We start from the raw sequence: 53,920 nt of genomic DNA on the forward strand, positions 1-53,920 counted from the left end.
TAGTTCAAAGGCAGAGTGTAGACTGCAAGGTTAAAATTCCCATCAATCAGGCTCCACAAATAACCCGCACAAGCCATCTGTACACTTGATGCAAAAAGCTATCAACCCAGCTAAACAGAACACAATTGATGAGGAACTAGGTAAAATGATGGCAGAGAAAGCATCTACAAGGGATCATTCCTCAAGATGGTGAAAGAAGAAGGCTACGTTCCTCATCAAGTGTTTAATGTGGATGAAACGGCCACTCCATTCCATCAAGCCATCAATGACCATCACAAAGGTCAATAAAACGACTTTATTATACAGTACAGTTTATTTCATTAACTATAGTATCATAGCATATTTATTATACATAAAATAAGGTATATTTCATGTAGTTTTAAGGCTTAGAAAATTAGAAAGTAGAAATTTATGGGGACCTGGGAACGGATTATTCTCATTTTAATGGTTTCCTATGGGAAATTAATTTTTGGGATACACACTTTTACTCTGTCCGGGAACCAATTAAGTTCGTAAACCAAGGTATCACTGTATGTCACTTTCTTTAATCTCTAATGAAGAGAAAGTTGTTGCTATGCTGTTTTTCCGTTCACACGCTTTACCCCCCCCCCCACCCCCCCTCTTCCTGAGTCGCTTCCACATTTCAACACGGTCACTAAACCTTTTTCCTGACAACGCCGCACGTTATCGTACTCTTAATAAAATCGCAAACATGAACGTCATGGGATTATTATGATGATTATTTTTGCTCATTTCATGACAAAACTCGGGTCACGTCCACTTGGTGTCACGCGGTTTCGCTGGTTTTATTCTACCGAGAAACTCTTTTGTTGGAAAACGGGGCAGAGTTACAGTGTTTGCCTTTGCTTTGTTGCCTTTGATGGCTAAAGATTAAGTTTGTAGACATAGTACAGAAAGGTGCTCTTTGTGTATTGTATTCCTCTGAGAAGATCTTGGTCCCAAGTCCCAAGTGGACCTAGCTTTAAATCCACCTGAAAAACTTCCTGTGACAGAGGTCTTTGAACGCCTTTACAAAATACAGTGATACCTCGGTTTACGAACGCCTTGGCTTCCGAACGTTTTGGGTTACAAACGTTACATTTATGAAAATTTTACCTTGGCATACAAACTATTTTTCAGGACACACATGGAGCGCCACAATGAGTGATGTATCGTTCGCAAACGAGCCCGTTCTACGAACAAGAAAATGGCAGCCGACTGTTTTTGTCCTCTATTCCCCGCCCCCAGTCTTTGGTTAAAACCACATGATTGGTCAAGAAAGCAGTAGTGAGGGAGGAGGGGGTGAAACATTAAAGAGACAGGCAGACGACATAGAGAGAGTGATAAAATGGATAGAAAACAGTGAAATTTGGACTCGTTTCAACTTTGATAGTTCAAAAGCAAAGTGTAGACTGTAAGGTTAAAATATCCCATCACTCAGGCTCCACAAATAACCCGCACAAGCCATTTGTACACTTACACTTACTTATATACAAAAAGCTATCAACTGAGCTAAAGAGAACACAATTGATGAGGAACTAGATAAAATTATCACAGAGAAAGCACCTACAATGGATCATTCTTCAAGATGGTGAAAGAAGGCTACGTTCCTCATCAAGTGTTTAATGCTGAGGAAACCGGACACTCCATTCCATCAAGCCATCAACGACCATCACAAAGGTAAATAAAATGACTTTATCATACAGTACAGTTTATTTCTTTAATTATAATACCATAGCACATTTATTATACATAAAATAAGGTATATTTTATGTAGTTTAAAGTCTTAGAAAATTAGAAAGTAGAAAATTGTTTTATGGGGACCTGGGAACGGATTATTCTCATTTTAATGGTTTCCTATGGGAAATTAATTTTTGGGATACACACTTTTCGCCTTACACACTCTGGCTGGGAACCAATTAAATTCGTAAGCCAAGGTATCACTGTAAATGAAATGAAATCTTGATCTCACTCTCGTCGGCCATTTTAGGAGGCCCCTTTTTCATGTTTTCATACTTTTCAACACCTTTATTGCTTTTTGTTTGGGAGCGCTTTGCAAGGTTGTTGTGTCATTCCAGACACGTTATTGGCGACGTGTCCGTGGGTGTGTGTCCCTGTTTCCCGGCTCACCCACGGTGCTTTTATTTCAATGCGTTCAATTTCAGGAGGGCCTTCATTCAGAACAAGGTGCAACGGAGACGATCTGGCCGGCTTGGATTACACTGACTTTGACCCCGCCCCCCGTACTGCCCCCCCCTCCAAAAAAAAAAAAAAAACCCGCTCCACTGCATTTTTAACTCATTCACTGCCAGATGTGCAAAAAATGTGTCCACTCCAGTGCCAGGGTTTTTGTCATTGTCCCTTGAATTCCAGGACCCACAGAAGATTGACTTTTAGGATTACATGAACATTCAATGCAGCGTAAGAAAGCTTAGACTCTCTTCTTAATCAGAAAAAAAGAGTTAATTCCTAAGTTATGTGTCTGGAGTTATCTGAGCTTGAAATGAGGGTGGCTGTCCAAAATACAATGCAATCCATATTGGTTTCTATAGCGTTTCAACAACAGCCGAAGCTGGAACAAAGCGCTAACATAAGTCTGGCTATCTAGCTAGCGATCTAGCTGGCTACCTAGCTAGATATCTATTTGCTATCTATAAGCTAGCTAGCTGACTATCTTGTTAGCTATATTTTTGCTGGCTATCTAGTTAGCTATATATGTGCTATCTATAAGATATATATCAAGTTATCTATATATTTGCTATCTATAAGCTAGCTAGTTGACTATCTAGTTAGCTATATATTTACTGGCTATCTAGTTAGCTATATATTTGCTATCTATAGCTATATATTTGCTATCTATAAGCTATATATTTAGTTAGCTATATATTTGCTATCTATAAGCTAGCTAGCTATCGCTTATAAATGAAATGTATTATTATTATTATTATTATCTATTAGCTAGCTAGCTAACTTTCTATCTGTTTGAGTTATTCCGGGTTGAGTGAACGCTGGCGCGTGTGGCTGCCGCTGCTCACCCACAGAATAACTTATCCTGTGACTGTAAAGTGACGTTGAGAGTTTTGAAAGGCGCTTAGAAATGGAATGGATTATTATTATTATGATTATGATTATTAACATGGACAAAAAAGAAAATGCTGCCCCCTTGTGGAAAAGAAAAAAACATTGCCAGAGGACATGGCCAACGCTTTATCTGTACCCAAGCATGAAAAAAAAAACAATTCGGGAGTGGCTCTCTACGTCATATTTTCAATTTCCGAATACATTTGCGAATGGCAGTGAATGAGTTAAAGTGCCGTATTGAGGGTAGTTGCTGGAAAAGGTGGTGGGCAGGGTGTGGAGGGTAGGGTCCAGTGGGATTTTCCGCTCCCTTATATTATAAGGCGCAGGATCATCTTTTGATGAAAACCAAGGCTTTTGGGTGCGCCTTACACGCCGGAAAATACGCCTCCATCACGGTCGAGCAAAAAGGTATCCGTGTCACTGGCACAAAAGCACTTTTGAGGCCTCCGCCGCTCGCCGCTCGCCGCACACCGGTGTTCCTGTCCAATCTGCCAATAGAACTACCGATCCGCATGCAAAGCCTGGATCTTCGGGTATTTACGGCGCCGAAGGAGAAGGGGAAAAAAAACGCTTCCGCTAAAAGTCTCTTGCTGGTCGGCCTTGATATGATGCAATGACGTTAGCGTTCTCGACGGCAAGCTCAACTTTGCCATTTTTACGTGCGATAAAGTCGCATCTTGTTAATAATAATAATAATAGTAATAATAATAATAATAATAATAATAATAATAATAATAATAATAATAATAATACAGTTCATTTTTAAGCGCCTTTCAAAACTTTCAAGGTCACTTTACAGTCACAGGATCAGTTTTTCTGTGGGTGAGCAGCGGCAGCCACACGCGCTAACGTTCACTCAACCGGGAATAACTCAAATACATCAAATTAGCTAGCTAGCTAATAGATAGCTAGATAGTTAGACAGCTAATAGATAGCAAATAGATAGCTAGCTAGATAGCCAGCAACGGTGACTCCGTTCAACCGGGAATAACTCGAATAGATCAAGTTAGCTAGCTAGCTAATATATAACTAATAGATAGCTAGCTAGCTAGCTAGTTAGACAACTAATAGATAGCAAATAGATAGATAGATAGATAGATAGATAGATAGATAGATAGATAGATAGATAGATAGATAGATAGATAGATAGATAGATAGATAGATAGATAGATAGATAGATAGATAGCAGTAACGGTGACTCTGTTCAACCGAGAATAATAGATCAAGTTAGCTAGCTAGCTAATAGATAACTAATAGCTAACCAATAGCTAGGTAGCGAGCTAGCTAGTTAGACAGCTAATAGATAGCAAATATATAGCAAATAGATAGTAATAGATAACTAATAGATATGTATAATTTATAAGCGCCTTTCAAAACACTCAAGGTCACTTTACGGTCAAAGTATAAATTTTTGTGTGGGTGAGCAGCGGCAGCCACACGCGCCAGCGTTCACTCAACCTGGAAATAACTCAAATAGATAGAGAGTGAGCTAGCTAGCTAATAGATAGCGAGCCAACTAGATAGCTAATAAATAGCTAGCCAGCGAGATAGCTAGTAGATAGCTAGATAACTAATAGCTAGATAGCTATTCAGCCAGCCAGATAGATAATAGATAGCCAGATAAAAAGCTAGCCAGCTAGATAGCTATATAGCGAATAGTTAGCTAGCTAAGTGAGCTGAGGTCGCCACAGTTGTTTTGGGATTTCCCAAAGATCAAATGCAAGCTAACGACTGGGAGAAGAAGCTCAAATGGAGGCCCGTGAAGATCAAGTCCGCCAAGGTAGAAGGGAAGAAAGTGTTTGAGAATTCCGGAATGTCCCGTCGGCGGCCTGCCCCAACTGCTATTTTGCGCTGAGTCATCCGCGCCCGTCGGAAACCGTTAGCCGGTCGCTAATCAGCGACATGCTGTAGGTGTGACCAGAACAATTTTGGAGTCACAAAGTGCCTCTTTGTCACCAATATAGCCTCTGCTTTGGACTCACTCAGCCTCTCGCTTCCCAAAGACGAGAATGACGGTAGCTTCTATTCAGCTAGCTGGCTCATCCCTTACATCACAGGTGTCAAAGTCAAGGCCCGGGGGCAAAATCGGGCCCGCCACATCATTTTACTTGGCCCATGAAAGCAAATAAAATTTGTGAAATTATATGCTCATCAATAGAGCTAGCCAGCCATCGATCTACTTAGCGATTGAGCTAGCTAGAAAGTTAGTTCTCTTTCTATTCAGCTCACTGACTAATCCCTTACATCACAGGTGTCAAAATCAAGGACCCGGGGGCCAAATCTGGCCCGCCACATCATTTTACTCGGCCGGTGAACGCAAAATCAAATTTGTGAAATTCCTTGCTCATCTTTCAAGCTAGCTCACTAACGAGAGAGCTAGCTAGCCATCGGGCTAGCTAGCGATCAAGCTAGCTAGTGAAATTTGCTAGCTAGCTGGCTCTCTTTCGTTTCAGCTATCTGGCTAATCCCTTACATCACAGGTGTCAAAATCAAGGACCGGGGGCCAAATCTGGCCCGCCACATCATTTTATTCGGCCCGCGAAAGCTGATCAAAATTGTGAAATTTCATTGTCATCTATCAAGCTAACTCGCTAGCGATTGAGCTAACTAACAATTGAGCAAGTTAGTGATTCAGCTAGCTAGCGATTGAGCTAGCCAGCAAGCTAGTTCTCTTTCTATTCAGCTAGTTGACTAATCCCTTGCAACACACGTGTCAAAATCAAGGCCCCAGGGACCAAATCTGGCCCGCTACATCATTTTACTTGGCCCGCAAAAGCAAATCAAACTTGTGAAAATTCCATCCTCATCTATCAAGCTAGCTCGCTAACAAATAAGATAGCTAGACATTGGGCTACCTAGCGATTGGGCTAGCTAGCGATTGAGCTGAAAATCAACTCTGCTAAGCTGACAATTTTTGGGACGTTCTTGCGCTATCAAGACCGCAAAAGCATTTTCACTTACGGAGGCAGTACTTCATCACCTCATTCCATAAATACACGATGACAAAACTCACCAGGATGTGCAAAAAAAACATGCACACTAAGTATGTTTTTCACCAAGATAGCAATTATTCAAAAGCAGAAGTTGTACAAAGTAGCCCCGGACGTAAAGTGGGAACTTTTTGTCCTGCTGGAGCATTTGCGAGTTGCCCAAGCGCCTTCAAATTCCATTCATACAAAAAAACGCTGAATGGCCAAAATGCGCGTGAGTGACAAGCGTCAAAAATGCGGTCAACCGCCGAGATTATTCTGCGGTGGCTGACTTCTTTGCCTTCAGCAATCTTGTCACGGGACATGTTAACACCACAACACCCCCCCCCCCCAATAAAAAAAAACAATCAAAAAAATGACTTGTCTTGTGTGCTTGGATTCACTCCATGATCATTAAAGAGTGATGAAATCTTCCGTTTTTCACACATTTCTAGAAAAGTCTAATATGTAGAATATATATATATATATATATATATATATATATATATATATATATATATATATATATATATATAAAATCTGAAATTTATAATTTTTTTGCAAATTTAGAAAATCGCCAATTTATGATTTTTTTTACAAATTTAGAAATCAAAAAAAATTTACAATGTAAAAAATTGCAATTCTAGAAAATTAAAAAAAAAAGAAAATTGCCTTTTTAGAATTTAAAAACATTTTGAAAATCACAATTTTAGAAAACTTTTTAAAATGTAGGAAATCGCAATTCTAGAAAATGTTTAAAAAATGGAAAATCGCCAATTTATAATTTTTTTACAAATTTAGAAAATCGGCATTTTAGAAAATTTCAAAAAATATTAAACATGTAAAAAATTGCAATTCTAGAAAATTCTGAAAACAGAAAATTGCCTTTTTAGAATTTAAAAAGTAATTTTGAAAATCACAATTTTAGAAACTTTTTGAAATGTAGAAAATCGCAATTCTAGAAAATTTTTAAAAAATGGAAAATCGCCAATTTAGAATTTTTGCACAAATTTAGAAAATCGCCATTTTAGAACATTTTCAAAAAAAAATTAGAATGTAAAAAATTGCAATTCTAGAAAATTAAAAAAAGAGAAAATTGCCTTTTTAGAATTTCAAAACACATTTTGAAAATCACAATTTTAGAAACTTTTTGAAATGTAGAAAATCGCAATTCTAGAGTTTCACTATGGGTGAAACTGGTGATCCCATCGCATAACCATGAATTTGTTTGTAAAATTTCTCCCTAAATTGAAAATATGTAGAGAAACATTCGCCAGAGAATGCAGAGAAACGTTCCCCAGCAGTCTCGTCCTCACCACTGAGACTGCTGCTGGGGTTGGGATAGATGTATAGAGAGAAGACACATCGTATCGGATAAGAAGCGAAACGTCCGACACCTTCAAAGAAGTACAGATGACGGCTGAAGAAACCGTTTCATCGCTGGACCACTCCTGTACGACTGAGAGCTTACACAGACATAAAACGACTTTATTATACTGTACAGTTTATTTCTTTAATTATAATACCGTAGCACATTTATTATACATAAAAGAAGGTACAGTAAAGTCTCGTTATATCGATATCGGATATATCGATAGTCCCGGTTATATCGATACTATTTCTATGCACGCACGGAGAAAATTACATGTAAACAGGGTCGGATATATCGATAGTCCCGGTTATATCGATATTTTTTCGGACTCCCTTGAATATCGATATAACGAGACTTTACTGTATATTCTGTGTTGTATTAAGGCTTAGAAAATTAGAAAGTAGAAAATGATGTTTTATGGGGACCTGGGAACGGATTATTCTCATTTTAATGGTTTCCTATGGGAAATTAATTTTTGGGATACACACTTTTCGCCTTACACACTGTGTCTGGGAACCAATTACGTTAGGAAGCCAAGGTATCACTGTATTTGGTGGCGCCAGCGCCGAACTAGAGCATCGGCTGGGCACTCTGGAATGCCGAGCGGCAATAGTTAGCAGCTGCGTGCCGAATAAATGGCGGTTTGGAGAACCGCCTCGCCGTTCTCAAAGGGACCAGACGGCGGCTCCCTGGGGTGGACTGATGGACTTGACTGGCATCACTTTTTCCTTCCTAGTTTTACGTAGGCAGGCGGGCGGGCTGGCCGGCGGTGGAACTTCTTAAGTGCTTCCATGTGTGTGTGTGTGTATTTTTAAACATTTGTCGCGCATCCGACGTGTAAAGGAGTCAAGAAAACGCCCAATGTGGGTTGGAAAAAGTTTTTTTTCTTTTAAAGACAGCTCGGCCCTCGTCGGACCCTTTTGCCACCGCCGTCCCTCTTATAATAATAATAATAATAATAATAATAATAATAATAAGAAGAAGAAGAAGAAGAAGAAGAAGAAGAAGAGTAATAGTAATAGTAATAGTAATAGTAATAGTAATAGTAATAGTAATAGTAATAATAATAGTAATAATAATAATTAAATAATATAATATTAAAAAAATACAAAAAAATAATAAATAATAAGAATAAGAAGAATGGTAATAGTAATAGTAATAGAAATAATAACAAAATAATAATATAAGGCAAGGTGTTCGTAAATCGAGGTGCCACTTAATGAAGTAATCTATTTGGATCTAATGTAATGTAATGTAATGTTGTCATCTAATTTAATATAATTTAATCTATTCTAATATACAGTAAAGTCTCGTTATATCGATATTCTCGGGAGTCGGAAAAAATATCGATATAACCGGACTATCGATATATCCGATCCTGCGGCATGTAAATTTTCTCCTTGCGTTCATAGAAATTGTATCGTAATAAGCAGTACTATCGATATAACCGATATCGATATAACAAGACTTTACTGTACTTTAATTAAATTTAATTTTGTTTAATGTAATTTAATCTAATCTAATGTAATTTACTGTAATCTCATCTCATTTTCCGTACCGCTTATTCCTCATTAGGGGTTACTGTAATCTAATTTAATGTAATCTAATTTGATCAAATTTAATTTACTCTAATTTAATCTAATAATAATCATAATAATAATAATAATAATAATAATAATAATAATAATACATTTCTTTACAAGCGCTCTTCAAAACTTTCAAGGTCAGTTCAGTCACAGCACAAGTTAGATAGCTGGCTAGAAAGAAAGGTAGCTAGCTAGATAGCTAATCCGCTCGTCCGGCTGGTGACATTTATTAGCTAGCTAGCCAGCTGTTTTCCACAACGGCGGTGGAAGGGGCCTGATTATTTGTTCTGGTGACTGTGGATTATTTCCAGTCTTTTTGTTTCCATATGTTGCGTCTCACTAGCGGCGTTGTTTCACGTTGTAGTGCCTGACTTTATTCAATTTAATCACGTGAGGCAGAAATAGCTTTTTTTCCACATCGGGGATCTTCAAGCTGAGCGTTTGTGTGTTTTGTTCCCTCCCCGCTCCGTTCCGCCTGCCGAGCCAATGGAGGCCAGCTCGATCTCTAGCTAGCTAGCTCGATCACTAGCTTGATCGTAACTAGCGAGCTCAATCTTGATCACTAACTAGCGAGCTTGATCTCTAAATATCTAGGTTGATCGCTAGATAGCTTGATCGCTAGATAGCTCGATCGCTAGCTTGATTGCTATCTAGCAAGCTTGATTCTAGCTAGCAAGTTCGATCACTAGCTTGATGGCTAACTAGCGAGCTTAATCTCTAGCTAGCTGAATCACTCGCTAGTGAGCTCAATCTCGATCTAGCTAGCTTTATCACTAGCTTGATCTCCAACTATCTAGGTTGATTGCTAGCTATCTCGATCACTAGATAGCTTGATCGCGAGATAGCTCGATCGCTAGCTTGACTGCTAGCCAGCAAGCTCAATTCTAGCCAGCAAGCTCGATCACTAGATTGATGGCTAACTAGCGAGCTTAATCTCTAGCGAGCTGGATTAATTGCTAGCTATCTGAAACACTCGCTAGTGAGCTCAATCGCTAGATAGCTCGATCGCTAGCTTGATCGGCAGCTAGAAAGCCCAATCTCTACCTAGCTAGCTCGATCACTAGCTCAATCGCTACCTAATGAGCTCAATCTCTACCTAGCTATCTTTATCACTAGCTTGATCACTAACTAGCAAGCTTGATCTCTAACTATCTAGCTTGATTGCTAGATAGCTTGATCGCTAGATAACTCGATCGCTAGCTTGATTGGTGGCCAGCAAACTTGATTCTAGCTAATAAGCTCGATCACTATATTGATGGCTAACTAGCGAGCTCAATCTCTAGCTAGCTGGGTTAATTGCTAACTAGCTGAATCACTCGCTAGTGAGCTCAATCGCTAGATAGCTCGATCGCTATCTTGATTGCCAAATTTCTTTCCCAGCATGGGAAGACATGTCCGTTGGTGCTGTATTCCTTCCGATTTTCCGCACCCGACAAACGTGACTCAACAGCTCCGAGTCGGCAGGGAAACGGTGTGTCATTGGCGCATGAGTCTGCCAGAAAGGAAAAGTTGATGTTCAGACGATGCAAAAGTTTCTAAAAGACACAGCGGGACACCCCGAACCTGGCATCACCTCACCCCTTGAAGACACGTGGCTAGCTAGCTAGCTAGCACCATTGCTAGCCAGCTCGCTCAATCTATCTGCCTGAACGTTTTATAATAATAATAATAATAATCTGTGGGTGGGCAGCGGCGCCACACACGCCAGCGTTCACTCAACCCAAAAGTAACTCAAATACATAGAAAGCTCGATAGCTAATAGACCGTAAATAGCTAGCTAGCTAGGTAGCCAGCCAGGTAGCAGCTAGCCTGCCAGATAGCTAATAGACAACAAATAGATAGCCAGCTGAACAGTCAGCTAGGTAGCCCGCTAGATAGCCAGCTCGGTAGCCAGCTAGATAGCCAGCTAGCCAGCCAGATAGCTAATAGACAGCAAATAGCTATCTATCTCGGTAGCCAGCTAGGTAGCCAGCTCGGTAGCCAGCTGGGTAGCCTACCAGTTAGCTAGATAACCAGCTAGCCTGTCAGATAGCTAATAGACAACAAATAGAGAGCCAGCTGGACAGTCAGCTAGTTAGCCCTCTAGATAGCCAGCTAGCTAGCAAGCTAGATAGCAATAGACAGCAAATAGATATCCCGCTCGCTAGCCAGCTAGGTAGCCAGCTACCTAGCAATACAATATATAGCTAATATAATACAATATATAGCTGATAGCGAGCCAGCCAGATAGCTAGCCAGGTAGATAGCTAATAGCTAGCTAGATAGCCAATATATAGCCAGCTCGACTGATAATAAAAAAGCTAAAAAAAGCTAGCTGATATATAGCTCATAGCTAGAAAGCTAGCTGATAGATTGGATTTGGGTTTTTTGGTTGTTTTTTTCAACTTTCCCAGAGAGAGAAAACAACAAGTCGAAGCGCAATGTTGCAAACGCTCGGCGCCAGATGTCAACAGCTGCTGAGTTGAGTCATGTTCTGCTAGCGCAGCCAACTTTCATTCCAGCGTTAAGCATTCGGGGGCCAGTTGTGGCGACGAGTTTTCTTGGAGAACTGGAGAGAGCCTCGGGCTAGACACTTCCTGCTTCTTCAACTTTCCCTCGATTCAACTTTTGAAAGGGCCGCTTTGTCCCTGCGGCGCCTGACGCCACGCCAAATTTCTTTCCGAAAGTGTCACGGAGGAAGCGTTCAACAAGTCGCCTGGCTTCCGATTTTTTTTTTTTTTTTTTATGAAGTAGGCCACAAATCAGAGCGCATCCAATCTTTGCGAATCAAATTCTTTCTGCCTTTTTTTTTTTTTTTTTATTACGGTCCAACCTGGGTTTTTGAACTTCTCAACGGATTCGGTTTTTGACCAAAAATGTCAGTTTTGGTTTACAACCGAAAATAAGTTCTCGATTTATCTGACTGTACTTGAATGCACCACTTGACTCCCCTCTGCTTCCTTATACAGTGATACCGTCCGTGGCGTACGAACTTAATTGGTTCCCAGACAGAGTGTGTAAGGTGAAAAGTGTCTATCCCAAAAATAAATTTCCCATAGGAAACCATTAAGAGGAGAATAATCTGTTCCCAGGTCCCCATAAAACCTAATTTTCTACTTTCTAATTTTCTAAGCCTTAAAACTACACAAACTATACCTTATTTTATATATAATAAATGTGCTATGGTATTATAATTAAAGAAATAAACCGTACTGTCGTTTTATTTACCTTTGTGATGGTCGTTGAAGACTTGATGGAATGGAGTGGCCGGTTTCATCAGCATTAAACACTTGATGAGGAATGTAACCTTCTTCTTTCACCATCTTGAGGAATGATCCCTTGTAAGTGCTTTCTCTGCCATCATTTTACCTAGTTCCTCATCAATTGTGTTCTGTTAGCTGGGTTGATAGCGTTTTGTATCAAGTGTACAGATGGCTTGTGCGGGTTATTTGTGGAGCCTGATTGGCCGAACAGCATCACGGTGGCTGGTGGACTAGTTTTCATTACCCCTTTCTTTGAGTGCAGTCATGGTTTGTTATCGAGTGGAGTACTTTTGCTATTATGGCACGTTTGTGCGTTTGTGTGACTTAACGTCCCAGTCCCAGTACACTAAGTCAACCATTGCTACGTGTGGCTAAGGGTGTTTCTGTGTTGTCTAAGCAACGGTCTCAGGCAATAAAAGAGTAAAAAACTTCTGTTGATTTGGATTAACGAAAAGCAGCGAGCACGGGATAGTGTGAGTGAGGGTATTATCGCCGAGAAAGCACAGCAACTACATCAACGACCATCACAAAGGTAAATAAATCGACTTTATTCTACAGTACAGTTTATTTCTTTAATTACAATACAATTGCACGTTCATTGTACATAAAATACGGTATACTTTGTGTAGTTTTAAGGCTTATTTCGTAGAAAAGTATGTTTTATGGGGACCTGGGAACGGTTTATTCTCATTTTAATGGTTTCTTATGGGAAATTAATGTTTGGAAGACACACATTTCGCCTTACACACACTTTCTGGGAATCAATTAAGTTCGTAAGCTGAGGTATCACTGTACGTCACTTCCTGGTGTAGCGTCTCATTGTGAGTCGACGTCTTTGTACAGACGCTCCTCTACTTACGGACGTTCGAGTTACGAACAACTTTTCATACAAACGTTTTTGTAGTAACGTACTATTCTCTCCCGTTGTACATGTGCATATCTTTACAGAGCATATATTTTATGAAATGTTTTTTTTTCAGTACAAACCAATACAGGTTACTTATACAAGCCTTAAACATACAGTAAAGTCTCGTTATATCGATATCGGATATATCGATAGTCCCGGTTATATCGATACTATTTCTATGCACGCACAGAGAAAATTACATGCAAACAGGGTCGGATATATCGATAGTCCCGGTTATATCGATATTTTTTCGGACTCCCTTGAATATCGATATAACGAGACTTTACTGTACTTATATAAACCTTAAGCATACTTATATAAGCCTTCAATATACATTCCATACAAAATATAGCACTGAAGCAACTTACGAACAAATTCACCTTTCGAACGACCATTAGGAACGTATCACATTTGTAAGTTGGGTATCATCTGTACAACCCAGTACAGGTTACTTCTACAATCCTTAAACATACTTACATGAGCCTTAAACATACATTCCATACAAAGTATAGCAGTGAAGCAATTTACAAACAAATTCACCTTATGAACGACCGTTGGGAACGTATCACGTTCGTAAGTTGGGGAGCGTCTATATTGTCAAATCACGTTAAAAAAATGAAGCGTTTTGACGTGCGGCTTATCACTTTGTAGCGGGTAAATCCCGCCCCGTTCGCGCCGTCGCCATCTGCTGCGGGACGGGGGTCGGGCTGTCGTCTGTTACCACGGCAACGGCGTCCCCCTCCTCCCGAGAAGCGCAGGCAAACGGGTTCCCGCGTGCAGCCCGGCTTCCTAACCGTAACCCGAGCGCATGGCCAAGCGGTGCCGTAAACTGTAGACCGGATAGGGGGGCCGGCACGCCAAAGTTCTTTACTACCAAGAGGCCGAACGGGGAATTTACAAGGGGGGCAAATCATCCTGGAGTCGGAAGTGAACCCCCGCCGAGAGTGTCTGTCCATCCCCCATTTTGGTGACCGACGCCCTCACCACAAAAAACCAGGATTACAGATTAGAGGGTCCTGTGATTGGCCCCAAAATGGCTGCCGTTCCATTTTGGGGTCCAAGAAGGTTCTTGAAACCTGCTTTTAATGGCGAAACCGCAAAGCCGGTTGACCATCCCGGCAACTGGTCTCTCGACTCTTGCGGATTACATCTGATGAATAAAAGCCTGTCCCGCGGTTCACAATGGGGGCCACCCCCCCCCCCCCTCAAAGGGAGAAGGGCATTGCATTCCTATGTCGACCCCCCTGCTTTGAAACGGCAATTCAACAAGAAATGCGACTTTGGATCAGGGTCGCCTTGTGAATCTTGTTTGAAAACGTTGCGCATCTTCCTGATTTCTTGATTTAAAAGTCAAATTTGCGTTGTTTTTCCTTCTTTGCAACTCTGGAAAACAGAAACGCCTCGTGACCATTGCCAATTCCAGTTTGTAATGTGCAAAAACCGCCCAGGGTTTGTTTTCAGTTTTTGCTCTTCAAGATTTCATTAACCATACGCTCCATCCCCTTAGAGCAGTGGTTCTTAACCTTGTTGGAGGTCCCGAACCCCACCAGTTTCATATGTGCATTCACTGAAACCCTCTTGATTGAAAAACAAAAGATATTGTTTTTCAAATTCAAGACATGGATATGTTTTTTTTTGCCCCACAAAATGAGCCACGCATGAACATCACCTTGTTCAAAGAACAAAACCAACACAATGCATAAACTTTGCTAACAGGTACAAACACCTCAACTTACAAACTTTTTGTCTTACAAACGTCAAATTTATGAAAATTAAACCTTATAATAAGCACTATTTTCATAATACACATCCACCACGGCTGGCGGAGTGATCTTCGGCGGAAGCACACGACCGAACAGCACCAGAGGTTAAGTTACCAACAGTCCTTATGGAAGGTGACTCTCCTTCCATAAGCCATCAACGACCATCAAAAAAAAAGGTAAATAAAACTTTATTTTACAGCACAGTTTATTTCTTTAATTACAGTCCTCATGTAATGCGCCTCTCTTTCCAAACAGCAATTCCCTTTGACCTCCAACGCCATTCATTCAAGCCATAAATGACCATCACAAATGTAAATAAAATGACTTTATGATACAATGCAGTGTATTTCTTTCATTACAATACAATAGCACATTTATTATACATAGAATAAGGTATGTTGTGTGTAGTTTTAAGGCTTATTTAGTTGAAAAGTATATTTTATGGAAACCCGGGAACGGATTATTCCCATTTTAATGGTTTCCTATGGGATTTTTTTTTTTTAGATACACACTTTTCGCCTTACTCACTCTGTCTGGGAACCAATTAAGTTCGTAAATTGAGGTCTCACTGTAATATAAAAACGACGTACTACAATGACAGTCACACGTTGATTACTGCTAGCTACTGGCTAGCCTGTTCATTCGTTGTGAATGGGGGAAGCAGCAGCAGTCTAGCCGGCCAGATAGATAATCGGTAGCAAATAGACAGCCAGCAAAGTAGCCAGCTAGATAGGCAGCCAGATAGCTAATCTAAATAAAGTAGAATACTGTTTACATATTTTAATCATGCTGGTACTCAAATGATATAAATAAAATGACACAAAGGCTTATTCCATATATTTTTTTTATGGGGACCTGGGAATGGATTATTCTCATTTTAATGGTTTCTTATGGGAAATAAATGTTTGGAAGACGAACTTTTCACCTTTCACTTTCTGGGAACCAATTAAGTTCGTAAACTGAGGTGTCACTGTAGTAAATCAAGCTGAACAAACAAGACCCCCAACACCCCGAGACACAGTTTTAGTTTAGAGAAAATCACCAAAAAAGGGTCCACGATGGCTTCCTTTTGACATCATTCGTCTTCTCGGGAGAAAGTGCCGAGTCATCCCTCCCTCCCCACGTAGGAAAGAAGTGATTAGGGAGACACTTACTTTTTGATGGACTGCAGTTTCGGGCTTTACGTTCTTGGTGAAGGGGGGGTGGACGTTAAGGGGCCAAAGGCGGGCGGTGGGGGGGTGATGCCACTTTTATATTGTTCAGAGTGCTGAGCTCAGGCATCCGCTCAACTTGTGATTCACGGTCCGAGCCACCTCGCGTCGTAATGGGGTATAAATTTGGCCGTGAAAATGCTTCAAACACCCCCACCCCACCCTCAACCCCCCCCCCATCTTGTCGTGTTTCGCAAATGAGTTTACGCCTCATTTGGAAATGGACGATTACGCCCGAAAGGGATGCGCCGTGACCACATTTTGCGCTGACACTCATGAATCTTTCATCCATCAAATGTTGTTGTTTTGACTTCAAAATGGCTGCCGCAAGAGTGGCTGCCTTTCCATCAGCTCCTGTATTTTGTTTTTCTACTTCTTTCTTTCCTTTCATCACTTTGCTGCTGTGACATGTCAATTTCTCCACTGCGAGACTAATAAAGGTCAATCCAATCCAGTCATACAAGTCACGTCACGAAACCGCCGCAGGACGTCCCTGATCCACTGGTGAGAAGGATGCTTTGATCCTCTCCTCTTTCATCGAGAACTGCTTCATACAACAAAGAGGGTGCAGGAAGTGCTTAGTTAGAACGACTGCGTCTTTGTGTTGACTTCAAGATGGCACCGCGAGAGTGGCTACATTTCCAGCAGCTCCTGTATTTTGCTTTTCTACTTCTTCCTTTCCTCTCCTCTTCCTTCCATCACTTTGCTGCTGCAAAATGTCAATTTCTCCAGTGCGAGATGAATAAAGGTAAATCCAATCCAAATCCAATGCAACAAAAAGAACTAGCTAGTTAGCCAGCTCCACCGCTAGTTTTCCAGTAGCTCGTGCATTTTGTTTTTCTACTTCTTCCTTTCCTTTCCTCTTCATTCCATCACTTTGCTGCTGTGAAATGTCAATTTCTCCACTGCGAGATGAATAAAGGTAAGTCCAATCCAACAGAGAACTAGCTTGCTAGCTAGCTCCATCGCAACCTTTCGAGCATCTCCTGTATTTTCTTTTTCTACTTCTTCTTTTCCTTTCATCTTCCATCACTTTGCTGCTGCGAAATGTCAATTTCTCCACTGCGAGACTAATTAAAGGCTAATGCAAATCCAATCCAACAAAGAGAACTAGCTTGCTAGCTAGCTCCATCGCTACCTTTCCAGCAGCTGGTGCATTTTGTTTTTCTACTTCTTCATTTCCTTTCCTCTTTCTTCCATCACTTTCCTGCTGCGAAATGTCAATTTCTCCACTGCAAGACGAATAAAGGTAAGTCAAATCCAACAGAGAACTACCTTGCTAGCTAGCTAGCTCCGTCGCTACCTTTCCAGCAGCTCATGCATTTTTTTCTACTTCTTTCTTTCTTTTCATCTTCCTTCCATCACTTTGCTGCTGCGAAATGTCAATTACTGTACTGCGAGACGAATAAAGGTAAATCCAATCCAACAAAGAGAACTAGTTTATAGCTAGCTACATCGCAACCTTTCCAGCAGCCCATGCATTTTGTTTTCCTACTTCTTCCTTTCCTTTCATCTTACTTTGCTGCTGTAAAATGTTCATTTCTCCACTGCGAGACTAATTAAAGGCTAATCTAATCCAATTTGCGTTTCGCCTTGAATAATTTCTTGCGGCAGCGGTATTCCAACCGTGACTCCATAACTGAGATGGAAACAAAACAATCAAACTAATTTGGGTTGACGATATCATTTTTTGTCCTGTCATGATTTTAGGTGGGTAGAAAACATTGATGTTTTTGTCTGTGATTTTCGGTTGGCAGTTTTTCAAGAAGGACCACGTGGGGGTTTTCGCTGTTTCTATCTTTCATATAGTGTATGTGTGGGGGTGCATCGAAAAAGGAGGTTAGTGTTGCATCAGGAGCAGGGGGTGGGGTGCCGCAGCAAGCAGAGCAGAAGGAGGAGGCGAAAAGGAGGAACGGAGAAAAGGAGGAGGGGGACACCCACCCTGCAAGGCTCCCACCCGCTCTTTGTCTCCAGCCCGCCGCGTCCGACAAGGCGCACAAAACCTCACGACGACGCCGCCGCAGCCGCCACGTTACGAGCTCTTCCTCCCAATCCCGACCAGAGGAACGCAGCGAATGGCTTGAGAGAAGGGAGGACCTGCGTGCTTTTCGGTGGACGACGTTTTATGAAAGAAGGAAAAAAAAACTCTCCCGAAAAGAAAAAAAGAGGAAAACAGGAGAAGCGAATCAGCAGCATCGCGATCACAAGGTAAGGTCATCGTTCAACGAACGACTTGGCGAACCAAAGCGGAATCTCTGCAATGTCTCCGGTAGATTAAAGGCAAACTTTTCAGCCGGGTAGTTCGTCTTTTGGGGTTCAAAACGACTTTTTAGTCCTGTGGAAGCTCTTAAACTCCCCACTGGCCCCCGTCCCCCACCTCGCTCGCTTTTGACTACGTGTTAGGCTTCGTGAAATCTCACCTAAACTGAATATTTAAATGCAAAGTGTGCGGGTTTTAAACATAAACAACCCGCGTGCTTTTGTAATATTAAACATATATAACATAAGGTAGAATTAATAAACGTTTTAAGGGGGGGGGGGTCGGAGTTTGTGTGTGTAAATTGCGACGAAAGTGCGCAAAGGGGGACCTTTTTAGGTTTCCCCATTTTCCGTCCAATTGATGTAAATATACTCATTGTTTCAATTTAACTTTTTCGTCTTAAAATATAACTACATTTTCTGGAATTCCTGTGTGCGATAAAAACACGCGGAGCATCCAAACGGACCACGAGGAACATTTTCGTTCAGGGGGAAACTCGAAACAACCCCCCAACCCCCCCGTCATTTTGTTTGTTAAAACGTGTGCGAGATTTTTTTTACTTTGTTTCAACTCGCGTAGACGAACAAGGAACACAAAGTAGCAATTTCATTTGGGTTGCTTTCCAAAATGCAGGCCCCCGTTGAGCCTCGTAGCCTGTGAAGGAATTCCAAACTAACATCCCAGATGTGGAAGCCACAGCAACCCTCCCCACTTTCACCCCCTTCCGTGTTTGCTTGGGTGGCTTCGTCACGGATCCGAATGTGCCCTTAGTCAGAGTGACTCGTCACCCACAAATGTTTCTCAATCTTGACTAAACAGTCAGAAAATATTTTTCCTGACTACGATGCGTGGGAGTACAAGACAATTTAAAGTTGTTTTGTGCGTGTGTGTGTGTGTAGGGGGGGTTGTCGGCGAGGCGATACCTGGATTTGCATTTTAATCCCATCATGGACCTTGCTTGAAACTCGCAGAATTTGTATGACAAATCCACTTTCCCCTTGTTCCAGTTTACCCCAATACAATCGTCCAAAAATAATTATAATAAATAATAATACATTTCATTTCTCTTTCAAAACTCTCAAGGACACTTCACAGTCACAGGATAAGATTTTTTTGTGTGTGGGTGAGCAGTGGTAGCCATTTGCGCCAACGTTCACTCTACCCGGAAGTAACACAGCAGCAAAGTTATGAAAGGAAGAGGAAAGGAAAGAAAGAAGTAGAAAAAATACAGGAGATGATTTTTCCCGGTTTCACCCCATGAATATGCAACATCTTGCTGACGATAAGGTTCATAATCAATCGGTTTATTCCATTATTTTTTTCAAATAGTCGATAGCTTGGATCTGCTTGTAACTTTCAACACTTGTAGGACAAATCCATTTTCCCCTCGTTCCAGTTTACCCAAAAAACAATCGTCCGAAAATGTTTGGGTGAAGAAAAATCCTTTTCCCGGTTTTACCCCATAAAAACACAACATGTTGCTAACGATAAGGTTAATAATAAATCGGTTTATTCTATTATTTTTTGTAATAGTCTGAATCGGATCATGAAAAATTAAAAATGTGCCCAAATGGCTGAGATTATATTATTTTTCTGCCTACAGGAAGTAGGAGAGGAGTTTGTGTGAAAAATCCCCAAATAAAAGTTCATCATATTTTTTTAGGTTCTAAAATAATTTAATTTCACATAATAATAATACTTTTTATTTCAAGCGCCTTTCAAAGCTCTCAAGGACACAAGGATAAATACAATAATAAATAAAATACAATTATAAATAGAAACAAAAGAGAGTAGATATGCAATTTTAAATTAGGTGGCTTTTGAGATAGGATTTGAAGGTGGGAAGAGAATCGATGTTACCAATGTTGGGAGGAAGTGAGTTCCAGAGTTTGGGGGCAGAGCAGCTGAAAGCTCTGTCCCCCATCGTGCTGAGATGACATTGGTCATTGTCAATCAACCAATCAAATGCATTATTTAACCCCCCCAAACAATAAAATGCATTGAAATCAATAATAATAAAAATACATTTGATTTCTAAGCGCCTTTCAAAACTCTCAAGGTCCCACTTTACAGTCACAGGATCAGTTTTTTTCTGTGGGTGAGCAGCGGCAGGCACACACGCCAGCGTTCACTCAACACGGAATAACTGAAATAGAAAGCTAGCCAGCTAGATTGGATTGGATTGGAGCGATGAAAGGAATGAAAGTAGAAAAACAAAATACATGAGCTGCTGGAAAGGAAGCCACTCTCGCGGTGCCATCTTGAAGTCAAAAGAACAAAAAAAAACTAAATAACAAGACAGACAATATGACAACACAAAGACACAGTCATGCAGTCTTAAGCACTTTCTGTACCCTCTTTGTAACATGAAGCAGTTCTAGATGAAAGAGGATGGCCAGCCAGATAGCTAGCTCGGTGGATAGCTAATAGATAACAAGCTAGCTAATAGATAGACAGCCAGGTAGCCAGCTAGAGATGTCTGTTTCAAGGGTGGAGCAGCCCAGTTGACTTCATAACAACATTATAAAACCGTGTAGATAGAAAGACTAGGTCATGAGCTAGCTCAGTCGCTAGCTAGCTCGATAATAATAATAATAATGATTTCTAAGCGCCTTTCAAAACTTTCAAGGTCACTTTACAGTCGCAAGATCAGTTTTTCAGTGGGTGAGCAGCGGCAGCCACACGCGCCAGCGTTCACTCAACCCGGAGTAACTCAAAAAGATAAAAGCTAGCTAAGAGATAGCTAGACAGCTAATAGCTAGATAGCTAATATGTTTCCTGACTCAAATAGCTAGCTAGCTATATAACTAATGGATAACTAGCTAGATAGCTAGTTTCCTTACTTGAGCATGGAATTTCACAAATTTGATTTGTTTTGGCGGGCCGAATAAAATGATGCGACGGCCAGATTTGGCCCCCAGACCTTGACTTTGACCTCAGTGATGTAAAGGATTAGCCAGTTAGCTAAATAGAGAGCGAGATAGCTAGCTAGCTCAACAGGTGAGCATGGAATTTCACAAGTTTGATTTGCTTTTGCTAAGTAGCCAGTTAGCTAGTTAGATAACAAATAGATAGCAAATAGATAGCCAGCTAGGTAACCAGCTAGCTGGTTAGATAGCAAATGGATAGCTGGCTAGGTAGCCAGCTATCTAGTTAGATAGCGAATATATAGCAAATAGATAGCTAGCTTCGTAACCAGCTAGCTAGTTAGATGGCGAATAGATATCAAATAGGTAGTTAGCTAGCTATTAGATAGTGAATAGATAGGTAGCCAGCTAGCTAGTTAGATAGGAAATAGATGACATCAACGAACAAACTCAGGTTGGCCAAGAAATCGAAAAAAGCAAGTGAATTTCCTTCCCAGTCGACGACCAAAGTGATGTAAATGCGCACTAAAAATGTGAAATGGAAGCACAACGCAACAGCAGAAGCATGAATCGTCACCCAAAGCATAAAAAGCAACTCCAAAAATATGTTTTTTTGGGGTGCGCAGTTTGAGTGGATAGGAAGAAAGTGGTGCTTCATTGTTCTATCTCGGCTTGGATCTTTGTAGCATGGTCACGCTAAAGAACCACAACATGTGTGTCACGGGACTTTGTTTGAAGCCTATAGAACAAGGGGGTCAAAGTCATTTTTTTGCCACAGGCGGACCACATTGGAATTCCGGTTTCCTCTTGGGGGGGGCATTATGAATTTGGGGAAGTTGTTAGAATGTTTCATCCCCTCTACATATGACAGATGACGCACAATAAATGAACTCATTCACTGCCAGACAATGTGCAAAAATGTGTCCATTGTCGCGGCTTGGAATTGAAGCGGATTGAGAGGAGATGTGAAACAGTGTTTTGGTCAATCCGGTGGTAGAGCTTCGTATTTGCTTTCAAAACTTAGCTTGTAGAAGATGTGCACATTTCACCATGTCCCACCGCGTCCCGGGTCCACTGGTGAAAAAGACGCCTTGACCCTCTCCTTTTTTCATCGAGAACTGCTTCATGTCACAAAGAAGGTGCAGAAAGTGCTTAAGATTGAATGGCTGTGTCTTTGTGTTGTCATATTATTTTGTTGTTTTTTTGGCTCTTTTGACTTCAGAATGGCACCTCGAGAGCGGCTGCATTCCAGTAGCTCCTGTATTTTGTTTTTCTACTTCTTTCTTTCCTTTCTTCTTCCTTTCCGAACTTTGCTGCTGTGAAATGTCAATTTATCCACTGCAAGACTATTGGATTTTATTGGATTTCCCTTTATTAGTCTCGCAGTGGAGAAATTCACATGTCACAGCCGCAAAGTTGTGAAAGGAATGAAGGTAGAAAAACAAAATACAGGAGCTGCTGGAAAGGCAGAGTCATTCATTATTAAGCACTTTCTGTACCCTATTTGTTACACGAAGTAGTTCCAGATGAAAGAGGAGAGGATCGAAGCGTCCTTTTCACTGCGAGACGAATAATGGTCAATCAAAATCCAATCCAACAAAGAGAACTAGCTTGCTAGCTAGCTCGATGGCTAGCTAGCCTTGCTAGTGAGCTCGCTTGATAGATGCGTATCGAATTTCACAAGTTTGATTTGCTTTCAACAACGAGAAGTAGCTTGCGAGCTAGCTTGATAGACGAGTATGGAATTTCACAAGTTTGATCTGCTAGCTTGCTCGGTGCCAAGCTATTTCACTCGCTAGCGAGCTAGCTTGATAGATGAGGATGGAATTTCACAAGTTTGATTTGCTTTTAGCTACCAATTGGCTAGCTAGCTTTCTATCTATTTGAGTTACTTCCACAATTAGCTAGCTAGCTTTCTATCTATTTGAGTTACTTCCGCGTTGAGTGAGTGGCTACCTAGCTGGCTATCTATCTGGCTATCTAGCTTGCTATCTAGCTGTCTACCGAGCTGGCTATCTATTTGTTGTCTATTGGCTATCTGGCTGGCTATCTAGCTATGTGGCTGGCTATCTAGCTGGCTAGTTATTTACTGTCTATTAGCTATCGAGCTAGCTATCTATTTGAGTTATGCCAGATTGAGTGAACGCTGGCGCGTGTGGTAGCCGCTGCTCACACACAGAAAAACGTATCCTGTGACTGTAAAGTGACCTTGAGAGTTTTGAAAGGCGCTTATAAATCAAATGTATTATTATTATTATTATTATTGTTTTTATTATTAGTTATTATTGTTTTTATTATTATTGTTATTTTTATTGTTTTTATTATTATTTTGCGGCCGAATAAAATGATGTGGCGGGCCAGATTTGGCCCCCAGGCGTTGACTTTGGCACCGGCGCTATCAAAGATTTGATCTTTGTCTTCCCCACCATACTGGTTGAACCTTCCACCTCAACATGATTGGAAATCAAACCGCTGTCAGCACTCGCCCGTGTCCTCAGGCGGACCCTTGTACGGTTCCCTCCAAGTCTGGATTTAGTGACACGAGCAGCGTGGAAATGTGACATTCCTACCTGGGGAGCGAGCCAGGACAAATTCTTGTTTTTCATTGGCTGAATCCTCCGAGTTTTCCGTATATGGTTGCCATTTTGATTCGATCGTAACGTATCGCAATGTTGTCTATGGACAATTTGTCCATGTCAGAGAGTCAAAAGCGAGATTAAACCCGCAGACTGTTTGCGTTGGCGACGGTACACAATAAAACCGGTTTGCTTGACTTGGGGGTGGAACCGGATTGTTTTTTCTTTGAACTTGAGTGACTCAATGGCCTTTTAAAATCAACATCCGGTTTTAATTATCAAACTCGATTCTACCGGAATTGCCTATCAGAGGCAAAGTGAGACGGGATTGTCCCTTGAGGGACAATTTAATAGATTATATATATAATGGGATAATCTCCTTTGATATATTCTAATGAAATGTTATCGGAAGGCTGACATATAATTTTTTTTTTACCTCAACCCAATTTAAGAATAATAATAACAAATGTTATTTATAAGCGCCTTTCAAAACTCTCATGGTCACTTTACAGTCACAGGATAAGTTTTTCTGTGTGTGAGCAGCGGCAGCCACACGTGCCAGTGTTCACTCAATCCGGAATAACTCAAATAGATAGATAGCTAGCTAGATAGCATCTAGCCAGCCAGATAGCTAATAGACAGTAAATAGATAGCTAGCTAGGTAGCCAGCTTGATAGCCAGCCAAATAGCTAATAGACAGCAAATAGCTAGCCAGCTGGACTGTCAGCTAGGTAGCCAGCTGGACTGTCAGCCAGCTAATAGCTAATAGACAGCAAATGGATAGCCAGCCAGATAGCTAATAGACAGCAAATAGATACCTAGCCTGATAGCCAATACAGAGCAAATAGCTAGCTCGCTATTTAATTGAGGACTTTCATTGAAGAACATATCTTGACATGTGCAGACAATGTGCAAAAATGTGTCCACTCCAGTGCCAGGGTTATATCATTTTCACTCGAATTGCAGGACCCACAGAATATTGACTTTCAGGACTACTAAAACATTCAATGCAGCGTAAAACACCTTCAACTGTACTTTTATCTGAAAAAAGAGTTAATTCCTAAATGATATGCGTCTGGAGTTATCTGAGATTGAAATGGTGGCGTCTGTACAAAATACAATGCATCCACATTGGTTTATATAGTGGTTGAAAAACAGCTGAAAAATTGGGAATGGCGCTCCACATCATGATTTTCAATTCACAAATACATTCAGGAATGGCAGTGAATGAGTTAAATCTCAGTATTCCCATTTCATTGTTTACGGATACCACGAGGCAGTAGCGCTATATGGTTAGAATCCATAAAATGAACACGGACGGTGGCGGATAATTGGGAATAAAAAGCTTTCTGTCTTTCCGACGCACATGATGCCTGACTCATGATATGCGTCATATGAGTCTCACACACTCCCTCAAGGAAAACTTAGTCCGTCTTATCCTATAAACCATAGGTGTCAAAGTTAAGAAACGGGGGCCAAATCAGGCCCGCCACATCGTTTTATTCGGCCCGCGAAAGCAAATCAAATCTGGTTAGGAAATTCCATGCTCATCTATCAAGCTAGCTAGCGAGCTATCTCTCTTTCTATTCAGGTAGCTGGCTAATCCCTTGCAACACAGGTGTCCAAGTCAAGGCACGGGGGCCAAATCTGGCCCACCATATTAAATTTGGGAAATTCCATGCATGACTCCCAATGTAGCGTCCCAGAAAATGGACAAGATGGCGCCCAAGTTCCGTTGGGAATTGGCTGATTTGTCTGCTGGGAATTTGTGTCAACTAGTATCAAATAGTAGTCTTGGTGTGACACACAACGATTCACCATAGCGTTATTTATTATTATTATTTTTTTCCTTCTAATTTTGCCATCAACACGAAGTTTTCAGACCAAACAAAGTTCCCAAAATGCATTGTGTCGCTTTCTCGGTCAGGGGCGTTCCAGACGTGGACGTCACGTCAGCCATCGTCATCAACTCGAAGACAAGACTTCCTGAATATTCAGCGCAAGTCTTAAAACGTAAAATATAGCTATATGCCGTGGAATCTTTATAAAATACGCTCAGTAGAAGTCATTTGAAGTGATTTTACAAATTATGGACACAACTTGTCCGGAGGTGTCAATTGTCCTTTCAGGCTTATTTAGTTGAAAATTGTATTATGGGGTCATGGGAACTGATTATTCTCATTTTAATGGTTTCTTATGAGTAATTAATGTTTGGAATACACACTTTTCGCCTTACACACACTTTCTGGGAACCAATTAAATTTGTCAGCCAAGGTATCACTATATTATTGAAAAAAATGACTGACACAATATGCAAGGGCGCACTCCTGTGGCCACGGTTGACAGTACCGCCGATGACGCCCCGCTTCCCATTCTTCAATTCGTCTCCTCTGTCGACAGATCTGAAAAGTCTCGGTCGGACGGACGAGGTTCAAGATGAGCTGGAGCTTCCTGACGCGTCTGCTGGACGAGATCTCCAATCACTCCACCTTCGTGGGCAAGATTTGGCTAACGCTACTGATCGTCTTCCGCATCGTGCTGACGGCGGTGGGCGGCGAGTCCATCTACTACGACGAGCAGAGCAAATTCGTGTGCAACACGCAGCAGCCGGGTTGCGAGAACGTTTGCTACGACGCCTTCGCGCCGCTGTCGCACATCCGCTTCTGGGTCTTCCAGGTGATCATGATCACCGCACCCACCATCATGTACCTGGGCTTCGCCATGCACAAAATCGCCCGCATGGGCGACGCCGACTACCGGCCGCCGGCCCGCAAGCGCATGCCGATCGTGAGCCGCGGCGCCAACCGCGATTACGAGGAGGCGGAGGACAACGGCGAGGAGGACCCCATGATCCTGGAGGAGATCGAGCCGGCCGACAAAGACAAGGATAAGGAGGCGGAGGAGAAGCCCTGCAAGAAGCACGACGGGCGGCGGCGCATCAAGCGCGACGGCCTGATGAAGGTCTACGTGTTTCAGCTGCTGGCGCGCGCCGTTTTCGAGGCCTCCTTCCTCTTCGGGCAGTACGTGCTGTACGGCGTGGAGGTGGCGCCGTCTTACGTGTGCACCCGCTCGCCCTGCCCGCACACGGTGGACTGCTACGTGTCGCGCCCCACCGAGAAGACCATCTTCCTGCTCATCATGTACGCCGTTAGCGCCCTGTGTCTGCTCTTCACCGCCCTGGAGATCCTGCACCTGGGCATCAGCGGTATCCGCGACTGCTTCTGCGGATCGCGCCCGTTGCCGCCCACCCCGCGACACTCGGCGCTGGCCAGCCAGAGGTCCTCCATCTCCAGGCAGCCCTCGGCGCCCCCGGGCTACCACACCGCGCTCAAGAAGGACCCATCGGCCGGCAAGCTAGCCTTCCGGGACCACCTGGCCGACTCGGGTCGCGAGTCCTTCGGCGACGAGGCTTCGTCGCGCGAGTTGGACAGGCTGCGGCGCCACCTTAAGCTGGCCCAGCAGCACCTGGACTTGGCTTACCACAACGAGGAGCTTAGCCCGTCACGCAGCAGCAGTCCCGAGTCCAACGGGACGGCGGCCGAGCAGAACAGGCTCAACTTTGCCCAGGAGAAGCAGACCGCCGCCTCCGACAAAGGTAACGTTCACCCCCGCTCCGGACTGGCGCTTTAAAACAAAAATAGATGGAACACTTCCCAGAAAATTTTGGGTTGCCGCTAGTCAGTTAAACCAGTTTTAATTAAAAACATTCAGGATGACAAATACTGAAACTAGGTTTACTATCGATATCGGACTGATGGAAGGGATTAGTTAGCTTGATCGCTAGCTAGCTCGATATATGAGCATGGAATTTCACAAGTTTGATTTGCTTTAGCGGGCCGAATAAAATGATGCGGTGGGCCAGATTTGGCCCCCGGGCCTTGACTTTGACACCTGTGATGCAAAGGATTAGCCAGCTAGCTAAATAAAAGGACTGACTAAGCGCCTTTCAAAACTCTCAAGGTCACTTTACTGTCACAGGATCAGTTTTTCTGTGGGTAACTCAAAAAGATAAAAGCTAGCCAGCTAACTAATAGATAGACAGCTAATAGCTAGCTACATAGCTAGCTTTGTAGCTAGCTACATAGCTAATATGTTTCCTTACTCAAATAGCTAGCTAGCTATATAGCTAATAGCTAGCTAGCTAGATAGCTTCCTTACTTGAGCATGGAATTTCACACGTTTGATTTGTTTTAGCGGGCCGAATAAAATGATGTGGCGGGCCAGATTTGGGCCCCAGACCTTGACTTTGACACCAGTGATGTAAACGATTACCCAGCTAGCTCAATAGAAAGAGCTAGCTCAATCGTTAGCTAGCTAGCTCAAAAGATGAACATGGATTTCACAAGTTTGATTTGCTTTAGCGGGCCGAATAAAATGACGCGACGGGCTAGCTTTGGCCCCCCGGGCCTTGACTTTGACACCTGTGCCCATAAACACTGCATATGGTCTCTGTTTCCTTCCAGGTATACGTGCGTAGGCAGTGGTCACCACCAGTCCAGCGGACACTGGAAACTGGAGCTGACCTCCGCATCGGTGATTGGACATAAGGGAAATCAACCTGAATTTGTGTGTGTGTATGTGTGCGTGTGTGTGAATGTGTGTGTGTGTGTGTGTGTGTGTGTGTGTGTGTGTGTGTGTTTGTCCGTACGAACGCGATGCGGTGACCTTGAGGCGTATAATGTCAGCCCGCGCCATATCAGTGTTACAGCCGGTACAAGGTCCAAAACAAATGAGAACAGTGGTCTCAACCTGACATTACTTGAGACAAAAAAAAGATCCAAAGTGCTTTTTTTGCGATAATCCGTTACCACGAAGGTCTCCCTCAGGGCAGCTACTTATTTTTGTGTCTTTTTTTTACATTTCTACATATGATATATCTTTTTTATATGAGATTTAGAGCTAGTCACAAGTTAAGCGCGTGGGAAGTTCAGTCAAATGCATCTCAGCTTTAGAACTGGAATTCCACTTTTTTTTTGGTGGTGGTGGTGTGAGAAAAAAAAAAAACAGGAAGTGCGTGAAAAAGTGAAGGATGTGGAACGGCGTTTAAGAATTAAGGTACTGGACCAATGGTTGCGTCACACCAAGGCTCTCAAGTTGATGTTCTGTTGTTATCTCTGCAATGTTGCCACCAGCATTGCAAACGTTCCGCCCAAAGACAAAAAAAAACCTGGGTAATGCTTGAAAAATGTCGAACTCTTAATATACAGGTAACATCCGACTTACGACCGAGTTCCGTTCCGACCAAACGGTCGTAAGTCAAAACGGTCGTAAGTTGAAATACATTCAAAATGTTGAATAGAGACTCGTAGGCTTAATGACTGGTAAAATCCCCCCCTCTGTTGCAATCACACGGTCGATTGCTGTGCGAGAGTGAGATGCTGGCTGGCTGGCCAAAATTGTCGTATGTGTTGCCGGTCTGGTCGTGGTCGTAAGTCGAGCCGGTCGTAAGTCGGATGTTACCTGTAGTGCTTTTTTTCTTTCTATGATGGTCCTGTCAAAATAAAAGGCGCATTTTTTATATTTAGATATAAATCACTGCTGTCTTAGCTCCCCCAAACAATGCCTGATTGAATCTGTTGGGTGGGGCCCATTTTGAGCATTTCTTTCTTTTGGTACTTTTTTTGCTTCTTCCTTTTTTATTTTTATAAAATCGGTACTCTTAGCTCACATTCGTTAGTTAAAAAAAAGAAAAGCAAGGGATAGTTGTGTCAAAGTTGTTGAATGACTGGTTGTAAACCTCGCAATCATATCAATGTGAAGCCAATGCCTTTTTGATTTGGAGGGGGGAGTATTTGAAGTACACCCACACAGTGCCATTTTGTGCCGACTCAAAACATCATCTCAGTGTATTTTTTGAAAAAGGATGCTTTTTTTGTACGTTTTATACCTTTTTGTCATGATAATTTTGTGGTTCTTTTTTAAAATAAAATATTTACAAAAAAAATAAATCCAAATGTGTCACAAGTGGTTTTACTCAGCTTCTCAAGTTTATTTCCCAAAATGATGTACAAATTGTATTTTGGGATGCCTCTACATCCCTCGAAACAGCACTTTTCACTTACGTGTGCGCATCTTCGCGAGTTCAAAACAAAACTACCCACTCTGGAGGACTTGCACACTGCAAGTATCCAAACAAGGGTGTGGAAAAATCCTACTGAACCCTCCGTACCCTGCCCACCACCTTTTCCAGCGACTCCCCTCAGGCAGGCGCGACCGATCCATAAGCACCAAATCCAGCAAGCCATTGAAACAGCTTCTTCCCCCGTCGCCATTAACCCTCTAAACAGTAACCCAAATAGAACTGGATAGTGCCTCCATTTTACTTATGTTGATACTAGTGCAGCGTGTTCTACCGGAGACAAATTCCTTGTGTGTTCTACATACTTGGCCAATAAAGATGATTCTGATTTTCATTATGAGTTTTACCGACTGTCAAAAATAGAAAAATCCTCCAGATCCCGTGGCTGATATTGAGTAACAAGTGACACGCTTTGGCTCTAAACAATCGTTGTAAACAAATTCCACGGTTTGTGCTTTTATCGGAGGAAAATATCAGTTGAGAGGAAGAAAAATACCAGAAAGACCTGTGATATACAGTGATACCTCGGCTTACGAACGCCTTTCGCTCACGATCATTTCACCTTACGAACATTAAATTCGTGACAATATAGTCTTGGCTGACGAACTACTTTTCGGCGGACGAACCAAACCACACAGCACCATGGTGGCTGGCTGACTAGTTTTCGGCGGATGAACACCAAACCACACGGTCGAACAATGCCACGGTGGCTGGCGGACTAGTTTTCCACACCTTTCTTTGAGTGCAGACATGGTTTGTTATCGAGTGGAGTACTTTTGCTGTTATGGGACAAATAAAGACCCCACCACATGCTAGTGTTGAGCTGAAGAGGACACAAAAGAAAATTACGTTCGAGCAGAAGAAGGAGATCATTGAAAAACATCCATAGAGGTGTGCGTTTGTGTGACTTAGCGTCGCACTACCAGTACGCTAAGTCGACCATTGCTACGTGTGGCTAAGGGTGTTTCTGTGTTGTCTAAGCAACGGTCTCGGGCAATAGAAGAGGTTGAAAAACTCTGGATAAACGAATAGCAGCTAGCAGGGTACAGTGTGAGTGAGGGTATTATCGCTGAGAAAGCATGGCAACTTCACTCGGATATCATCAAGAGGCGACTACATCACAAAGGTCAATAAAACAACTATTATACAGTAGTTTATTTCTTTTAATTACAATCCAATAGCACATTTATTTTACGTTAAATCAGATATATTTTGTGTAGTTTTAAGGCTTATTTCGTATAATTTTTTTATGGGGACCTGGGAACGAATTATTCTCATTTTAATGGTTTCTTATGGGAAATAAATGTTTGGCAGATGAACCTTTCGTCTTACACACACTTTCTGGGAACCAATTAATTTCGTAAGACGAGGTATCACTGTACTTGTTTGCTGTAACGCGAAAATGTACTGTATTTGGTCTTGATAGGAGATAATAACACAACTACAGCATCCCGAAGGCAGGTGCGGCCATGCTGTTTGCTGTGGGGCGGGGACAATCCCGGATGCAGCATCCAATCGTGTCGTAGCAAGGTGGAGACAGTAGCCAATCCCATTTCAGAATCACAGCGGGATTTAAAACAAGATGGCGTCCATTAACCAGGTGATACGGATTCGACCAATGCGGGAGAAGTGCGGTGAGTTCAAAGCACGCCACGCTAAATTGTTCCCGCCCGGCCGGCCCCACCCAAACGAGTTCAGGTGCGCCCCCCCTCTCCCTTCAGAGTGCGGAAGCGCCGAGGTCCACTCGCCCGCTTCGTCAATGGCGTCCTCTTCGGTTCTGACGCCCGATGCCGCAGTTTTAACGCGTCCCGGAACCTCCGAACCTGGCAGCCTTTCGGACCAACCGGGGATGTTTCCTCCGAGCCTCCCGGCCGAGGGCGTCGTACACGGCGACGACGGTTCTGGGGACCTTAGCGCGTCCAACGTCAACCGCGTCGTCACCGAATTCTTCATGTACTTCCTCCGCGGCGTGGTGCTCTTCTACCCGGTCTACTTGACGGGCTACTTGGGCCTGAGCATCAGCTGGCTGCTGCTGTGCATGCTGATGGTCACCTGGTGGCAGAAGAATCGCCAGTGGAAGGACTCCCGCATCGGGAGCGCCATCGACTTTGTGGACAACGAGAAGCAAGTCGTGAGCACGGAGCTCAAGACGTCTCTGCAGATGGCATCGTGGGTACGTCCAAAACGCCCAAAAAGTGATTTCTCCTTGCCTTTTTGTCCCGGATAATATTTTCCATTTTCAAATGCGTACATGTTGAGTTTCACAAATCATATATCGGGAGATTTATGGGAGATCGCGGCTCTGTGGTGCGTGTTAAAATAATGCGAGCGTTACAAAATGTCAATTTGAAGTTAATGAAACACAAAAATGCGTTCATTGTTTATTTATACATTCAATGAGTATAAAAATGTACAGTGATACCTCAGCTCACGTAATTAATTAGTTCCCAGAAAGTGTGTGTAAGGTGAAAAGTTCATCTGCCGAACATTTATTTCACATAAGAAACAATTAAAATCAGAATAATCCGTTCCCAGGTCCCCATAAACATGATTTTCTACTAAATAAGCTTTAAAACGGCACAAAAGATACATTATTTTATGTATAATATATGTGCTATTGGATTGTAATTAAAAAAATAAACTGTACTGCATAATCAAGTGGTTTTATTTACCTTTGTGATGGTCGTTGTCAATGGATGACAAACTTCCAGGTTGCCACTTGATGATATCCGAGTGAAGTTGCCGTGCTTTCTCGGCGATAATACCCTAACTCACACTGTTCCCTACTATCTGCTTTTCGTTTATCCAAATCAACAGAAGTTTTTCAACCTCTTGTGTTACCTTCAAACCGGTGCTTAGACAACACAGAAACACCCTTAGCCACACGTAGCAATGGTCGACTTAGCATACTGGTACTGTGACGCGAAGTCACTCAAACGCACACCATGGTTGTTGTTTTTCTGATAATCTCCTTCTGCTCGACTGTTATTTTATTATGTGTCCTCTTCGGCTTAACACTAGCCTTTGGTGGGGCCTTTTTTGGTCCCATAATACTTAAGTACTACACTCGATAGCAAACCACATCTGCACTCAAACAGAGGGGGTGTGGAAAACTAGTCCACCAGCCACCGTGGCGCTGTTCGACCGTGTGGTTTGGTGTTCATCTTCCGAAAACTAGTCCGCTAGCCACCGTGATGCTCCTGACCAAATCGTGACACTTAATGTCTGCAAATGGGAATGATGGTGGATTCCAAATGAAATATCATTTATCAGCATTTAATCCTGCATGCTTCTATCTAGTTCAGTGATTTGCGATGTGCGACGACAAAACACTTTGACAGTTTTTGTTGTTTTGTTGTTGTTTGTGTGTGTCTGTTCGCCCCTCTCCCCGCCTTCCAAAAGATCCAATTTGCTGACGTGGAGAAAGTCGGGTGGGTAAACAAGGTAGGAAGACCGCCTGGGGGTCATTTGAAGCTGTGGCTTGTTGTATTTGTGTTTTTTCCTTTCTTTGACTACATTTCCTGATCTGGTCCGGCGTGGAAGGTGTTGGACCAGGCCTGGCCTTTCTTTGGGATGTTCATGGAGAAGCTGCTGCGGGAAAACATCCAGACGGCCGTCAGGCAGTCCAGCTCCGAGCTCAAGACGTTCACCTTCACCAAGATCCACTTTGGCCATGTTGTGAGTGTTTACCGGCCCTCGGCAGGCCGTATGTCACTGGTGTCAAAGTCGAGGTCCGGGGGCCCAATCTGGCCCGCCATATTATTTTATTCGGCCCGCGAAAGCAAATCAAACTGATGAAATGACATGCTCATCTATCAAGCTAGCTAGTGATCGAGCCAGGTAGTGATCGAGCTAGGTAGTGATCGAGCTAGTGAGTGATCGAGCTAGCGAGTGATGGAGATAGCTAGCTCTCTTTCTATTATGGTAGCTTGCTAATCCCTTACATCACAGGTGTCAAAGTCAAGGCCCTGGGGCCAAATCTGGCCCCCCAAAGCAAATCAAACTGGTGAAATTCCATACTCATCTATCGAGCTAGCTAATGATTGAGCTAGCTAGTGATCGAGCATGGTAGTTATCGAGCTGGGTGGTGATCGGGCTGGAGTAGGGTGATCGAGCTAGGTAGTGATCGAGCTAGGTAGCGATTGAGTGCAATAGTGATCGAGCTAGCGAGTGATTGAGCTAGCTAGTGATCGAGCTAGCTAGCTCTCTTTCTATTAAGCTAGCTGGCAAATCCCTAAAATCACAAATGTCAAAGTCAAGTCCCGGGGGCCAAATATGGCCCGTCATATCATTTTATTTCGCCCGCGAAAGCAAATCAAACTGGTGAAATTCCATACTCATCTATCGAGCTAGCGATTAAGCTAGCTAGCTAGCTAGCTGTCTAATCTCTTACACGACAGGGGTCAAAGTCAAGGCCCGGGGGCCAAATCTGGCCCGCCAAATCATATTTTTTTTCAGCCCGCGAAAGCAAATCAAACCATCAAATCCAGTGCCATGATGCTTGCTAAGGTCCAAACCAAAAATTTCAAAACATTGTAATGGCTTCCCCAAATTCATAACGGCCTTCGATAGGAAACCGCAACTACAGTGAGACCTCAACTTACGAACGTAATTGGTTCCCAGACAGAGTGTGTAAGGCGAAAAGTGTGTATCTAAAAAAAAAAAATCCCATAGGAAACCATTAAAATGGGAATAATCCGTTCCCGGGTTTCCATAAAATATACTTTTCAACTAAATAAGCCTTAAAACTACACACAACATACCTTATTCTATGTATAATAAATGTGCAATTGTATTGTGATGAAAGAAATACACTGCATTGTATCATAAAGTCACTTTATTTACATTTGTGATGGTCATTTATGGCTTGAATGAATGGCGTTGGAGGTCAAAGGGAATTGCTGTTTGGAAAGAGAGGCGCATTACATGAGGACTGTAATTAAAGAAATAAACTGTGCTGTAAAATAAAGTTTTATTTACCTTTTTGATGGTTGTTGATGAAGGTGACTGAAGGACTGTTGGTAACTTAACCTCTGGTGCTGTTCGGTCGTGTGCTTCCGCCGAAGATCAATCCATCAGCCGGGGTGGGTGTGTATTATGAAAATAGTGCTTATTATAAGGTTTAATTTTCATAAATTTGACGTTTGTAAGACAAAAAGTTTGTAAGTTGAGGTGTTTGTAAGTTGAGGTCTCACTGTACAATGTTCCCCGCCCGCTTCAAAAAATTACTTGACACTCTCACCGTACGTTGATCCAAGCACGTCGCTAACCGGATTGACACGTTTCCCCTTTCTCAACCGCAGCCTCTCGAGATCGTCGGAATCAAAGCGTACACGCATGAGGTGGATCACCGGGAGGTGGTCCTGGACATGACCATCAAGTCGGTGCGGCACGTCGCTCCCGTGGCCCCGTCGGCCGTGTTTCTGATGGCTTTTTACTTCGCAGTTACGAAGGCGACGTGGACATAGACGCAGAGCTGAAGTCGGCCATCACGTGTGGGGTCAAAGGACTGAAGGTGAGCGCCGGCGTACGCCACCAACGAGTCGCTCATCAAAGCCACTCCCCCTCGAGGATTCTTGCACACTGCAAGAATCCAAACAAGGGTGCGGAAAATCCTACTGGACCCGCCGCACCCTGCCCACCACCTTTTCCAGCGACTCCCCTCAGGCGCACCAAATACATTTAAACAGCTTCTTCCTCCGTCGCCATTAACTTTCTAAACAGTAAGCCAAATAGAACTATATAGTTTCTCAATTTTTCTTATGATGATACTAGTGCAGCGTGTTATACTGGAGACAAATTCCTTGTGTGTTCTACACACTTGGCAATAAAAAATATTCTGATTCTGATTCCAGATGATACCGCCAGATCAAATGAATCAGAAGCATCTTTTTTTTACCAAATACAGTGATATCTTGGTTTACGAACGCTTTACCTAACGAACCTTTCGCCTTACAAACGTTAAATTCGTGAGAACATAATCTTGGCTTACAAACTATTTTTCGGGAAACACATGCAGCCCCACGACTAATGTGTCGTTCGCGAATGAGACGGTTCTTGGAGCTCCTAACAAGGAGCTGAAAATGGCAGCCAACTTTTTTTGTCCTTGATTCCCCGCCCCCAGTCTTCGGTTAAAGCCGCACGTGATTGGTCGAGATTGGTGGTAGAGGAGGGAGGGGACACACGCAGCAGTGAGTGAGTGGGGGGGTTACAGAAACCAAAACAGATACACACACAAAAAAGGAATCCAACAGAGCTTGAAACAATCCAACAAAAGTCGAAAAAAAAAGGAGTTCACCTTTCTTGAATTACAATCCAATAGCACATTTATTATACATAAAAGAAGGTATATTTTGTGTAGTTTCAAGGCTTATTTCGTAGAAAATGATGTTTTATGGGGACCTGGAACGGATTATTCTCATTTTTAATGGTTTCTTAGGAGAAATAAATGTTTGGAAGACAAACGTTTCGCCTTACACTTTCTGGGAACCAAGTTCATAAGCCGAGGTATAACTGTATGTAGAACACACAAGAAATTTGTCTGCGCTAGAACACGCTGCACTAGTATCATAGGAAAAATTGCGGCACTATAAAGTTCTATTTGGGTTTACTGTTTAGAGAGTTAATCGTTGTAAAAAAGACATGGAGGACACTCATAAAGGCTAATCTAATCGAATCGAATTCCTTAATATCAGTGGTGCGGAATTTGATGGAAAAGGTGGTGAGCAGGGTGCAGAAGGTTTAGTCGGATTTTTTTTTTCTGTGCTCGTCTTGAATCTTGCAGTGTGCAAGTCCTCCAGAGTGGCCTAACTGGGAGCAGAAATGAAATTTTGTGCTTTCTCGCAATGTATTTTGAATCCTTCAGCTGCGAGGGATGATCAGGGTCATTCTGGAGCCTCTCATTGGACAAGTTCCACTAGTGGGAGGAGTTACCTTCTTTTTCATTCGCCGTCCGGTGAGTCCACAAATACCGGCCGCTCCACTCCGAAGGCCATCTCGTCGAGTCTCCTCTATGTTTTCTCATCTTCCAGACCCTGGAGATCAACTGGACCGGCATGACCAACATTTTAGACAGCCCCGCCTTCAGGTTTGCCGCATTCTCAGAGTCTCAGGCGCTGGTTCTCTTTTGGCCCTCATCGGTCTCGCCGTTTGGAACCGTTTAGCTCCTTGTCCGAGGGGACCATCATGGACATCATCGCCTCACTGATGGTGCTGCCCAACCGCATGTGCTTTCCCCTCATTGACCAAGTCAAAGTGGACCAGATGAGGTTCCCGCTGCCCCGCGTACGTCGCCAGACGCCAACATCAAGCCCGCCGCCGTACGTTGCACTTTTTCAACCCCCCCGTTCGCTCTTCAGGGCGTGGTGAGGGTACACCTGCTGGAGGCCAGAGACCTGGTGGCTAAGGATACGTACATGCTGGGCATGGTGAAGGGCAAGTCGGACCCGTACGCCACGCTGCGCGTGGGCGACCGCAACGTTAAGAGCAAGACGGTCAAAGAGAATCTGCACCCCAGATGGGGGGAGGTCTATGAGGTAAGGGGGACCGTCGACTGTGGGTTTGGAATCCAGACCGCTGGTCGCCAACCTTTTTTGTGTAATGCTGTTGGCAGGCTGGTGGCCATTTTGTTCCCCTGATTGCTCATTTCAAAGCAACCATTTTATTTATTTACAGTATCCATTTATTTATTTTATTTATTTTCCATATATTTTATGTTGTAATTTTGTATATTATTTATTTTATATTTGTGTATTTACTTACCTGTTTATGTATTTATTTTTTATTTTTTTATTTTTATTTTTTTATTTATATGTTATTTATTAATTATGTATTTATAATACTATATATTTTGTCATTTATATATACATATCCTTTTTTAATGTGAGTAATCATCTATTTATTCATTTAACGATTTATTATTTATTTAACTAGTTATTTATTCAACTATTGAGTTATTTATTCAACTATTTATTTAACTATTTAGTTATTTATTCAACTATTTACTTATTTATTTATTCAACTATTTATTTAACTTTTCATTTATTTCCTTATTGATGTATTTATTTTTCAATTTCAATGTTTTTCTACCGTACAATAAAATAAGACTGTATGATGAATAATAAACAGTCCTGCCCATGTCAACGTCATCGTTCCCGAGTGATGCTCCTACATTTAGCATTAGCATCATTCATTGCTACTTGTGTGTGTGTGTGTGCCCAGTTTGTTGTCCACGAGGCGCCGGGACAAGAGCTGGAAGTGGAGATTTTTGATGAAGACACAGACAAAGACGACTTCATCGGAAGGTAAGGAGGATAAGACTCTTCAGCGACTTGTCATGTGACGCTCTTTTCCTCTCAGGTATCACCTGGATCTGGGCGATGTGAAGAAGGAGAAAGAAATGGATGCGGTGAGGCCGCTCTCACTCCCGCTTTCATTTGAATTTTGTTGTGAATGATTTTGTTTGTTTCAGTGGTTTCCGCTGGAGGGCGTCCCCAGCGGAGAAGTTCATCTGAAGCTTCATTGGCTTTCACTCCAAAGTGACGTGACACTGCTCAAGGAGGTACCGCGTTCGTGCAGGCCCTTTTCCACTAGAAAATGGCGATTCTCCACTGGCTTGCCCTCCGCAACACGGCCGCGGAAACTTTTTTTTTCCGGGGATTGACATTCTCTTGATCATTGACTGAATGCATTTTCTTTTGCTAGTCTTCCGATGGCTACGCCTCGGCCATGCTCGCCGTGTATCTGGACAACGCCTCCAACCTGCCCGTAAGTCACCTGCGGCGCGCCATTTACGAGTGAGGGAGAAATGAAAGGTGGAGTGGGGGAGATGGGGGAGAAAAAGAGAGAGATTAGAGAGCGAGAAAGAGAGATTTGGAAGATGTAAATAAGGAAGGAAGGAAAGATGTGAAGGAAGGAAGTGAGGAATTAATGAAGAGAGGCAGGAAAAGAAGGAATGAATGGAGGAAGGGATGGAGGACAGAGGGGAGGGAGGAAGGAAGGGAGGAAATGAAGTAAGGAAGAGGGGGAGGAAAAGAAGGAAGGAAGTGAGAAAGAAAAAAAATGGAAGGGGGAGGGATGGAGGAAAAGAAGGAAGGCAGGGAGGGAGGAAAAGAAGTAAGGAAGAGGGGGAGGAAAAGAAGGAAGGAAGTGAGAAAGAAAAAAAATGGAAGGGGGGAGGGATGGAGGAAAAGAAGGAAGGGAGGGAGGAAAAAAAGTAAGGAAAAGAAGGAAGGAAGTGAGAAAGGAAAGAAAAATGGAAGGAGGGAGGGATGGAGGAAAAGAAGGAAGGGAGGGAGGAAAAGAAGTAAGGAACAGGGGGAGGAAAAGAAGGAAGGAAGTGAGAAAGGAAAGAAAAATGGCAGGAGGGAGGGAGGGAGTAAAAGAAGGAAGAAAGTGAAGGAAGCAATGAAGGAAAGACGTGAAGAAATGACGGGAGGAAGGAAAGAAAATAGGAAGGGAGGAAAAGAATGGAGGAAGGAAGGAAAGAAGGAATGACGTGAAGGAAAGAAAAAAGGAAGGGAGGAAAAGAATGGAGGAAGGAAGGCAAGAAAGAAGTAAGGAAGGAGGGAGGAAGGAAATAAGTACATAAAGAAGTAGTTAAGGAGAAAGAAATGAAGTAGTTAAGAAGAAAGGAAGGGAGGAAAAGAAGGGATGAAGGTAGGAAGGAAAGAAAGAAGTAAGGGAGGGAGGGAGGGAGGAAAAGAGGGGAGGGGAGGGGAGATTCTTAAGCTGTGACTATAAAGTGTCCCTGAGAGTTTTTGCGCTCATCAATAAAATGGATTATTATTATTATTATTATTATTATTATTATTATTATTATTATTATTAATATAATTAGCGATTCCTTCTTGGCTTTTCTGCTCAACTGCGCGAATTGTCTACTTGCAGAAAGACTTGAGTGAGATCGAGCATCACCATAAAAAGAAGCACGGCAGAGAAGGCCGCGTAAGTATGGAGCGCACCCGCCCGACGCTGCCTGATTTGCAAGATTCCCTCCCGTCATTCCGGTTTTTCAACCGCATGCCAATCGTGCTGATATGGGATTCCTTTCACTTCCTTCTCACCCTTTGGAGTTTGTTTTTTTGAATCCAAAACACATTGCGAACCGCTTCGTCACATCACGTTGAGTCTAAAGACATTCCGTTTTTTTGTTTTATTTTTTTTTAATCCTGTCCAATTTTTGCCCTGAAAAAGACACACGCCCGCACATACTCCTATATCTCAGTGGCCTCTTTGTTGCTACTGCCGCCTCCTGGCCATTCATTGTAAGTACAATTAAAAGCACACAATCCGAGTTATGAAGGTGGATGCATATTTAAATCATTATTTTATGTCTTACTGTCATTTTGAGAAAGTTTGACGAATGACGGATGCTTGTCTTCAGGTGTACTTTTTAATCTAAATTTTAAGCTCCTGTCAAGTGTCTTGTTATTTATTGTTATTATTAGTATTAGTATTAATAGTATTAATATTATTATTAATAGTACTATTATTACTATTATTATTAATGTTAAAATTTTTAATATTATTTTTAATATTATTTGTAATATTTCTAATATTTTTAATATTAATTTTAATTTAATTTTTAATAATATTATTTTTAATAATATTATTTTTTAATATTATTATTATTATTATTATTTTAAAGTATTATTTTAAATTAGTTATTTAATTATTATTATTATTATTATTATTATTATTATTATTATTATTATTATTATTATTATTATTAACATGCAATTGATGCAATATTTATTGTTATTAGTATTAGTATTAATATTATTAATAGTACTATTATTACTATTATTATTAATATTATTTTAAATATTATTTCTAATATTATTTTTAATAGTATTTTTAATAATATTATTTTAATATTATTGTTATTATTATTTCTATTTATTTATTTAATTATTTATTTAATAATAATAATAATAATAATAATAATAATTATTATTCTCATTTCTCATTTAATTATTTATTTAATAATAATAATAATAATAATAATTATTATTATTATTATTATTATTATTATTATTATTATTATTAACATGCAATTGATGGAATATTAACAAAACTTAATTTGATGATGATCTTTGCACACCCGCTGCCGGATTAGCTTGATTTTTTTTTTTTTTTTTACAGCTCACGAGGAAGTCTGCAGGTCCGAGTTCCTTTGTGGAGTTGTCCATTGATGACACGGTTCACAAAAGCAAGGTGCGTACGTGCACAAGATGTTCCGATTTCATTTGAAATACTTTTTCCAGGGTGGACATTGCCTGCCGATCCCGATTTCAGGTCGTGGGAGGGAGGAAGGAAGAAATGAGGAAGGAAAGAAAAAAGGAAAGGGGTAGGGAGGAAAAGAAAGAAGGAAGGAAATAAATAAATAATAATAATAATAATAATAATAATAATAATAATAATAATAATAATAATATAATACATTTGATTTATAAGCGCCTTTCAAAACTCTCAAGGACACTTTACAGTCACAGGATATTTTTTCTGCGGGTTAGCCGCGGCAGCCACACGCGCCAGCGTTCACTCAATCCGGAAGTAACAAAGTAAAAGAAAACAAAAAAAACTAAGGAAGGAAAGAAAAGAAGGAATGAAGGGAGGAAAGAAAGAAGTGAAGAGGAAAGAAAAAAGGAAGATAAGAATGGAGGAAAAAAGAAGGAAGGAAGGACTGAAGGGAGGGAAGAAGGAAGTAAAGAATGAAGGAAGGAAATAAGGAAGGGAGGAATGAAAGAAAAAACGAAGGAAGGGAGGGAGGAAGAAAAGAAAGAAGGAAAGAAGGAAGTATGGGGTAAAAGAAAGAAGGAAGGGAGGAAGGAAAGAAAAAAGAAAGGAAGGAAGTGAGAAAAGAAGGATGTGAGTAAAGAAGGAAGGAAGGGAAGAAGGAAGGAAGGATGGACGGGAGATTTAAAATTTTGTCTAAGTATTCACGGTAGCAAAAGTGTAGTAATGCGCACATGCTAAGCTAACATGGCTAGCTTGACTCCACACTTGATCTCACAACGTTGTCGTTAAACAGGTAGTGACGGCAAAAAAAAGTGAGTAAATTGATGTTTTCCACTTCCCAAATGTCCTCCTTCAGGTTGCCTTTTCCACCAAAGACCCCGTTTGGGAAGAAGGCTTCACTTTTTTCGTGCACGATGTCAAAACGCAGCAGCTCATCGTTCAGGTAGGCCAGGCGCCATCTTGGGAAAGCAAGCCGTTCCAAAAAAAAAACGGCCAGAAAGAACCCGAGACCGAGCGCTTCGGGATTTACGTGCTCAGATCAAAGAGAACGAGAAGAAGACTCAACTGGGCATTCTCCGCTTGCCCCTGAGCCGCTTCGTCAACGTCTCCAACATGATGCTGGACCAGCGCTTCCTGCTGGAGCAGTCGGCAGCCAACAGCCAAATCAAACTCAAGGCCACGCTCAGGGTGGGTGCAAGCGTCTCCTTCGGTTATTCTAACACTGACACCAACTCGGGTGTCGTCGGGGGGGGGGGGGGGGGGTATGTTGACCTACGAACCTTTCCGCTGAAGCAAAAAGATAAAGTGGGCTCATGAATACTGTCCAACCTGGGTTCTCGAACGTCTCTGTTCTCAACCAAAATGACAGTTTTTTTATGCCTCCGATTACAAGCAAAAATGGATTTTCAATTTAACTGAGTGCATTTGAATGCACCACTCGACTCCCCTCCGCTTCCTCATACGTCACTTACTTCCTGGTGTCGCGTCTCATAGTCACCGACGCATTATCCTCATGTAGCGTGCCATTGCGAATCGACGTATTTGTATTGTTCAATATTGATTTTAAATCAGATGTTGCTGATTGATTATAATGGGAAATGTTTTGGTTTTCAAACAGGTTTTTGGAACGGATTATGGTCGAAAACCCAGGTTGAGAACCGACACGTTTTCAAACGTGTCGGTTCTCAATTCTCAATTACAGTAATTGGGTTTTCGACCAAAAATGTATTGTTTTTTTATTCCTCCGATTACAACCAAAAATGGGTTCTTGAAAAAACTGAGCGCACTTGAACGCACCACTCAACTCCCCTCCGCTTCCTTCTACGTCACTTCCTCGTATCGCGTCTCATGGTCACCAATGCATTATCCTCATGTGTATGTATCGTATTGTTCAATCACGATTTAAAAAACAAAAAAAACAATTAAAAAAATCAGACATTGATGACATTGATTATAATGCGAAAGGTTTTTGTTTTCAACCAAATCGGTTTTCAAACAGGTTTCTGGAACGGATTAGGGCCGAAAACCCACATTTTGACTGTATTCAACCAAAGTAACCAATTTGGAACCCAAACCACACCGTTAAAAAAAACCTGACCATGGCTCCACCCTAATATCATAAAATCTTCATTTTAACACTTATTGATCCCACCAGGTTCTCACCGTGGAGCAGCCGCTACCCAAAGCCGTCATGGTCAACCAAGAACCGGAGCAGAGCGACATCAGCGCCTCTTCCCCGTCGCCGTTTCCTTCCAGCGGCGGTGTCTCGTCCATGGGCGTGCCGGGCGGCCCGCCGGCGTCGGCTTCGGAGGACTTCTCCACCCACCGCAGGGGTTCCTATTTGGCCACGGAAGCCTTGAGGCCCTCGCCGGCGACCGTTAGCGTGCGGCGCTACGACTCGCACAGCCTGCTGTCGGAGAACGCTCTGGCGGCGTCACGCTTCGATCTGGCGGACGGGGCCGCCTACCCGGAGTGAGTTTCACTTTTCGGGGCGCCAACCAAGAGCAGGTCTTGAGCGTTAGCCATTGTCCCTCAGGGCCCTTCGCAAACATCGAGGAACCTTGGGGGAGATTTGCCTGTCTGTGCGTTACGCCACCTTGAGGAATAAACTGGTCATTACGGTCAATGCCTGCAGGTATGGTCGTTAAAGGAAAATCCACAACTCACTCGGACAAGTTTTGTTAGCCAAATGAGCGGAAAAGTTTGGCTCCGCCCACTCATCATGCCATCCTGTCATTGCAGGGACATCTTCCCCTGCAGCGAAAACGGAAGCGACTCGTACGTGCGATTGTATTTGCTTCCGGATCAGACATGGAGACACCGCAAGCGAACTCACGTCAAGAAGCGCACCGTCAATCCTATTTTTGAAGAGAAGTAAACGCACCCCCATTTTGCCTTCATACGGACACATCGCGCTTTCTTGATTAGATTAGATGAGCCTTTATTTATGTTTAAAAAAAAAACAACTTAGATTTATTATATTGAAATATTTTGCTTCTGCAGGTTCGGCTTACATTAGCTAGCTGGCTATTATTAGCTATCTATTAGCTAGCTAGCGAGCTATCTATTGGCTATCTATCCAGCTAAATTACTATACGCTATCTATTAGCTCGCTGACTATTAGCGAGCTAGCTGACTACCTATTAGCTAGCTAGCTCGCTGACTATCTATTAGCTAGCTAGCTAGATTTTCATTTACTTGAGTTATTATGGGTTGAGTGAATGCTGGCACATGTGGCTGCCGCTGCTCACCCACAGAAAAACTGATCCTGTGACTGTAAAGTGACCTTGCGAGTTTTGAAAGGCGCCTAGAAATGTAATAATAATACATTTCATTTCTAAGCGCCTTTCAAAACTCTCAAGGTCACTTTACAGTCACAAATGTATTGTTATTATTATTATTATTATTATTATTATTATTATTATTAATTTGTCTCAGTGGAGAAATTTCACAGCAGCAAAAACAAAATACAGGAGCTGCTGCGAATGCAGCCACTCTTGCAGCGCCATTTTAAAGTCAAAAAAACTAAAAAAAAATAATAATAATATGACAACACAAAGACACCGACATTCCTAAATCAAAAACGGTGCTGGCATATTCAGTCTGCTCAAAAGGTCTCATCATGACGCACAACAACAGTGACAAAAAAACAAAAACAGCCCCCCAAAAAAAGCACAAAAATAAAAAAGAAAGGCTCGTGAGAGCACTTGCCGACTCAGGCGCCATCTTGGACTTCTGTAATAATAGTCATAATACATTCGATCTACAAGCGCCTTTCAAAACTCTCAAGGTCACTTTTAAAGTCACAGGAGAAGTTTTTTTGTGGGTCAGCAGCAGCAGCCACATGCGCCAGCGTTCTCTCAACCCAGAATAACTCAACTAGGTAGAAACCTGACGAGCTAGCTAATAGATGGCTAATAGCTAGCCAGCCAGCTAGCAAGACAGCCAAAAGATAGATAAAAGATAGCCAGCTAGATCGCTAGCGAGCCAGCGAGATAGCAAATAAAGTGCTATCTAGATAGCTGAATAGCTAGATAGCCAGCTAGATAGCTGAATAGCTAGATAGCCAGCTAGATAGCTGAATAGTTAGATAGCCAGCTAGATAGCTGAATAGCTAGATAGCCGAATAGCTAGATAGCTGAATAAAAAAAAAGTGAAGAGAGGAAACTTTTTACACACGGGTGGAAAAAAATATCGTGGACTGTTTGTGTGACTCAGGTTTGAGTTTGACGTGTCCCTGGCGGAGGCCCTGACGCGCACGTTGGATGTGGCGGTGAAAAACAACAAGATGTTTCACATGCGTGAAAGGAAGGACATTGGAATGGTAGGCAAGGGGTCATAATATTCAATCCCAAATGCCGGCTTGCTTTCTCATCAATACCCCAAAATGGTCATCCCCGCACACACACACACACACACACATACACACACACACACACACACACATAGTGAGTAAAAAGTGTGTGTACCCAAATGAAATGAAAATACACACCAAAAAAATCATTTTGGGTGAATTTGTTAGGACCTCCCTGAAACTTTAATAGGTGCATATATAGACCCTCTAGAACAGGGGTGTCAGTCATTTTTTGCCACGGGCCACATTGTAGTTATGGTTTCCTCTCGAGGGCCGTTATGAATTTGGGGAACCCATTAGAATGTTTAAATCCCTTCAAATATTACATATAGGGCACACAGCAAATTAATGAATAACTCGTTTTCAAATCTGAAGTCAAGAATAATGACTTTTATTGTGGTTGACATCCAAAAATATGAAATTTTGGCTCAGATTTTAGCAATCATCATGGTATTTAACAAGTTTGATTTGCTTTCGCGGGCCGGATTTGGCCCGCGGGCCTTGACTTTGACACCTGTGCTCTAGGAGTCTTGAATGAAAAACTTGACCAGCCAAAAGGTCCTCACTTGACAAAAATGTCCTCACTATGTATGGTATAAAATGTTAGTGGTCCTCACAAGACTAGTCATACACACACACACACACACACACACACACACACACACACACACACACACACACACACACACACACACACACACACACACACACACACACACACACACACAATTACCGTATTTTCTGGTGTATGCAGAGCCTGCAAAAACCTTGACATTTTTACAAAAGTTGACCGTGCCCCTGATAAATCCAAATCGAAATGACTTTGCTAGGTGGAATTTTTGCTAAATTTCACCATCACTTTTTGTTTTTGTCATAATGATAAGAAATGGAAACATTTGGTGTTGTTTTTAAACTTGTTTTTGTGTTTAGTGTCTCAAGAAAAACCTTCATTTCTGAAAAATTTAAGGGCAGGTGGAATGTTTTTCTCAATTTTGCCCTTATTTTCTGTTTTTGGCACAATGATTAGATATGGAAGATATGCATTTTTTTTGCTTGTTTTTGTATTTAATATCTCAAAAAACACAACAAAATGATTTTTTTTCTTTAAAATTTAAGGCCGAAATATATGTTAAACAGCGATTCATTTCAATCATCTCTAAAAATTACTTTGCAAGTTGGAATTTTTGCTCAATTTCGCCATCATTTTCTGTTTTTGTCATAATGATAAGAAATGGAAAATTTGGTGTTTTTTTTAAAACTTGTTTTTGTGTTTAGGGTCGCAAGAAAAACCATAATTTTTGAAAATTTCAAGGCCAAAATATGTATAGAATCTTTTGAAATGACTTTATAAGGTGGGATTTTGTTCTCAATTTTGCCATCATTTTCCGTTTTTGTCATAATGATAAGAAATGGCAAATGTGGATTTTTTAACTTGTTTTTCTATTTAGTGTCTCAAGAAAAACCTTCATTACTGACAAATATAAGGCCAAAATATGTATCGAATCTCTTGAAATGACTTTGCAAGGTGGAATTTTTGTTCAATTTCGCCCCAAAAATTTCATTTGTGTCATCATTCCAAATGGAAAATTTTGTGTTTTTTTTTTTACTTGTTTTTCTATTTAGTGCCTCAAGAAAAACAATTTCTGACAAATATAAGGCCAAAATATGTATCGAATCTCTTGAAATGATTTTGCAATGTGGAATTTTTGCTCATATGAAATGGCAAATTTTGCATTTTTTTAACTTGTTTTTGTGTTTAGCGTCTCAAGAAAAACCGTAATTTCTGAAAATTTTATTGACAAAATATGTATGGGAATCTTTTGAAATGACATTGCCAGGTGGAATGTTTTTCTCAATTTCGCCAAAATTTTCTATTTTTGGCACAATCATGAAGGGAAAAGCCAAAAGAAGAAGATGAGAAATGGAAAATATTGCATTTTTTGTTTTTGTATTTCATCTTTCCAAAAACACAACAAAACCAAATGTGTTTATTTATGAAAAAATTAAGGCCAAAATATATGTAAAATGGCGTTTCATTTCAATCATCTCGAAAAATGATTTTTCCAAGGTGGCATTTTTGCTCAATTTCGCCATCAATTTTCCGTTTTTGACATGATTAGAAATGGAAAATTTGGTGTTTTTTTTTACTTGTTTTTGTGTTTAGTGTCTCTAGAAAAAAACAGTGTCTGAAAATTTAAGGCCAAAATAGAATCTCTTGAAATGACATTGCCAGGCAGAATGTTTTTTTGTCAATTGACAATTCACCAAAATGTTCTGTTTTTGGCACAATCATAAGAAATTGAAATTTTTTTGTTTGTTTTTGTATTTCGTATCTCAAAAAACAGCAAAATAAAATGTTTATTTCTGAAAATTTTAAGGCCAACATATACAGTAAAGTCTCGTTATATCGATATTCAAAGGAGTCCGAAAAAATATCGATATAACCGGGACTATCGATATATCCGACCCTGTTTGCATGTAAGTTTCTCCGTGCCTGCATTGAAATAGTATCGATATAACCGGGACTATCGATATATCCGATATCGATATAACGAGACTTTACTGTATATCAAAGTGTATTTGATTTCAATCATCTCTAAAAATGACTTTGCAAGGTAGAATTTTTGCTTAATTTCGCCATCATTTTCCATTTTTGGCACTACGATGGAAAATTTGTCTTTCTTTTTGCTTATTTTTTTGCTATTTATTGTCTCAAGAAAAATAGTTTATTTCTGAAAAATTGAACAACTATCTAGGAGGTTACGTGCCTCCAGAAATAGGAAGAAAGCATTTTCACTCGCCGATGCACTACTTCATACGAGTTTTTTTTCAGTGCGCCGATTTGTGAATCAGAATCAGAATCATCTTTATTGCCAAGTATGTCGAACACACAAGGAATTTGTTTCCGGTCGAACACGCTGCACTAGTATCATCATCAAAAAATTGCAAAGAGGCACTATATGTGGCGCAACTGGCGCATTGCATAATAAAAATTTTGACCAGCTCATACAGGAACTGTTTTTGTGTGTCTTCTGTCACATAGGTGCTGATCAGTCTTGGCCAACTGGATCTTGTCAAAGGTGTCAAAGACTGGTAAGACCAAACGACGACTACTTATGATTGTACATTGATACGTCAGGTCACGAACTTAATTGTTTCCCAGAAAGTGTGTGTAAGGGGAAAAGTTTGTCTGCCAAACATGTATTTCCCATAAGAAACCTTTAAAAATGAATATATCCGTTCCCACGTCCCCATAAAACATAATTTTCTATGAAATAGGTCATTAAGAGTTTTGAAAGGTGCTTACAAATTACACGTATTATTATATTATTATTATTATTATTATTATTATTATTATTATTATTATTATTATTATAAAACTACCCAAAATATACCTTATTTTATTTATAATAACGGTGCTATTGGATTGTAATGAAATAAATAAACTGTACTGTATAATAAAGTTTTATTGACCTTTGTGATGGTCGTTGTCAATGGATGAAAAACTTCCAGGATATCCAAGTGAAGTTGCCGTGCTTTATCGGCGATAATACCCTCACTCAGACTGTCCCCTGCTAGCTGCTTTTCATTAATCCAAATCAACAGAAGTTTTTCTTTTCTGTCCTCTTTGGCTTAACACTAGCCTATGATGGGGTCTTTTTCGGTCCCATAAGAACAAAAGTACTCCACTCGATAACAAACCACGTCTGCACTCAAAGAAAAAGGGGGTGAGGAAAACTAGTCTGCCAGCCACTGCTGTGTGGTTTGGTTCGTCCGCGGAAAACTACAGTAAAGTCTCGTTATATCGATATTCAAGGGAGTCCGAAAAAATATCGATATAACCGGGACTATCGATATATCCGACCCTGTTTGCATGTAATTTTCTCCGTGCGTGCATAGAAATAGTATCGATATAACCGGGACTATCGATATATCCGATATCGATATAACGAGACTTTACTGTAGTTCGTTTGCCAAGATTATTTCCTCGCGAATTTAATGTTCGTAAAGCGAAAAGTTTGTAAACTAAAGCGTTCGTAAGCTGAGGTATCATTGTACATGAAACGTGGTGGGAGTGTCTGTCGTCATCGGACTCACAAAAACGCTTCCCCAAATATAACAGGAAGTTGATTATTTTGATTGGAAATTCAGTTTCAATTAACATGACATTAAATAATACATCATTTTTTTTAAAAAAGGGCTCTTTCCAAAATGTATTGAGGTATTGATGATAATTATTTTTTTTTTCTCACCAGGTACAAGCTGGGGTTACAAGGCCAGAAGCACCAAAGCAGGGGGGAACTCTAACACAATGGTCTGCTTCTAGGTCACAACCTTTTTGCTAAATAAATCACATTAAAGGACAACCGACACCATTTTTTTTTGTTTCCTAACTTACATCAGAAAAACGTTTTATAGCAGCTAAAATACCCAAAACACGCAGGCTGATATTTTTAGTCAAATGCAAAACACCAATAAAAATGAGTTAGTGTCCCAAAACTACATCAAAATGACCCCGGAAATGCTGAGTTTCAGAAGGTCCCGCCCCCTTGTTCGTGACATCCCGCCAGGACATCTTTGCCTTGCTCTAGAATCAAAACAATGGCTTCAGATTCGAAGATGCCTTCTTGTTACTCATCCACTTATGAATATGCAGTGTCTGAAACTCATGACAAAAAAGTTAGGGGACTCCTGGGCAGACAAGTCTGAAAAATTGCCTGCCCCGCCATAAAGTTGCCTGCCTCATTTTTCACAACTTGAAACACAATAAGACGACTAATCGCAAAAAAAAAAAAACATTGTTGCAAAGTATAAAGGATTTTTTTTTTAATTAAGGAAGTACCTACTACAAATGCTCCCTTGCTTTAATATATGGTAAATATCCCTTGCTGAAAATTTTGCTCCAGTTGTCGTTTGTCGTCAAGGTGCACAATGCAATGTTTGCGTTGCGTTGTCTGATGAAAGCCACATGGACTGCTCTTTCTAAGCACCTTTCAAAACTCTTAAGTACACTTTACAGTCACGGTATAGTCCGAAGCACGAAACAGGCTTCTGATAGGCTGCCGTGCCGAGTATGCAAATTGCCAAACGAACGTTCGTTTGGCACATGGCGACTTGTGATAAGAGTTTATTTTCTGGCTTTTACAAAAAAAAATCACTTGTATTATTTTTTTTTGCACATATGGTGACTTGTGATGAAATTTATTATTATTATTATTATTATTATTATTATTATTATTATTATTATTATTATTATTATTATAAAAAAATCACATCAATTTTTATTTTATTTTATTTTGTTGCATGCATGGTGACTTGTGATAATAATTTATTTTCTGACTTTTATAAAAATCACTTAAATTCTGATTTTATTTTATTTTTCTGCATATGACGTAATAAGAGTTTATTTTCTGGGTTGGATAAAAAAATCACTTCAATTATGTTTCATTTTTTTGCACACATGGTGACTTGTGATAAGAGTTTATTTTCTGGCTTTTACAAAATAAGTCACTTAAATTCTTATTTTATTTAATTTTTTTTGCACACATGGTGACGTGATAAGAGTTTATTTTCTGGCTTTTACAAAAAAAATCACTTAAATTCTTATTTTATTTATTTTTTGCATGCATGGTGACTTGGGATTTGAGTTTATTTTCTTGCTTTTATGAAAAATCACTTACATTATTTTTTTTGCACATATGGTGACTTGTGATGAAATGTATTATTATTATTATTATTATGATAAAAAATCACATTAATTTTTATGTTATTTTTTGCATGCAAGGTGACTTGTGATAATAATTTATTTTCTGGCTTTTATAAAAAATCACTTAAATTCTGATTTTATTTTATTTTTCTGCATCATGTGACGTAATAAGAGTTTATTTTCTGGGTTTGATAAAAAAAAATCACTTGAATTATTTTTAATGTTTTTGCACACAGGGTGACTTGTGATAAGAGTTTATTTTCTGGCTTTTACAAAACATCACTTAATTTCTTTTTTTATTTTATTTTTTGCACGCACGGTGACTTGCCATAAGAATTTATTTTCTGGCTTTTATAAAAAAAGTCACTTAAATTCTTATTTTATTTAAATTTTTTTGCACACATGGTGACATGTGATAAGAGTTTATTTTCTGGCTTTTACAAAAAAATCACTTAAATTATTATTTTATTTATTTTTTGCATGCATGGTGACTTGGGATTTGAGTTTATTTTCTTGCTTTTATGAAAAATCACTTACATTATTTTTTTTGCACATATGGTGACTTGTGATGAAATGTATTATTATTATGATAAAAAATCACATTAATTTTTATGTTATTTTTTGCATGCAAGGTGACTTGTGATAATAATTTATTTTCTGGCTTTTATAAAAAATCACTTAAATTCTGATTTTATTTTATTTTTGTGCATCATGTGACGTAATAAGAGTTTATTTTCTGGGTTTGATAAAAAAAAAATCACTTCAATTATTTTTAATTTTTTTGCACACAGGGTGACTTGTGATAAGAGTTTATTTTCTGGCTTTTACAAAAAAATCACTTAAATTCTTTTTTTATTTTATTTTTTGCACGCACGGTGACTTGTCATAAGAATTTATTTTCTGGCTTTTATAAAAAAAATCACTTACATTTTTATTTAATTTAAATTTTTTTGCATGCACGGTGACTTGTGACCAGTTTATTTTCCTGCTTAGCTAGCCACGCTCAAAACACTCATAAATACAAATATATTGAGATAAAGAAATCAATTTAGTACATCACGATGGGCCTAATACAATCATGCAGGAAAAAAACAAAGATATTCTGCTTTTGCGAATCAATTAAAAAATGTTAGTCTTTCTCGCATTTGTATTTGTTTGGCCGTTCAACATCAACAAGGAGTAACTGTTCACTGTGCGGATTTTCGGAGAATTATTGGCCATTTTCCCCAAAGAATGACACTTTTCAGCTCACCGCCACCTTCCGATACTCCCATGTCAAGTTTGAGGCAACAAAACCTAAATCGGGTCACTCGTATCTCACCCGTTTAAAATCTAAATACAGGTGACTTACGACCGAGTTCCATTCCGACCAAATGGTCGTAAGTCAAAATGGTTGTAAGTCGAAATCCATTCCAAATGTTGAATAGAAACTTGGAGGCTAAATGAATGGCAAACTCCCCCCCTGGCTGGTTAAAAAAAAATAGGGTTTGGTGGTCGTAAGTCGAGTTGGTCGTAAGTCGGATGTTACCTTTACAGTGATACCTCAGCTTACGAACTTAATTGTTTCCCAGAAAGTGTGTGTAAGGCGAAAAGTGTCTTCCAAACATTAATTTCCCATAGGAAACCATAAAAATGACAATAATCCGTTCCCAGGTCCCCATAAAACATAATTTTCTACTAAGTAACCCTTAAAACTACAACAAAATCTACCTTATTTTATATATAATGAATGTGCTATTGTATTGTAATGAAAGACATAAACTCTACTGTATAATAATGTTGTTTTATTTACCTTTGTGATGGTAGTTGTCAATGGATGACAAACTACCAGATTGCCTCTTATTGATATCCGAGTGTTTGCCGAAAACTATTTCATATGCCAATATTATATTCTCGCGAATTTAATGTTCGTCAGGTGAAAAGTTCATGAGCTAAAGCGTTCGTTAGCCGAGGTATCACTGTATGTCTATCACATGCCACTTTTTCCCCACATTTTTAACACCCCCAAAAGACACCAGCAGAGGGCAGCAGAGGAAACTCCAAAAGCGACGGGAGGCACATCCTTTGCACTTTACCCTTCTGAGGCTTCTTGTCCATGATGATAAAGAGGAGGAGGATAAAGAAGACGACAAGAAGAAGAACAACAGCTTCGTCAAGGTGAGTCATGCGTCGAACACTTTGACTATGCTCTGGATCAAAGGTGACCCCTTTTAAAGGACAACCGACACCTCCGGACAAGTTGCGTCCATAATTTGTAAAGTTACTTCTACTGAACGCATTTTACAAATATTCCACCGTATATAGCTATATTTTACGTTTTAAGACTCACGCTGAATATTCAGGAAGTCTTTTTTTCGAGTTGATGACGATGCCCTAAGTGACGTTACGGAGAGAACGGCTCGTGACACACAATGCATTTTGGGTACTTTTTTTTCATCTAAAAACACTGTGTTGATCGCGAAATTAGAAAGAAAACTACATAAATAACGCAATGGTAAATCGTGTGTCGCAGCCAATTGCGGTAACACACATAAAGAAGGTGTAAGTTTACACAAATTCCCAGCGGACAAATTAGCCCATTTCCAACGGAGCTTGTGCGCCATCTTGTGAATTTTCTGGCTGCTACATTGGAGTCCAGACAGCTCGAATTGATACGAAAGGACTTCTTTAATCGATTCCAAACATTTATGCTTTCCTCTTCAAAA

General features: G+C 40.9%; 2 protein-coding genes across 2 annotated transcripts; both read left to right on the plus strand.

Annotated features, from left to right (window-relative positions):
• Nucleotides 1-17,954: 17,954 nt before the first annotated feature.
• On the plus strand, nt 17,955-29,781 carry LOC148894412 (gap junction gamma-1 protein-like). Its single transcript, XM_089003238.1, has 3 exons — nt 17,955-18,339; nt 26,235-27,429; nt 28,298-29,781. The coding sequence occupies exons 2-3, from the start codon at nt 26,271-26,273 to the stop codon at nt 28,309-28,311; spliced, it is 1,173 nt and encodes a 390-aa protein (XP_088859364.1). The 5' UTR covers nt 17,955-18,339; nt 26,235-26,270; the 3' UTR covers nt 28,312-29,781.
• A 1,840-nt stretch (nt 29,782-31,621) lies between these two features.
• Nucleotides 31,622-50,735, plus strand: esyt3 (extended synaptotagmin 3). Its single transcript, XM_089003069.1, has 23 exons — nt 31,622-32,086; nt 33,316-33,357; nt 33,457-33,591; nt 35,217-35,293; nt 35,359-35,428; nt 36,779-36,868; nt 36,945-37,000; nt 37,077-37,197; nt 37,272-37,448; nt 38,134-38,216; nt 38,272-38,320; nt 38,384-38,473; nt 38,617-38,679; nt 39,802-39,858; nt 41,059-41,130; nt 42,011-42,097; nt 42,193-42,342; nt 43,310-43,626; nt 43,691-43,789; nt 43,897-44,028; nt 45,373-45,478; nt 48,552-48,601; nt 49,765-50,735. Exons 1-23 carry the CDS (start codon nt 31,673-31,675, stop codon nt 49,814-49,816), a joined length of 2,589 nt encoding a protein of 862 aa, XP_088859195.1. The 5' UTR covers nt 31,622-31,672; the 3' UTR covers nt 49,817-50,735.
• The last annotated feature ends 3,185 nt before the right edge of the window (nt 50,736-53,920 follow it).

This window comes from Hippocampus bargibanti, linkage group LG08 (assembly GCF_051943395.1).
Source record: "Hippocampus bargibanti isolate YZ-2025 linkage group LG08, ASM5194339v1, whole genome shotgun sequence".
Taxonomy (NCBI): domain Eukaryota; kingdom Metazoa; phylum Chordata; class Actinopteri; order Syngnathiformes; family Syngnathidae; genus Hippocampus; species Hippocampus bargibanti.

Excerpts from the sequence above, each read along its gene's own strand:
- LOC148894412 (XM_089003238.1), top strand. The coding sequence starts at position 26,271 with ATGAGCTGGAGCTTCCTGACGCGTCTGCTGGACGAGATCTCCAATCAC.
- esyt3 (XM_089003069.1), top strand. The coding sequence starts at position 31,673 with ATGGCGTCCTCTTCGGTTCTGACGCCCGATGCCGCAGTTTTAACGCGT. Across the intron at positions 33,358-33,456 it reads AAGTCGGGTGGGTAAACAAG|GTGTTGGACCAGGCCTGGCC; the intron begins GTAGGAAGACCG and ends CCGGCGTGGAAG. Across the intron at positions 35,429-36,778 it reads GTGGGGTCAAAGGACTGAAG|CTGCGAGGGATGATCAGGGT; the intron begins GTGAGCGCCGGC and ends TGAATCCTTCAG.